Source organism: Centrocercus urophasianus, unplaced genomic scaffold, assembly GCF_019232065.1.
Source record: "Centrocercus urophasianus isolate 14NV4802_14NV808 unplaced genomic scaffold, USGS_Curo_1.0 seq_10, whole genome shotgun sequence".
In the NCBI taxonomy this organism is placed as follows: Eukaryota; Metazoa; Chordata; class Aves; order Galliformes; family Phasianidae; genus Centrocercus; species Centrocercus urophasianus.
In genome coordinates, this window is record NW_024884142.1 from 38079664 (window position 1) to 38136746 (window position 57083).

Sequence of the window (57083 nt, forward strand, 5' to 3'; positions counted from 1 at the left end):
TTTCTTCAAAAAAACCCCATCGACTTTGGCTTCTCTACTGAGAAAAACGGGCATTTGAGGGGGAAATTCTCAATAGCAAAAGAGACTATTTCTGATCAGCCATAAAACGATGACAGTTACCTGTACCTAAGCACCCAAATGTCACATGTGAGATAAAAATGCCTGCTGAGAGCTGGCCAAGCTGCAGCCCCACAGGGATGGAGCCAGGGCCTGTTTTGCCCCCACCACATAAGGAACCAAGGATAGCTGGCTGCTCAAATCAGTGGTTTCCCTGCAGTCTTTTCTGGGTTAAAAATCTCTGGGAGGTCCTGTTATAGCATTGGCTTGGTTTAGAATTATAATCTGTTATTTTTATTAACAACAGCTTCTGGTGTGCTGCTGCCTTCAGATTTCTGAATTATGTTACCCATTTTTTTAAGCTCTCCTGTAAAATACAGAACATGATTATTATGCTCTGCAGCACACGAGTTCTCCAGGCCATCGGTACCTTACGGATATGTGGATCTTCACAGGCACCCACACTTCCACTATCTGAGTTCAGCATCACTTCATTCAGGCATTGCGAAGCTAGTGCTTTTGTTTCACGAACTGCTCGATCCAACATCACCCTCTGGTGGAAAACAGGGAATAGAGCAGGATGGAATAAAATCATTGCGCAGCATACGCTATTTACAATGGCTGTGAAAACAACATAAATCTCGGTCTGGGCCATGGTTTTCCTTTTAATTACTACAGTTAGTCCAAATAAAATTGAATGTATCACATCGAAGTTTTTTTTCCAGCTGTGTTCGACTTAAAAAGAATTATAATGAATGATGAACACTAATTTTCCTGTATTTTTCAGAAATCTGGCAAATTTGTTTTAAATGTAGGCAAAAGCCTTTATCAATACACTATGTCTTTATGGCTTTGTTTTTGCAAAGGAAACCAACAAAACTCCCTCTTGCAGAAAGCAATTATTTTGTGTTCAATTTCTGAAATCCATCACACAGCCCATCTGCTGTCTGCCTTCATAAGGATTGATAAAAAATGTCTCAAAACATAATTATTCCTTCCCTATGCCATAATTGCATCTTTGAAGTTCATCATGAGCATGACAGATCGGTTGCCATCTGCCAGAAGTGCTATTCAATGTCAATTAGAAAGTGTGGGTGGGAAGGCAATACTCAAGTATGGTCCATTTAGCTTACATGTGGACAATCGAGTGCTTGGGAGCAGCACAAGGATGGCTTCCAGAGCCAGGCTGAAACCTAATTATCACTCCCAGGAGTTTCAGATAGATGAGGGAAGGATCCTTCCCTAGGAGGGCAGGATGTTATGAGGCAAAGGTAGAAGATGTTGCGCCACACACTGAGTAAGCCCTGAGGCTGACGTAAGGAAAGAAGTTCATGCTTTCCTACAGGTGTCAGCTAAGTGACATTCTTTCATGGCTCTTCATCATCATGGAAAGTCAAGGAGACTTACTGATTTTCCAGTATCAACCCATTCCCACATGTGAGTGTTTCCTTGACATGGCATTTCCAGATGAATATGATAGAATTGATTCAACAGCGCAGACAGATTTAGAATCAAATGGAGTTTTGCAAATCGCTGGGGTGGCAGCTCACCTTCAGCTGAAGCTGAAGGGTTCACACTGGCCCCATTTTTGCTTCTGCTTCTGGCAAGGACCTTGGCTGAGGAGCAGATGCTCAAGTGTGACTGATGAGATACCACCAGAGACTGACCCCAAGGACTGAACAAGCAAGGAAGAACTCATTCCAATGAACTTTAGATGGTCAGCCCTGTATGTGGCAAGACTTTAGCAGAAGAAAGCCTCTGTATGAAAGAATAAGACAAAAAGGATTTCAAACTACAGACTGGGAGAAAGCGAGTGGACAGAGAGGAGCAGGGGTTGATGGCACCTTGCAGGTGCCATTTTAACATCTTTATAATCACAATTAAGCAGGAAATAGCAAGGTACAACCCAAGCAAATAAAGCCCCTTTTAAAAGGGCATAGAAATTGAAGCAATCAGGCTGGATGCATGTGTGTTTCTGTTTGTCTCAAGTCTAAAAGTAAGATGTGAGACTAAAATGCTTGGTTTTTATATGAATATTGACCCAACAGAAACATCAGAGGCTTTCCAGAAGAAATACAACTACTGACTCGTAATACCCTGATAAAAATTAAGTGGGAAACAACCAAAATAAATCCTGTTTAAATGAGGAAATGGAAAAGAACATGAACTCTGTAGCATTAAAAACAGAAACAGACAGGGAGGCTAACAAATATTTTGAAGAAATAATTTGCTAATGGACCAAAAGCTTTCTCTCATTCATCAGTGGCAGGGGCTCTGCCGGAGGGGCTGCCTGGTCACCAGGTATGCAGCCAGCAGGTGGTCAGGGTATCAAAGGAGTCTGGAGGAAAACAAGCCCTAAGAGAACAGCTAAATAGATTACTGTATCTGCACTCAGCGCACAAAAGCTTAGTGAAATTCCCACCGCAGAACCATTTATTAAGGGGATAATGCAGAGAATCTGCCTTAGATTGAAAAGCCATTAGATGAGATTTTAGAATAAACAGATGAAACAGATAGTAACAAATTCATGAGAAGCAGATGTTGCTCGCTTGGGGGGATCACTAATGTCAGATTGCTGTGCTGTTAAGGGATGGTGCATAACCTTTTACTTAAAACAGCCAAAGAAAAGACAATGGCATGTGACACTGCTTGCCTTTAAGTGCTGTGAGGGACTTGGAGAAATGCAGTAAGTCTGATACTCATAGCAAGCAAGTGGTAAAAACCATAGGAATAGAATAGTTCTGAAGCCTGTGTGGACTAAGGGAAGAGTCAGCAGAGCTTTGCTGTGAGGAGCAAAGCGTCACCATCACCTAACAACTTAAGACAGAGCAATGAGGCTGCAGACAAGAACATTCCTAGTCAGTAAATCCATTCTTGTTCTGGGAAGTCTTCATAAACTGTCACCAAGAGCTTGCTAGAGGCTGATCTAACATGGGCTAGGAGGGAATATCCTCTTGTGAGTTAGCTCCTGGCCACAGGACAGAGAGGTGATGAAAGCATTTCTCAGCCATTTTCACACAGGGGGGAAGTCACCAATAGCATCCTACAGGAAAAGGAGGGCCAGTGCTAGTCCACACACTGTTAAGTGGTGGACTGACTCAGGCTGCTGATGGGACCATCTCATCCAAGTTAGTAAAATGCAAGGAGCTGCAAAACAACCTCACAAGATAAGCAGTGCAATGGCACGTGAACTGAATGAAAGAATTCCCCTTACAAAACCCATGTCATCACATGACGTTGGCAATTACAGAAGTGCAGAATGTGGTGATATATATTCACGCTATGAGTATTATTAGTTTTTGTAGCTCAAACTTAAGCTAAACTTTAAGATTAAAATCAAGGAAAACATAACCCATTCTCATGGGTTTAAGCCATGTATCTCTTTGTTCTGTGTTATTTGAGGACAAAGCTGTGCTTTGACAAGCATAATGCCAACACTGCTGCCAAAAGCAGCAGCTCTGCCCTTTCAAAAGACAAATTATTGGGGGGGGGGAGAGGGGGAGGAGCATAAAATTGGCAGCCAGAGCTGGGAAGAAGGCAAAATGGCTGAAGGCAGGGCTGGCTGAAGTTGATCCCAAGCACTGACTGACCTGCAGTTTTATTTAAATTAGTTCCTTTTCGACAGCTGTCCCTTGTGAAGGATAACTGTCCTCATTCTCTGTGCCAGTAGCAGGAGTTGGCAAATGCTTCTGAACCTGGTGGTTATACAAGGGCCCCTCTTGGCTCTGCAAGCCTCTTTGAATGAGAGAAAAACTCCCGTTTATGAAAGAAAACACCACATAGATGACATTTGCTCTGCTATTAGAATTTTATTTATCAAATTTAATCATGTTATTTCTTGAAGGATTTTGATTCGGTTTGTAATCTTGAGGACAAAGAACAAGTCAAAAGTGGATGCTAACAGTTAAATAAGCCATTTCCAGTCTAATGAGCAGTTTAATCACTAACAGTCAGACATTCATCTTGTACTTTGACAGCAAGCTCAAATTTCTCTTTGCAGTGTTTATCTAGACTTACATGGCTTGTTTCTCACTCACACAACTGCAGTTGGTGCTAAGATCTTTGTTGGTTTGTTGCTGGTTTATTTTCATCAACCTTACAAGAAAAGCTGCAAGTGCTGAAGAGAAGTAGAAATTTTTGCACTCCCAAGCCCACCCTGATAAATTCTTTCATATCATACAGGCAGACTGGCCATTTCAATACTGCTATTTGGGAAAAATCAGCTTATTTCTGAGAGCAAAACAAGAGAGACTCAGAATAGAAGATACTTGCAATAAAGCATGAAAGGTGAGGTATAAATCTGGCCCATACCTGACAACTTCCTCTCGGCAGAAATTTTGTATCAAGTCACACAAGGTGTAATATGTAACCTACTCCTGAAATCATACTTGTTTGTTCCCTGTGCATGACAGGGTCCCTGTCCCTGCCACTGCTTTCTGCAAGAGTTGACCCAAAGCACTGTCATGCAGCACTCAGCAGGAGTTAACTATTATTGTAACTTATAAACAATTGCAAAGTTCGTTAGCAAGGTGGCAAAGTAAGGACAGTACTAGAGTAGATCTAATACAACAGCAGAGAATTTGTTTTTACTGAATCTAGTACATCAAATATGCTTTAGATGTAGATGAATAAATGATTAATTTACATTATTTGTATTATAATGAAGCAGTGATTTTTGCTATGTGAAGGATGTTTATGTATCTTGTACCCTCCCAAGCACAAAGCTAGAAGAAATCACCAGGGCAGAAAAGATACCAGATGGAGGAGATGGAGAGTTGGGCTAATGCTGGGATGGACCCACTGCACTTTTCCAAGGTGGCCACTGGAAGCCAGGTGAGATACCACCAAGTGCCTGCAAAGGCACGAGTTGTTTTAGCTTCCTTCTCTCCAGCAATGAAATAAAAGTCCAAAGGTTCTAAAAGAAGATGCTGCATTAGCCTGTCGTAAAAGGAAAAGGAGGTTCAGGGATTCAAAGCTTGGCCCTGGATGAGGAACCCTGCAGAGCAGCAATGCATTCTCCCACCAGGTGAGTGGCCTCCTCAGCTGTGCCTCTGTGCACTGAAAAGCCACCTGACCCATGCCCATAGTTGTGGACCACCAGCAGCTTGGCTCCTCCCTGGCTCAGAACCTCTCTCTGCAGTCTCACAGATGATCTGGATGGCCTCAGGCCCACCTTCACCCTGATATCCCGAGCTCGTTGCAGCGAAGGCTCAAGGGAGCAACATCTGTCAAAGATGTCTTTGGTAGTGCCAGGGTCAGGGGAGAGACGCCAGCTCTCCTTTTCCCTGGTTCCCCCGAGAGTTACGCTGTCTATCCCTGGGTAGATGTAAGTTAAGCCATCCCCATCCCGGATGAAGTTTTTCACCCAAGGAGCATGAACCTTGAGCACTTGGCCCCTGATGGGGAACAGCTGCTGGTCCCCCACAAGTTGGCGCGCTCCGATGCCTGCACAGTTGACAACAATGTCATACTCGCTGTGCAGCTCCCATAGATCTGTGACTTTTCTGGTGTGTATCTGGACACCGCTTGCTTTCAACCTGTAAAAAAAACAAACTAACAAATAAACAAACAGAATTGGGGCAGAAAAGAACCCACTTAGACCCGCATGTAATTATTAGGCACTTTAAGTATATGAGATTGTCTTTAACATACAGATCAAAAATAAAATGGGGCAGCAGAAAGGACAAAAATAAACAAAACACCATGGGGCTTCTGTTTGTGATCTGAATGATTTGGCTTGATCAAAGCTATTTTTGAACTTGATTGGGCTGGAAAAGGTACAGTGGAATGGTCCGGCATATGACTGTAGGTAGACAGAGCCTCGTGATCTCAAAAACTCACATCTATAGGACTCCCAAGCTTTAACAACTCAGGCAAGCTGAAAACATCAGCTTTATCACCAACCACTTATGCTAGTGCCATCATTATTGCACTTTCAATATTCCACATCCATTTCCAAATCAACCCCTGACACAAGGGGGTTTGGGTATAAGGGGGATGCTGTGGGATCTGAGGAAGTCTTGTGCAGCTGCCCTGGTTCAGCAAAGTGCTAGGAAAACTCCTAAAAATCATAGAATTATAGAATTGCTCAGGTTAGAAAAGACCTTAAAGATCATCAAGTCCAACTGCAGCCTAACCATACTACCCTAACCTAAGCTTTGTCATTTGGATGCTGCCATTGCATCTTAAAAACATACCAATAAAAAGCTGCTGAAATTCCTGAATTAGAGGAAATGAGCAGGGATAATACTCTGAAGTCCACTGCTGGACCAGCAAGATAAGCGCAAAATCAATGTTTCCTGTAGCTTGCAAAGAGAACAGTCTATAAACACTGTTCACATCACCAGAGTTTTGAGAATTAGTTACATGTTTAGTATGTCCTTGTTTCTCATCACTGAGGAGAAAGAAAAAAAACTAATCATCTCATTAGACTACATTCTTTGATGAATAGGAGGGTTACACATGGATTAAGGTAAGATCAGATACCGTGTGGCATAGTATGGTTTAACAACTTGCTTGCACTCCAGCAGCAATTTCCAACTTGGTTAGCAATGGTACAGGACAGAGTGTATGCACAGAGCGGGCAGCGCAGCGCTCCCGCAGCTCTGCAGCCTCCCAGGATGGCTGCTGGAACGTAAAGCATTCTCTCCCATGTTGCAGTGAGATGAAAGGCATCCAAGCCATCAGCTCAGCTGGCAATTTGTACCACAGCATGGGTACATGTCTCTTCACTTAACCTGAAATCAGACTGCAGCCTATCACTTTCTCTCAAGAGGAGACATTCATTTGCTCAGTTTAAGAGTACTTACATGGGCTAAATGTACACGCCAGCTTGCAGCATTTTCCTTTCTCCAATTTTATCCATGCGTAATGAATCCCTGCCAGCCTCCCCACCTGGGCTTTTTTTCTGCACACCCATCCTGCCCCAAACCAACCTTTTCTCCAGCCACAGCAGGTAGGGGGGGCAGTCACACTTCAGCGTTGTAAAGGCCTGGCCGTGGCTGTGCTGTGGGAACTTCTGCAGTTCTGCTGCGGACATTGGTCGGAACCCCAGGACAATGTCAGACCAGAAAGGCACCTCAGCTTCAGAAGGGTTTTTAAAGATCTGCCAGCTGGAAGAGCACAAGCAAAATAAGCTGCAAAATGTAGCCGCTAGTGCTATGCTCCATTGCTGCAATCATAGCACAAACCTAAGGATTCAGTGTTCTGTTCTCATTGAACTATACAACTCTGCAAAGGGCAATCACTTCTGCCTGCTACCACAGCCCATACCCTGGCACACAAGCAGAAGGGTCTGAGTGTTATACCCTGGGGAAGATCAACTGGAGAGAGGCTCAGGGTCCACATTAAAACTTGTCAAATGCCAAGAACTGAAGAAAATAGTATGATCACAAAAGGCTGCAGCTGGGATTGTAGAGGGACTGGAGAGAAGATCACATGTTTTCGTGTACCCATGAAGCCCAGCTCCAGCGCTCCCAACAGCCAGATTTCGGTGTACACCACAGGCAGCATGAAGCAGTCCTGCACACACCCACTGCACTCCCATGCTGACTTCCATAAGCCGGAGCATCCTGCAGTCCCACCCTCCAGAAATCACCTCTGCTGCAAGCAGCTGGTTGATGACAGCACGGAGAATATCCATTATAAAAAATAGTTTGGGGCAGGCCAGTATCACATGGTTTCTCTGTGCATACCCATGCATGAACTTTGCTTGAAAATGTATCCTACTGAAGCAGCTGCAGTGCAGTTTCTTGGGAATATGATCATGAGAGCTACTATGAGAGGCATGCACCTGAGCTTCAGAAAGAAAAGCCTCCGCCTGCTGCAGCACAAAGTAGCTGCATGCCAAAGGCTGCCCTGCCATTGCTCTTACCCAGAGACTAGGTGAATGCCAGCCTCTGACGCCTCATCTGAGTTGCTGATAGCAAAAAGGTAGGTGAAGGTCTCTTTGAACCACTGCTTCTGCACATGGATTGGTGTGCCTGCATGCAAATACAACCAAACACACAGGAGAGTGAGAACACAAAGAGTGGAAGTAGACAAGGCAGCACCGAGGAGACAGGACATGCGGGAGTGAAGGAAAAGATACTTTTCTCAAAATGCTGGCACACCAGCTCACACGCACCTGGGTAAGTGTGAGGGATAAGCATGCCAGCTGCCACGTCACTCGTTGTGTTGGGGCTGAACTGCTCTGAAAGGAGAGTGATGGAGCAGCAGTTGGGGTTCACCTCAGCAATACGTAACGCTGTGGACAGTCCGATGAGCCCCGCGCCCACCACTGCCACCCTGGGAGCTGCCATCTGTGGGTTGGGGACTGTTGGAGATAGGCACCTGTGGGCATTTGAGATGGTGTATAGGTAACGTGTCCCAGCTGCAGTGTGCACAGCATCTTCAGCTCTTAAACACCTGCACAGGACACAACATAACCCCTGGCAGCTAAATAAAGACTTGCCACTGCACAAAGGTGAGGATAAGCATCACCACCCCTCAGCATGACAACACACATTTGAGAAATGTCCCAACTCAGACAGTCCCTGCCCCATCCACAGCAAAGAGCAAGAGAGAGGTCGGTGCGTAGGGCAGTTGTGTAGCAATATGGGGTAAGTCTTTCTCAGTGGCACCCAGGGAGTGAGGCACCCATCAAGGGGTCAGGAGTACAGAAGTGCCCCTTGGAGTTCCAGGAAAACTGGCCTCTAGCCACCAAAGAGGAACAGTGTTGTTTGGACGTCAGCATCCGCAAACTTGCTAAAACCAGGGAATAAATGGGCCCAGAGCAGATTAGGCAAAGGCAGAGGTGATAAATCCTTCAGATTTATCTTTAATTAATGCATTACATTATTATTAAGCTTTTATTAAATACCAGAGTTGAGGTGCACCTACATTCCTTTGGGGATCCCTGCCAAAAGCTGAAGGTGCGCCATGGGGAAAAGTTTATTTTGCCTACAGCTTTCATGCCTTCCTGAAGTACTGCCAATACTGACTCTTGGAGGGGGTGTTGGTTGAGACAGGCCTTTGGTCTTGCTTGCTACAGTTTTACTTTTGTTCTCCTCATGTGTCCTAGGGGACTCACTCATCCTTGACTTCAGAATTCAGCTTCACCTATGGTTCTCTGAGAATCTTTTCAGGAAAACAGTACCTGTAGTTGTAAGGGTAATGCTGATTTCCCTTCCACCTTTCCATGGCCTTTGACATATTTGATGAAAGTTTGGATGAGACAAGCTGTGTGAGTTTACATATACTTACAAGGTCCTTACCAACAACACTTCATAGCTTCTCACTTTCCCTGCAGAACTACATGAAGTTTGATGTCATAGAATCATAGAATCATTAAGGCTGGAAAAGACCACTAAAATCATCTAGACCAACCATCAACTTATCCTGCTCACTAAGCCATGTCCCTGCTGTGTGGTAAGAGGGAGGGGGGACCAGCACTGCTGCTTATCATTGCATTCTTTCTGCACCACGGCCCAGGGTTTTTGCAACCTCTCCTCCTGTTCTGGGATGATGCTTAACTCTTTTCCTGTCAATTATTACATCTCCTTTTACAAGGCAACCGCAAAAGTGCCCACACAGCAAGGAAAGAGGACAAAGGAGTGAAGAAGAACCCTGAACCAGCACTGCCAACCCATTTCGCTGTCACCATAAACCCAGTCTGAAGAAATTCTGCTCTGAACACAAGCCACACCCCTCAGCCCTTCCAGCGCCCTAAGGCGTTGGGGCCCTAAGGACTAAGATGGGGATTGAATTTCCCGACTGACCTCTCTGCGGCTGGGGAAGAAAGGGGAACTGCAGCTCAGTGGCAGCTTGGGTTTCACTGCAAACCTCCCCGGTTCAGATGGGATTTTTGCAGGCGAGATGGTTTGATGTCGGCTGATCCCAGCACTGCAAAAGCTGTCAGAAGTGTGAGCAGGAAGGGGCTGCGGGTGCTGCTGGAGCCCACAGGAGCCCAAACACAATGGACAGTTGTCACGCTGTGTGCAAAGCACAGGCTAAAGGCCACCCTGCTCCCAGCAGCAAGCACAGCCTGGGCTCGGCAAAGCTGCTGATGCAATGAGCAGAAGGATTACTCGCACTCCTGCCTGCACGCACCTGGGAGGGCTCACAAGGACAGGCTATTTTTACCCAGCATGGCCAGCCAGCTGACACAGTGCCCCCACCACCCTCCTGCTTCTCTGTGGCCAGAACAAATGGCCAGGCCGGAGCAAAGTTGTCGGTTTTGTCACCCTGCAGTGCAGGCAGGTTCTTTCTGACCCATCTCCTGCCATACCCAAGTGCAGTCCCACCTCTGTGAGCCCCTGAGGCCTGCAGTGCTGCCCTGTGGCCCTACTGCTGCCTGAGCAGGCAGCTGCCTCCCTCCCCTGCCCGCTGAGCACCATCTCAGCTGACAAAAACAAAACCGAAACAGAAGTAAACAAGAGTGGGGAGAGCAAAATACCTGGAGAAGAGAGGCCGGGTGGCCCCTGAGAGCTGCCCCAGCCCCACTGCTGCTGCAGGCTGCGTGTGTCCGACCCGACCCACCCAGCACTGGCTCTGAGCCCGGGCACAGCTGAGCCCTACACTCTCCGGCTGCCAGGACTTGGCTTGCTGCACGGAGAGGAGGCTCCCAGGCTCCTCCATCCCACTTTACCTCTCTTGCTAGCGATTAGCTGCACACTGGGTGTTTCTAAAGTTGCACTGGGCTCACTGTAAGATTCCAGCAGGCAGTCAGAGTGGTGATAACACACATGGCACATCAGTCAGCATGGTCAGTAAGAACAAGCCAGCCAGCCAAGCCTGCGAGCATTTATGCTGTCATCAGGAAAATGCAGCTTAGCCAGAAGCACACCTGCCTGCAGGATCTCCAGGGTCCTGACAACATTGTAAAGCAGGGTGCCTTACTGCAGGGTGCATGGTGTTGCCGTGGCATTTCAGATGACTACTGACAGCCTGAACTCAGAGGCTCAGCAGCACAGCTCCCCTCCATCCTCCTGGAGCAGCACTTGCCATGAAGCCTTTTCCCCACAGCTGCCTCAGCACCGAGCAGGAAGCCCCCAAGGGGTCTAGGAGCACAGCAGCAGGGCAAACATAGCACAGCACCTGCCTCACCTTCCTCAGAGCTGCTCTGAAACCGTGCAAGTAAAGACATGATTTCATACACACACATAATCACTGACCTTTTTAGATCCACTTTTTCCTTCAGTGACGGAAAGAACAAGGAAAAATTTTGCCAAAATGATAGTACAGCTTGATTTTCTCTGAAAGTTTTGAGAAGAACAGAGAATTGTATAAGACGGAAGAAATCTCTTAATATCAGAGAGGTACTGGCAATACTGATTTCCGTATCAAAAAGCTTTGTGAAAGTACTAACATTTTTTTTGCTACATTCATGACCGCCGCAGTGAAAACTGCTTTTCTTTCTCATCAGTGGCAATGAAACCATGGAGAGGTTTGTAAGAACTGCCCTGTTGTGCTCTTTTTTTCCATCCAATGCAAGTCATCTTTCTCCCCAAGTGAAACATTGGGGCAACATGACTAGCTAGAGGCCCATGATCCAGGCTCATGGCTGGGTCCTTTCTCCCCCACAACAAGCACCCAAGTGGTATCCAAGCCTGTGTCAGACAGGCATGCAGGAGGAGAGGAGTTAATCTGTCACTAGATGGGGAAGCAATTCGCCATTACTTCTGATTGTTCATAAACCTAGGCTAATTGTTTCTTTGAAAGAGCTGTTTTTGTGTCCAAATCTCTTTGCAATCATATTAATATGTCAGACATCTTAAGAAAACAATATTTTCCCATTTGAGATATCAGCTTTTTAGGCTTGATTTTTCTCAGCTTCATTGAACTCAGTGCTCTTGAAATCAGTATCAGAGGTGATTCAGATTTCTTACTATTAGTAAAAAAAATAGTATTTTAACAGGCTTTTGTTGAGTTCTCTGTTTTTCATCATCTCCTGCATAACATTTCTCTTAACAAAGCTACTCACTCCAGTTACCTTCAGGGAAGAATCTAAACTACCTACCAAGGACATATAAAGCCATTAAAAACAAGAATGATGAAGCCAAGTGTCGGGTGTAACTTGATCAGAATAAACAAGATTAACAAAGTATGCATGGCACAACTTGCACTAATTCAAAAGTTAAGAGAAGTGGAAAATAAGTAGGTTCCTGAGAAGGACTAAAGGACAAATAAAAAAGAATAGGGCTATAGATAGCTGCAATTCTCATTTTCCTTATGCCATCTGTGAACTTCAATTCCTGCAAAAAGTTACACTTCGTTTTCACATCCACAAAACGCCAAGTGGATATGAGTTGCATTGTTCTGTCACCCTTGTAGTCACCTACTCTCTTTTTTGATCAATTCCTACCCATTTTTTGATATCCATAGTTATTTTTGTCACTACTAAATTTGTCCTAGGGACTGCTGCTCCAGCCAGCTTATACAAATATTGAGAGAAAAGAATCATATTCTTCCTGCAACTGAAATGCATAAACAAGTAACCACATAATGAGTTTTTATACAAATATCAGTTTACATCTGCATGTGAAAACAGGAAACAGATATCACATGTGTTTTACTGCAGGAGGGATCTGCAGGAAATGCCAGAGCAGCAGCCCAGCTCCTGCAAGAAGCATGCACCAAAAAGAGCTGCTGAGCATTAGGAGTTCATTACATTACATAAAAGTGTAGACATTAAATAACGTGATTAGCTTTATTCTTGTATTTATCATCTGCAGTTACATGCATGTTAAAAAATTGTTATTCACATATATTGTATTAAAGCCACATATTCTGGGCAAATAAACTCTTTCCCAAGAACACGTACTTTCCCCATGTTTCCAAAATGCACCTGGCTCACAATCACATACAAAATGGTTAGGTTGTGAATACACTTTTCTTCATGAGAGATGAAAGCAATGCAGATATGACTTGACTGAAGTCACTGAGTTGCTGGGTTGTTTTTCTCTTTTGATTGCATAAACTTGTTCTTTTGTCTTTACTCACCATTTTAATCTTGGAGTTTAATTTGTTCCCTGCTATTCTGTTGTGGGATTCAGGCAGGCATCTTTCAGATACACAGACAAGTGTACAAGATGGATCCACACCCTCCTTTTAGCAGTCACAAATGCCATTCTGGCATCATGCCCCCACAGTTCAAATGACCTTGCATTTTGTGAGCTCTTGTGAAAGGCACACACAAAGAACTTGCATGTTGCTGAGCCCCATGCTATGGAGGCTTCCTACGTGACTGCACGTAAGGAGCTGGTAAAAATAAACTGTGAAAGACACAGGAGAATGCCAGCAAGCCCTCCACCCCCTTTTCACCCAGAGCAGAGGCGTCACACCATCTTATATTTCCACAGAGCTGTCATACAGAACTTCTCTGCTGGAATCCTGAAGGCAGGATTCTCTCCCTCACTCACTCAGGGCACAGCCCAGAGCATTTGACACAGAGTGTATATTGCTTGCACAGCTTTTTTGTCTACAGTGTTTTCTAAGTGGCAGAAACTTCCATAAACTGAAGTGAGCTATAAAAGTAGAAAATGCATCTCTTCACAAACTTTTGAAAATACAGATTAAAAATATCAAACACATTTACTTATTTTCTTTAGTTGTTATTATTGAACTAATGAAAATTCCTTCACTCACCCCAGAAAGGATGTCCCTTACAAACTGTGTGACTGTTCAATAAAATACTATATCAATTTTAGGACAGAACAAATTATCATTGTGAAACAATGACCAGCAGCAATTATAAGAATTCTAATCCAAAACTCATAAAACCATCATATATCTCCAGAGCCATTGCTCAGCACGATAAATTTACTCTAAGATGGATATGACAAATATAAACTTAAAAGAACTGAAGGACTCAGATAAAAACTATGAAAAGGAATTGTTTTTATTAGCAATGAGAGGAAAACATGCCCCAAAGGAACTTAGAAGCTTTTTCTCAAACTCAGTCCTCTCTTTCAAGAGGATTTAGATAATCTACAAATATTGAAGAGAAAGAAAACAACTCATCCCATCTATACTACATTTATAACATACAACTAGTGTTAAACATATTTTCCTCCACATGGAAATGGAAACAAGCAGAAATTCTACTGACAGAAATTCAGAAATGCTATTTCCTTTTTTTACAATAATGTGCTTCTTCAGCTGAAAGGACAGGAAGCCCCAGAGCATCCTCAGAGCTACTCATGCATAAAACCCCCAAAGCTATACCTGTTGATCAATTCACATTTCATTTCCAGCAGGAAAAAAAAAAAAAAAAAAAAAAAAAAAAGTATAATTGGTTCAGGGAAATTCAAATCTCATTTGAATTAAAGACCAAGTACAAACTGACATCAGAGACAGGAAGAACTAGCTGTAAGTGTTAAAAGCCATCAGGCTGCATTGTGTTTCAGAGTACAGATTAAAACTGTAGCCCACAAGGATTGCTCACTATCAATGTGCATTTAAGTCCTTCCTTTTTTCTTATTTTCCCTACCTTACATACACCAATTACAGATGACCTGGTCCTGAATCCCTCAAGTCAATGGAAAACATAAAATGCATTGACTATTTAAAGCAGAGTAATGTCCAAGTCAGTTATTCTGCAGATAAGAAAGCAGAAAATTTAATTTAAAATTGTTCTTTAGTACCTTGTTAAAACACACTGTACTGTCCCATGCAATGAAAGCAGATAAGATAGGACTACACATGAAAAAGAGAGTATCGTGTGAAAGAACCCCAAAATAACACAATTATTTAGAGCTTTGTGAAGGGGACAGTGGCTGCAAAGTCAGACGGAATCAGTTTAACTGCCCGTTAGAACGACTGCCCTTTTCTCCCTTAGTATGGTTAAGTACTTGTTTAAGGTGGGGCACTCGGGGTTTGGCAACAGATCCTGAAGATAATGGCAGTTGTTCTGCTCTGGAAACTGGGACAGGGGGATCTGAAAGCAGTGGAAGAATACTGGGTCTGTTCCTGAGCAAAACAGAAAGCCACAGCATATGAGTAATCCTATCTTTAGTCATCACAGTATGTATTCAAGCGCTCCTCTGAATGATGATGGGATTACTCACATGGGTAAGGTTAAAAGCACATACTTTTGCTGAGCAAATTATATCTTGATAGAAGCCATAGTAATCCACGCAGTTCTCTTCAGAGGTTTTCTCTGCAAATACTGGGACACCCACATAACTGAAGGGAGAACAAAGACCTCTTTAATTATCGCACAGAAACACCCTAAACTTAAATTCACTGATTTTTGCTTGCCTTCAAAGCACATTAGTTGTCACATTAGACATGACTGGATCCTATATCCAGAACCAAAGCACTCTAGGACAGTAGGACAGTGCAGTGAAGAAGAAATAATATTTTATAGGGGGATAGAAACAATTACTCTAGTTTCAGAATTCACTAAAACTAATAAGGTCATGCAGATACAATAGAAAAAATGACAAACTATACAGCACGCAGAATATTTATCTACAGTAATTTAGATGTCTGATTTTGGGGTATGTGTCAAAGAAGTAAACATGGAGAGACTTGCTTTCATGAGATTGTGTCAGGTAGCCTGTGAGTAGGTGCCTCAGGTGAGAAGAACTGTGATTTCACACCAGGGACAGCAAAGCTCACACCAACCAGGCAAGGGATGTTCAGAAGCTTCCCACGCCATCTGCTCAAACAAGGATACAGACTCACAGGCAAGGAAGAAACCTCCGGGACTAGAGGTAAACTGCAAAAAGAGAGCTGGGGCAGAAAGCCATAAAAGAGCAGCTAGAATTATGTTTTCCTATCTATATGTTTTCTATGGTCCACAGTCATAAGGCACAGTCACTGCACCAGTAAATGAGTGTTGATGCTCACACAAGATCTAAAAGACACTGACAGACACTGACTAAAAAAACAGAACAAGTAATAACTCGTTGTCCTCTAGATATCATTTTCTAAGTTATACTTTTGTAACTGGTTTTTTGTACTGTAAGGAAAAAATGGAGCTGCAGAGTCCACATGAGTCTATGGAGTCTAATACGAATGTGTTTAGATACCATGCCTACTAATCTTTCTTTAATAACTAAGACCACCACTGCAGAGAGTCTGAATAAGGCTCATATACCACTTGTTCTACTCTGAGGACTAAGAAGGGCTCAGCCTCTTAAGTGTGGAAGTATGGAAGTGTTTGGCACACAAGCATTGGGGTTGCTCTGAAGCATTAGACAAATTTGAGATTTAATCTGACCTGAACAAAGTGAGAAAGGGTGCACGGAAATAATAGTCTGGAATGAGAGATATTTTAAAAGGCCTCAGGCAGTTTTCTCTAAAAAAGAACTTATTAAGATAGCAAGTAGATCCAGTGAACAATTTTTTCTAAGCTACTAATAAAAATACATTTACCATTCAACAGAGTGAATAGTATACAAACTATTTGCACATTTTGCAAAATTAATATCATTTTTTCAGTCAGAAGCTATTCCACAGAATACTTTTGTTAGAAAAGATAAATTTCTGGAAGCAGTTTTGAAAAGAAAAAAAAATAGTTTAAGGTTTGAAATTATTAGTATGACCTGATGAGGTTAAGGCTTCTCTCTTGAATTATAACTGTGAGTTTGACTTCACTATGTATTGAATGCTCGAGTCTGTAACTGATGACTGCAAAAAGACAAGACACATTGTGGTGGGTTTACAAGTCTAACCACAGAAAATCCAAAGTAAAAATTGGCACTTTTTTTACATATATGTAATCAGATATGTTACAGAACTAAAATAATCACTCCAACTAGTCACAGCAAGTCAGACAGGTTTTCTAAAGGCAAAATACGTCTGAGAAGGGATCTAGAAATCTCATCAAATTTTCTGCAGTACCTCAGTCAAGTGGAAAAGGTTTCATACTCTTGCTCTGTCAAAAAGGCAAGATGTGATACAAATTTAAAGGCACAGATATTACAGAACAGTCTTCTCTTGAATAAAATAACCTATAAATTAGATAATTGTTAAAACTGAGAACAGCCATTTTGATCTTGCTTTATTTCTCAGTGCTGACTGTTTCTTGACCAAACATCTCTATCTTTTCTATTGCTGCACCACTGTCTGCTGGAGGAGTCTTTCCTGAGCAGTTTTCCTTCTTTCTTCCCATTTCTGTAGCTTCCTCCAAAGTATTAGTCAAAGGTTTTCCAAGTGTCTCTGGAAGCATTAATGTTAATATTCCACTCAGAAGAGCCATGATTCCAACAAGCAACTAGAAGAAATAAAAAGCAGCTGTAAGGGTAGAAATGTTTTTCAAGGTATGCAAATCTTTGGTCTTGCTTGAGAGTACACTTGAAATAAAATTCAAGGAACTGCGGTGTAAAGCAAATATCATAAGTCTGAAATGCTGTCTGTACAAAAGATCTCCTTTTTTATTGTGTAAATGAAATCTTATGTGGCGGAATTAATGAATTGCAAGTTTAGAATTAATGAAGAACAAATGCAGTGTTTGTTTGTTTGTTTTTTCCATAAGGAATCAATACAGTGCAAGGAGGAATAATTATGTTTGAGAAAAGAGAATATATATATCTTCATTTGGTATTTCTATTACCATGCATGTATTTAAAAATAGATTATAGGATTGCATTCATTTATTTTACATGCATGTTCACAGAGCTGGAACTTCCCCACCACCTATAACCTCAATCCACGCTCTATCTCCTGAACCTCTCCCCCTGTACCTGCATCCTTGCTCATCCTATGTACAGCCAGACCAGAATTTCTAGGTACAGACTGTTGGCCTGGAGCTGCAGAAATGTGCATCTGGGGTCAGGAGAGCACTTAACTTGTGGTCAGCAGAAACTATAACTCTCAACAGGAATACTTTGCTGAACTTTCATTATAGATCCAGTAGGGGTGCAGGCATTTACTGACATGTGCACCACGGTCACATCTTGGATTTGTCTGTGGCATACATGCTACCATAACAGCATGCTTCGGTGTCAAGGAGCAAGCACCAGGACCATGCAGGATAGATGCAGATGCACACACTCCACAAGCATCTCTTTTTCCCTTTATTTCTTTATTTGCTCAGTGAGAACAGTTTCCACTTTCCTCCTTTGAAGTACAGTACAGGCATTAAAACCTTGACATTCTTCCAATGTTAGGTTATAAATAATCCGAATCTCTCTTGATTTAAATGCTTCTGCACAGTACATCATGCCTGGCCTCAGTGTTTTTCCATTTCATGACTGTGTTCTTTAATACTGTATTATCTTTATCTGGCCCTGTGCTGATTCTCATGTTTGTGCTGTTTGTTTAATACTTGCCCTACAAGTGTGAGACATTTGGAACTACAACACCTTTCTTCCTCGCACAGTGCTGGAGACAAGAACTGGCCCGCTACCATCTGCATCTAAGTAAGACTTTCTTCTCAAGTTAGAAAGATGCTTTAAAAGTGGAGTTCTCCACTGTGACCTTGAACAGAGCTGTTTTCATGCAAATGCACTCTGCCGCTTTTCCTTGTCTCAAGTAACTTTTTGAGAAGCAAAATTCATATGGTTCCATACACTCTTCTTTCTTCAAAATACTGTTTAACAGCACAAGTGACAGCGAAAATAAAATATTCATTCCCTCACCATGTGAAATTACAAAAAATATCCTAGCAGTAATAGGACCAGAGGAAATAGTACTGAGTGAGAAGAATACAAAGTGTCTGAAAAGTCAACTAGAACAGAGAACACACTCACTACTGAGCACAAAACTCTCCTCTACTATTAGAAGTTATTTTCTGTCACAGCAAGACAGGATAAACTGCAAAATTCTATTCCATATTGACCTTTCTTATGCATTTTCTTAGGCTGTCATACATTTATAATTGAGAATACTGAGGGATTCTGAGGAGACCGAAGCTTAAAAGACTACTAATTTCTTTGGATATCCATACACTCAGAGTTCATGAGAACAGGGTCACTACTGATGCCTGACAGCAACATTAAAACAACACTGTGCTTTGTAGATGTATGTCTTCTCTGTTCCATATGGTCTTTCAGACACTTTCTTCTAGTGTTTCCCTTCCACATGAACCTGCCTCTTATGCCCTGTGAACTCCCACTATCCTGGACACCTGCACAACACCACCTTTCCTGCCTTTAATCTCAGCTCTCTATTGCTGCACCCCAGGCTAATTCCCTCTGTTTCCCTTCTACCTCATCTACAATGCATTTTCCAGTGCTTCCTATGAAAGACAGAATATGAAACAGTTAAATCACAGCATATTAATGAAGTGACTTTTCAAACATCATCTTTTTTTCTTTTTTCTTTTTTCTATTTTTTCAGGGACAGTATCCAAACTCATCAGTGAAGTTACAATAATTCAAAACAAGTCTTCAGCAAACTGGACATTACTCTTCATGTGGCATCTGACAGGATCTGGCCCTATGTGTGATCCAAACACACACAGTATGTGTACGTTATGTCTGTGTGTAACATTGTCCATATGTAATTCAGCATCAGAAAACGTTTTCCTGATATAGCCAAGAGTTAAACGTTTATGGATTGAAGTGTATTGTTGTGCAAAATATTTAAGTATGTTTAAGCTCCACTAAAATTAATGTGGCAGCTGTGTGTGTTTAAGTCACTGCTTTTTCAGACTCTTCATTTGAAATCTGACTTTCAGTTTAGTCAAACTCTCAAATTACTCCCAGCACTTCAGTGCATCCAGCAGTTTCTAACAGCTACCGTGAATAACTTCAAAAAAGATGTGCTGCCATTTTTTTAAGTCTTCCTCACTACCTGAAGCAACAAATTTAATTTCACACTGGTATAAGGCTGGGAGATAGTAGACTTGTACTAGAGAGAGAGATGATTTGCATTAAATATCCCTACAAAATAACACCCTTACTTTTGAGAACAAGAAATTCTTCTAGCCTGACAATCAAATATGTTCATATCTGATTGCTTGAAACCAGTCTAAAAACGTAATCTTACTTGCAAAATCCCTAATTCAACTACAATGAAAAATATTTAAAACACGGGATTTTCATTCAATTGGCTTCACTGACCTCAGTGAAGTTATTTTTGTTTGTGCTTTGTGATGCATTTGACAGAAAAATCAAGGTCCTGTTAAAATACTAATGGAACATAATTCTGAACCACCGAGAAACACAAATAGGACACACATAGAGCAGCACCGTTACTACAACTCTTCTTGAAAGTTGTCGCATACAAACTACATTTTTAGCAAGCTATTCAAAATTTATAGGCATTCAAATGAGGTGTTTGCATTGCTCACAGGTGGCATAACTGTATGCGAGGCAGACTGTCAAACAAATAGCGGCATTAACTGCTTGACAGTGCGTGGTGTATACAATAGGTCAACATGATATACATCAGCTTATTCAGAAATGTAATCCATTTAATTTCACTTTCATTCCAAACCACTTACTTTACCTAAGTCTTGGCAAGATCTGCACCATGCTTAGACAAGCCTATTTAATAAACTGACAATTGCTTTATAGTAGGAGCTAATAATGAAAACATATTCACAGTTAACGACTACACAGCTCCACAAATACTATGGGGACTTTCTGCACACTGAGGGCTGCTCAGAGCTGAAATAATTCCTCAGTTCACATTGCTATTTCCACTGTTCTTCAGCATACCTGAGCATTCATCATCTGTGGTTTGACTGCAGCACTTCTGCACAGATAAAGCTTATCTCAGCTAGTAAGCAAAACATTGACCAGAGAAAGAGAAGCTCCCTTATGGCTGCTCTGTTGTGCAAATATTGTTTTCTGTGTCTTTCCTGAAATGCTGTATTGGTTAGTATGGGGTCATTACTAAGAAAGAAAACAGTTTTTAGGAGCATGAGGGAATAAATTATTTTGTGGTCTGCTTTTTTCATCTAAGACAATTGAATGTAATTAATTTATATTATGAAACAAATTCCCAAGAATTCTCTCAAACCAATCTAGCATCTATAAGGTTTTCACTGTTGTTATTGTTGTTGCAAAATCAAAAGGACACAATGCCATTTTTGCACGAAATTCCAGTGTGGTAGAGAAAATTAGAATCTAGGTCAAAGACACATCCTATTGTATTTTTACCTTCTGACACATCCAGTTTACATATAACATTGCTGTGCTAGACAAAGCAAATTCTAGGGGGTTTTGAAAGAACTCAAACTGTTTTTAAATTGTTAATAAGCTCTTGTTCACTTATAACCTTAATGTAAACTTCATAATTACTTATAATTTTGCATCAGCAGAAATTATCTTCCAGGAGAACAAAAAGGTATTGAAAAGCTGCATGATTTCTAAGCAGCAAACGCGTAAGAGGAATGTAATCAACAAATACAGTTTATTGTGAGCAGGAAAGAAACAAAATATTTTGTCCAAAATGGGTTTGAAGCTACATAACATAGAAGCAATGCCCAAGATCTATGAAGGAATGGTCTGCGCCTGTCTTCTCCTGGGGCAATTAGAGATAAGGATCCAATAGTAGCATGACCTGGAAATCATCTACATTACAGTGTGCTTAATGAATCCAAGGTCCTGTTTCTTGTCAAAGTTACCATGAACATCATCGTTAGCTTCTCTTTTTTTTTTTCTTTTTCCATTTCATGAATTGCTTAGTTTGATTCACGTAAAGGAAGAGTACAAAGCAGATGCCCTGGCATAGATGTGAAGACTAAGCATAGTAAGTCTAAGACAGTCTTGATCTTCTGGAAGGCTATTCCAAAAGTGCAGTGTCCAAGGGAAGTCAGGGAAAAGGCTAAAGAAGAATTTTATGCAGTTGGACTTGATGATCTTTAAGGTTTTTTCCAACCTGAGCAATTCTGTGATTTTATTATAAAAAAAAATAGAAGAATGTTATAAATAATAGAAAAATAGAATAATATTACTAAAAATATATATTATAAAGAAAAACAGCCACCATGGTGAATTTCTTAAAGGGAAAAACTCTGTCTCTGGAAAAAAATGAAGAGTAAGTTATTAGCATGGTCTGCAGAGTAAAGAAGTATGGACTTGAGACACTTCTGAAACGTTACATGGAAGATAAAGTATAATTTTGTGGGAAATATTTTTATTTAATAAATTTATACAAGGACCCAATGAACGGAAATTTTTGCACATCACAACAACTTCTCCCACTTCAGTGACTCAAAGTCTCCCTTCTGCTTTACTGCATATTCTTAACAATAGGAAGTTAATAACCTTTGAGTCTTAAAATTTAGAACAAGAATGGTTCATTCAATTCTTTTCAAAGGAAAAGTTCAGCTTTCAGTTCCTGAAAAAACAAGTGACACGCTTATTTTCAGAACCTGAAATGTTTATAATTAAAGTAAATACTTACAAGTGGCAAGAAAATCCAAACACTTCTCAGATACACACAGAAAGGAGCAACCACACTGCCTACACGGCACATCATGCTCCCACTTCCAACAGCAAGCGATCTGTAAATAAAACAAATATTTTGATAAGAATTCTAGCAAATAAAGCAATTAGAAATTGTAGCAGCCATTAGATGAGTTGAAGTTATACTAGAAAGCTACTGCCTCAACAATATGAATTTACATTTCAGTGAAATTCAGCTACTTCTGAAATGAAGACAAAATCAGATTAGCATTCAGCATACACTATAGAATGAAGAACTGGGGCTATTAAGAAAGACATAGGTAACATACAGGAAAGTACTGAGTATTCTTTTAGTTCCTCAGTGAAACCAATCAGTGGCCAAGGAAATGAAAAATTAATAAAATTTTACTGTACAGGCAAATACTAGACAGCTCTTAGCAGCAGGGGTACTCGTCCTTTCCTGTCTTTTAGACCAATGTTGCTAATGTCAAGAGCTGCTAGCTCTGGCACAACAGCATAAAAAGGAAAAGGAAATAACAACAAAACAATGAAAGATATCTTCCGGCAAAAATTCTTACCTTACAATTGTTGGATACAGTTCTGCTGTGTAGAGGTATATAAGGCCAAATGCCACACCTATTGAAAATTTTCCAGCCATGTTTGCCAAGATAATTAACACATTAAAGTCCTAATGAAAGAGATCACAAATAAATAAATTACCAAAAAACTTCACTGTTCCAAACTTGAATTAAATCCATGACTCTTCTTTAAACACAAAGCAATATTTATTACTCGTTTTTTCTTTAAGGCAAGTAAAGTGTCCACACAACTTTTTACCAGTCCTGGTTCTCTGAAGCCCTGGGAACATTCTACATCTGTCTCCAGCAACAGTACTGTGAAGTCTGTACTGAAAATACAGAAATCTATCCTTGACTGGCAGCTGCATTTTAAAAGCATATGATTTGGAAAGAACAGCTGCCTCCACAGACTTCAGGATCAATAAAATAAATGTCTAGTGAAGGAACACTTTCAACAATATATGACTAACCTGAGGTATGAACATAATTAAAACACAGATCAGTGCACTTAAAATAAGGAACGGAATGAGTGTGTTTCTCCTTCCCAGTTTGTCCATCCCAATGCAAGCAATGATATAGCAAGGCAACTCCACAGCACCTGTCAGTATGAAATTATTTCATTTTAAGTCATGATTACACATATTCATCTTATAACTCTAGCTTCCTCTTAATGGGGATTCATTTAATCTAGAAAGTTAGCTTGATTGTACATGTCACGAATATGTGAAATCTAGAGACAATTGTTGTGTTAGGATCATTCATCTGGTCACAGAAACGGCAACAGATGATGGAAAACATAGCCTAAGATAGTCAGTGGGGGATGAAGGAGGACAAGTGGAACAGGTTTTACAGCATAGAGCAGTTCCTAGTCTCTTTGGGGTGGAAAATTACAGAAAACAGCAAGGCTTGCTTTAAAGAGAGGGCAGCTGCTTACAGTAACCCACTTGGGTAGATTTTCTCTTCCTAACATCTCTTTCCAGAAAAACTTAATGCAGCCATATGAGACCAATATTTGGCAAGAACTGTTCACAAACTCTGAGCATGGTATGCCCCCAGATAAATCATACTGATCCTAAGCCATTCTGGACATGTTTTAAGCCAACTTGCTCATGAAGAATCTTGCTATGTCCAGGGTAATGTCAGGGAAGAACATAAGAACAAATAGGCTGTGTTTCTCTACTGAGTACGTGTACTATGTTGATGCACCTATAATGCTGGAAAACAAATGTTGAGGTTTGTATTGGTAAAAGCAGGCTGTAGCCAGTTGCACTACATCAGTCTGCTTGAATATTTTTGGAAGAGGTGGGCACAGTGAGTTACTTACTGCTCTCTGTCATTGGCACTCACTCTTCACCATGCCAGCCTATCAATACACTACAGTATGTGACAACTCAAATTCAGCTCACAAGAGTTACAGTCCTTCTGTGTGTTGATGTACATGGACAGGCATGTACATCTTAACTGAGAGCACTGGGTCACATAAAACAAAGCACATAATTTATTCCCCTGCTATCTCAGGGCTGTCTGCCCAACCTGAAGTCTTCTGAAGTCAATGGAGTACTCCCACTGATTTTTACAAACTTCAGGTCAGGCCTTGAATGCGCTTCATAACACCTTATAAACCACAGGAATATTACAGTCAGATCAATTAAAGGAATAGCACGACTAAAAATACATTTTTGAGAAAAACAAAATTATTCCTGCTTCTGAGAACCATGAATCTATTTTCTGTACAGACTGACTCAGCATACTGTGACTGCACATGACTATAGCCTTAACTTATTCTATGTTCTCCTAATTTGTGCTTTTAACAGAATGATATATGCATTTTGTGTTGCTGGTCTGCTGCCATTAGGTTTTGTGTGGATCTGCCAGATGCTTGCAGGATGAAGAGGAGAAAATTAGAATGTGGTTTTACAATCACAAAGACAAAAAGAAAAGAGTTTTGTACACCAACAAATTCTCAGTTCTTCTCTCAAAACAGTTATTTTCTCAAAACAGTGAGATTTCTTCCTGTATTAATCAGCTTTATGAGCAATTAACAAGAAAATTTTGGAACAAGGTTCATAGTTGGATAAATAAAGTTAAAAAGATTGTCTGTCTAATCTCCAGACATTTCTAAATTTAATGTTCTAGTTCTGTCAGAAAAATAATAAAGTACAAAAACTATTTACCTATGAGAAACAGATTTAAATATTCATTGCCTCCTAGATTGACAGAACTCAGGGAGAAGACGTAGTACCCCAGGCTCCCAGTGAACCAGACCAGCCAGATCGTGATGGTCCTTCTTGCAATGTACCAATTACAAAACAGATCTAAGATGGTGTGCTTCTTGGTTGAGGATGCACCACTGCCACTTGTTCTGTCAGTGCCTGGGTCATCTTGTTGGACTGAGCACAGTTCAGACACTTTGCAGGAAGTGCTTACTTTGTTCCACCTTGCCATTATATTGATTACTTTTTGTGCATCTTCATATCTTTTCTCTGATAGCAGCCACAAAGGTGTTTCTGGAAGCATCCAGCAGCACAAGACAAAGGGAAGAGTTGCTATGGAGAGAAATATCTGATACACCCACCAGGTCCGAACCAAAAATCCCACGAGTGCCACAACCATAATTCCCAAAGCAAAAAAAGCATGGACATGCATAGAAGCCCAGGTTCGTGCTTTAATGCCAACAAATTCAGTCACATAAACAAAAGCCACAACCAGATAGCCACTTGAAACCTGGGGAATGGAGAAAGAGAAAAAAAAAACAGTGTGAGGTTTTTATCTACTTTTCTTGTGCAACAGGTAACTGCATTCCTCATTTGAGTACATTTAACTGGCACTGTGCTGACCTGTTACTCAGCAACAGAAAAAAGGCAAACCTGAAAACAAATCACTTGGACAAAAAACCTCATTCAAACTTTCAGAATACCTGGGAACTGGGTTTTAAGACGTGATGTGCTTTAGGACGCTTCCCTTTAGTGTGCAGAGCCAGTAAGAGACACCTGAAAAAGTACCTAACTAGCTGTCATCACTTCCAAAAATCAAGTCCTTAACGACATCACAAACTGGGCACTCAGGAAAATAGTCTCCCAAAGTAACTGCCACTTCTGAAAACCTCAACCTTGGCTTTTAAGTAGACTAATACTAATCTGCATGTCACAGACAGCACATTTGCTGAGAATTACCTTTCATACTCCTGTAAATATCATTATATCAAATTTTTACAGTTGGAAGAGAAGCACATTTTCAGAGTTACAGGTTCTTATACAGATCTAGCTATACTGATAGAATGGAATTACTGACATATTCTTCATTGAAGGATTTTTTCTTTGAATATATATCTTTATATATATCTTACATGTATTTCAGTTTTGCTAGTAACACTCTAAACTCTTGTTAACTTAAAACATTTCAGAACACATCTAGAATTCTAGCTAGAAAATATTCCAGTATATTATTTTGATTACTCAAATCAAAAAATCTATTTTCTGGTTACAAATCTTCCATTTGATAAACCCTTGTCTGTGAACCCACTGAAGCTGACAGGAAAGCTGCACTGATCTCAGTGGTGAAGGATTACAGTTTCACATCTCCTCTCAAATCTACTCCCAGTGGGCAGTTAAGACCTATGGCATCTGTTTGGTCAGAGTTTTTTGCTTTTATAAATTACCACAGCCCCTAGCATCAACACCAGGGAAGTGAATCCTGGTGATATCACTGTTCAAGGCTGAAATCCCCATGCAGTTTTCTTGCTGGGAAACCTTTCTGTGCTGTAATCAGGCAAAGGCAGGTCCAGCTACAATGTCCTCTCTTGACTGCCCACAGGAATATATTAAATTATGTGATTAATTTCAAATTTCCAACCTCCTTTAAGTAACTTATATCATTTTTCTTCTGACAGCTTTCTAATGTCTTGATGCATTGTATAATGAGAGATTATTAATATACTTTTGGATGTAAAAATCAGTTACCATGTATACCTTATATAGATATATGGATATCTATGTATGTATAGATATACTTAGACACATATACTGGAACATCCTTAAGTACAGTATGAACACCTAAGTGCTAAACATGTCTACCTATTTATTTAGTACTTCAGATGTAGTTTAAAAGACCAAAGAGATGCATAGAAGAGAAAAAGTGCATCTCTCCTCCATCAATGCAAGTGGCAGAGACAAAAAATCATACTCATTATAGATTTGTTATTTTAAGAAATATGTACTCCGTTTGTAACAGCAAGGAGAAATGCAATGCCAGTTGCAATGTAAAAACCAGAGTTCACTGCTCACACTTGGTATTTAATTACCAGTCCAGCAGAGGTTGGGATGGAGGAGGTACCAAACACTGCTTCATACAGATGCTTTCTATTAATTCAAAGAGGAAAAGTGCTGTGGTCCAAGAACATTCAGACTCTCCCTGCTCTGCTGAAATAAGTGCAACAGATGGGGCTTTAGAATAATGAAGTAGAAGAGGAAATAAGAAAAAAAGGGGTTTTCCTGAGAAGGGTAAGGAAAGGACACATGAAAGAGCCAGTGAGCTCCTTTCTTACCATAGCAAGGAGAAAGCGAACAATCACGAAGCTGTAGTAGTCAAACGTGAATGCCACTGTGATGCCAAATACAAACTGACCAGCACTTGTGAACCACATAACGCGCTGTCTTCCCAGTCTGTAAAGCACAGCAGCAATAAAATGATGAGCAACCATAAACATTCCATCAGAATAAAACTGCAACTGCAGAGAGCCTGTCTGGAAATGAGTCTGAAAATACTGTACCTAAGGCTCTCACTCACCAAAAGCACTCTGCATTACTTTCCTGTATTTTCCTTGCCATATGTAGAATAGAAAATTTCTATTTCTTTTCAATAATTCCAACTAAACTCAAGGAAAATGGAAACTCCTGGAGTTCTTGCCAGAACTAAGTTTTACAAGTGACATTATATTGCTCACATAACAGTGTCAAGGTTAACTGCCCAGTAACTAATCTGCAGATTTACTCTGTCTTATTTATGAAGTCAGTACATAAGATTTGCTTTTTCAGATATTCATTTGCAAACAACAACACCTCATAGCTCTTTCCAGCACCCTCTTTATTTGGTCTTTCACCATCTTTCACCAGCCCTGACCAGGAAGATGTGTGAGGAAGGAGTCATTACACACATCTGGTTTTTGACCCTTGCCAGAAGAGCTCCCAGTGGGTCCCAGCTGGCTCTTCTGTTGGGAAATCTGTTAATTGGGAATGGGAGGAACCCACAAACTTATTTCTCACCAGCCAGAATGTGTCAGAAAATAATAACTTTCAGCTGTAAAATCCATAGTTGTAAATCTGCAACTCAGGATGTATTATCTCAACTGACTGTTCATGGCTTAAATTAATTGAAATGAGAACAATATGAACCTAGCTTCATAAATCATGTCTGGGTATTAATTAATAAAGCAATGGCTTATTAAAGAGACACAGAACAAATGTTGGTATTATATTCTGGCTTTGTATTAAATGAGGTTTTACAAAGCCTTGAACTGAGAAGAAAGATTGATTCCATGTGTTCCAGAAGACAAACTAAAGGAAGATCATCTTTTGGCATTCCCACATTGCCAGACCAAAATGCTGTACTAATGAAGGAAAACCAGAGAACAACGTGCTTGGCCTCCTTTTGCTCCTCATAGTGTTTGCTGTGGAACATATCTTCACCCTCCACCTAACAAACAAGCTCCTCTAGAGAAAGAGATGCATAACACTAAAGGAGTCTTCAAATCAAAATACAAGTATATAAACTGTTCAGGACAGTACAGTGTAGCTTAGGAAACTAAATGTCATATGAGGAGACAGGCACTAGGCATCTAGGCATCCTGGATCTCACTGCCACTTCTGAGACTATCTGTGAAGCTGGCTCTCAGTGCATGATCTCAGAAAACAGCAGGGGAGGCAGAGCCATAGGGGCCAAATGAAGGACAGCCTTGGCACAGTGGTCACAGGAATGCTCTGGTGGGGGCCCTGAGCTTGCTTTGGTTTTCCTTTGGTTCAGGCAGAGCTCTGGTCATGCTGGTAAGTAGGTGGAACCACAGCAAAGCACAGCAGTGACCCTTTTTACTTCTGTCTGGACGAACCTTCAGGAGGCAGAAGTTTAATCTCACCTTTCAGGCAAAGAATGCAATCAGGCAGCAAGGAAAAAAAAAATGGGCTTGCTCAATCCCTCAAAGCCTTTGCATCAGTCCCAGAGAGCTGTATTTGTGGCAAAGGTCAGGTCATTTTTTGTTTCAAAATACATGGGTTTTAATCCTCCTGTAGTCCTCAAGCAGTTCAGCATATCCAGAGAGAAACAAACGCTATCATGAGGAATCTCTCCTCGTGGAAAACAAGAACACTTACTCCCAGGTTTTACTTTTGATATTTTTACCATTCCTCTTAAAAAAAAAAAAAAAGTAAGTCTTTGGACAAAATGCTAGCTGCACAGTGCAATTTGAGGGACCAAGCCTAGAGCAATGGATAATATAAAGTAGGAAATAAATTCCAAAAGCAAATGATTAGCAAAGACACTGGAAAATTAATACTTGCTATATGAACAAGAAACTGAGTTTCTTTTTCTGAATAAACAACATTGAAACCTGACTTTGTACACAACGAATGAAAACAACAGAACAGGTACACAAGCACAGAGTTACTGCAGTCTGAATGTACAATGCTCAGAGGATGACACTTTACCTGTCAGCAATGTCACCAAAAATCACCGCTCCAACCAAGACTCCAAGCATGAACGTAGGCTGGATTAATTTTGCCAGCCATTCTCGGTCACAGACCAGATCCCACTGCGTAACAACAGTGCTCTTCCATTTTGTATCGTCATAAAGAAATCCATCAGAACAAGAAAATATGGACTTGTTGCCTTTATATTCATACTCTAGGTCAAAACTGACTTCTCGTTTGGACTTGCTGCATTGATTAAGTTCCCAGATTTCTCCATTTTCCAGCTGGGCTACAATGTAATTTTCTGTTGATGTCCACGTTGTCCAGATGTCCTCTAGACTTGCTTTAGAGGAGTTGTAGAAGAGAACGCTACTCACATTTCCAGGGATCCCACATACAAAGTTAGGTGTAACAGCCATGAACACAGATGCTAAGTAATGGATGCCACATGACATAGCTTGAAAGACAGATGCAAAATACACACATGCTTGAAATCTGCAAAGGGAAGTAAAAACGGTTTACTGAAGGAAAGCTTTTTATAGACACAAAACCATCAACACAATTATTTTGCTAGGATCAGTCCAGTGATTGCGGCAAAGTTGTAAATGGAAGCATTATCTATTTCCAGTGGTTTGTTCTGTAGCATGGCTTCAAGATAAGCTAGGCCTTGCAAGAAACAATGATAAGAAAAGAAGCAGTCTGTCCTCTGGAAATACCAGATAACTCTTTTGTCAAAAAGCCAATACTGCTCTTAGCTATGTGTATGACTGCACAGAGAAGACCATTTAAAAAGAATCAATTCTGAGCTTCAGTGTGAAGTTGGAAGCAACCTCCCAGCTCCAACCCCATCAAAATCTCCGAAAAGATGACCTGAGGTTACAAGAATGGTCAGAGAAACCAGAATGTTGCAATCTCGGCTCCTCAGGGATAGAGATATGCATGTCAAATAGCACAAAGCAAACACATTATGCCCTTCATTTCTCTTAATTGTATCCATTTACCTCTACTCCATCTATCTTCTACCTTGCTTTGTCATCTCAGAAAGATGAAGAGATAATACATGTAGGTGTGTAGAGGAAGAATCTGAAGGGTGAAAAGCTTTGTAAAAGAACATAGCTGTAAATCTGGGGGGGGTCTGGCTTCAGCAGTGTGCAGTTATGTATAAAGATGGTATCGTAAAACAAACATAGTAAAAGAATGTTTTATGTATAGCCTGAAGTTTGTCACTTTAACAGCTTTTAAAATATGCTTGAGATGCAAGCAAGTCTCTGTGTATAAAATGCACACATATTCTGAATGTCAAAAGACTTGCAGTAAACTATTATCACTCACTGCAAATTCTAGGAGATTCTCACAGTCTAAACATAAGGAATCTCTTCCTCTAATAACTATTAAAATTATGCACAGAATTAGTAAAACATTTGCTCAGGGAAAACAAAACAAAACAAAATGTTATGGCTTTGGTTTCTCCTTTCACTTTTTATTTACTGGAAATCAACCAGTTGCACAAATTTGAAGAAGCGTTGGGTGAGTTTCTACACATACATCCTTAATGCAGCATACGCTGGATCTGGATAGCAGGAAACAAAGAAGAGCTCTTTAAAACATGGTCAGAGGCCGTCTCTGCTGAAGTTATGCCTAAAAAACAACTGCCTTGAAATGTCACGTGCCTGTAACAAACACAAATTCCAGATCACCCCCTACTAACGTGAATGCAATCTAGCCTTGAATTCTTCTGATAAGGTTTACAACACAACCTAGCCTAGGACTTTTAATCATCTATCATCACAATTTCTAATGAATTTCTAAACAACGCAGAGCCAAAGTAATTAAATACATTGTGCTGTGTTCAGTGTCCAATTAATCTTTCCAATGGAAAAGTTCTGTTGTGTAGTCTAACTCCTCTCACCATCCCCATCTCTCAGAATCACTAGATGGCTGAGGCTGACAGAGACCTCTGGGTCCATCTGGCACAACCCCTGCTCCAGCAGGGACACCCAGAGCAGGTTTTTCAAAAGCAGGCTTTTGAAGATCTCCAAGGAGAAGACTCCACAGCCTCTCTGGGAAGATCTGTCACCCGTACAGCACAGCAGTGCTGCCTGCTCTTCAGACAGAACCTCCTGTGTTCCAGTTTGTGCCTATTGCCTCTGGTGCCGGCACTGGACACTATTGCAAAGAGCACAGTTCCACCTTCTTTGCACTGTATTTGTATGCATTTTTGTTTGTATGCATATAGCTCTACAGATTTTTCCACAGCAGTCTGAGGAGAGGGCCGGATGGCTAAGTTCACAGTGGCAGCTCAGTAAGCTGGGCTCCACTTCCCTCTTGAAGACTCTCACAAATGTTGTGCTCTTTCCCATCAGACAGTGTGAGAGAGACGGTCAAGAGAAACTGGACATAACCAGAGCAACCCTTAAACCTATCAATCCTCTGTCAGTACAGCTTCTGGAGAACTAGATAGCTACCCATAAGCAAGAGTGAAACTGCTCCGAAAGGCTTTTGAACAATATTGAACTACCCAAAAAACAAAGGTTATCCTTTGTCCCCCTGTTAATACAGAGAAATATGGTTAGTAATATTTATTAATTTATCTTCTTCAGTGCTATTTTAACTGCAACTGTTCTCAACAAAAGAGAAAAGCTATTTTTAAAAATAGCAGAGCAAGAGCTAATTCAGAAACTTGGGCTACTGTTGCAGGATGCAAAATGGGATGACATCAGAACTAGATGACCTCTAGCAGATCAGCAAATTAAAGCCCTAGAAGCAATGCAACTACATCTTCCACTAGCTAATAAAGAGTGGCATACCTAGAACCAGGATGCCCAGTATGTGCAATATCTGTCATTACACATGAAGAAATTGTAGTGTCAGACAGCCCAGTTGTTATTTCCCAGACACAGGTAAAACAAAATAAATTCAGACTCCCATACATTCATCTTGAGCTTCCTAATTAGCTCTTCCAGCATAGAAAACATCAAGTTCATCACCTCTCTTCTAGAGCCCGTAAAAGTGAGAAAGAAAAAGACATTTATGCTCTTTCTTGTTGGAGAGCTTTGAAGGAAGACAAAAGCCTGTTGAATATAGGCTGAGAAGATGGCAGGAACAAATGCACTGTATTATTTCTGTAAAACCTAAATCCCAAGAGCATAACCAGGGCTGTAATTTTGATCAGTCCTAGCTAATCTCTGCACTAACTTCACCCTTGAGAGTTTCACCGTATATCTTCCTGAACACCTTTTATGATTGCACTTCAATAACCATTTTGACAGACTGCTCCACTGTCAAAGCATTCTGTTGGAAAATTCCTCATTAAATCTAATCTCCATGTCCCCTTTTTTAATGTGAGATTATTAGCCGCTTATGAAACATCCTTGTGCAACCTTGAATAAATCTTCCTTGTCTTTTATCATTTTTTCATAGAGAATTATCAGATTTCCCCTCTGGTTGCTTTGTAAGACTAAGCAAGTTACAATCCCTTACCCCTTCCTCATTTTTCCACTGTGTCCTACTGAACAGTGTCCACCTTTACAAAAAGCAATAAAGGATTTATTTTACAGAAATATCTGTGCCATGCAACATTTCTCCCATCTTTCAAGGGCTTAACTTAAAACTAGATGTAACTGGTTCTTGTAAAAATGTTCTTCAGTTTTCAGTGTTACAAAAATCTTATTCAGTTCCAACAAAGAAATCTGCTCTGCAATGTAATTTTTTTTCTTACCTCATTTGTAGCACCTATGCTAAGCAAACACTAAAAGTAAAATAGAATTCCAGAGGGGTGGTAACAGACATAATGTATGCCATTTCTAACTAGTGTGTGAAAAGTGTGTTTTTACAATAAGTAGTCATGCTGTTGCTGAATCCTGAAGGATGGACCGCACTGCAGTTTTTAACCTCTCTCAGCTGAATAAAAAAGCCAAGGAGCAGGCAGAGGAAGCGGGAATATGAGAGAATACAGCTGGATGTGAAGCTACAGACGTGTCTGGCAGCACCAGTGGCTGAAGGCAACCCACAGCCCTGCCTCCGCGCTGAGTGGCTGCTTTTCTGTCTGTAAAAGCTCCCTACTGTTCTCTCCAGTAAAATTCCACAATGGGCTGGCTAGGGCTCACTCTGAAAATATGTACAACCCCAAAACCTGAAAGCTCACCTTTGCTGTGAAGGCAAAATTCATGGCTGACTACAGTAGTGTATTGATGGCATCTTCTCTGCCAATGCCAGATTGAAACACTCAACCCTGTGAACTGGTGAGTTTCTCCTGTGGATACCAGGAGCTTTGTTTCTAGAAAGCCTGAATGCACAGAGGTCAGGAAATTGGATAACTCGCATAGTCACCAAAAAGGAGTTAATTAGGCCATCAGTGACAATACATAGAAAGCATGAAAAGTATGTAAGGAGGATGATACGTGGGATGGAAAAGTACTATAGACACATTGAACTTCTCTTGCCAGGGCAGCTGCAGATTGACAAAAGACAGAGAAAGCCATGGGCCCAGTCACGTGTGGTAGACAGAGGTTTGCTAAAACAGCAGACAGTGCTGAGCAAGGGGGCACACAGAGATGCTCCCTGCTCCATTGCTAGCCAGGCCCACTCCTTCTGAACAACTGGGTGTCCTAGGACACATCACTGCTCTTCCCAGCCTTAAAATCCTGGGTCTGTATTTTGGCCCACACTCAGGCAGCATCTCTTCTTTGTGGGAGGACGGCCCGCAGCCTGGGGGCCCTGGGCATTCCGTGCAGCAAGCTGTGCTGGGGCAGGAGGTGACAGCAGAACCCCTGCACTTTGCTGACCCTGGTTAAAGTCTATGCTGTCTTTGCTGTCTGCTGTGAATGATTAACTCTTTCCCTAATTCTTGAGTTAAGAACACTGGACAGATAAGAAACTCGTCTATTAATAAGCTTAAATCTCTCAACCGCAGGCTCATGTAATGTAATCCTTTTAGCAAGCTTACCAACTCCATTTTAAAAGTTAATTTCCCTGACATAAGAGATACTGCTGCTCACGCACTGAAACGTTAAGAAAATAGAACTGCAGCAGCAATAAATACAACCAGCATTCACCAAAAGAAGGCAAAGCTTCTCTCAGCAAAGTCTGTCATCTGTTTTCCTCTACTGAACTCAAAAAAGGCAGTCGCTGGAAAGGATATTTTATATGCCTGTTACCTTCACATACACATATGGATTAGGTAAAGTATATTGTTGCAAGGAATACTTTATGTGGGTTTTTTTTTATTTAAAAATTTTATTTTTTATTTTTAAGATCTGTGAACATGAAGACTGTCCTAAAAACTACAATAATCTCTGGCTTTTCACAGTATTTTTCCGTCTCTTCAGTGACTTGCCACAGGAGATAATTATTTGGCAAGTACATTTTGTCACTCTTGCCAGGAGTGTCAAATATAGAAGTCAAGAAGACTTTGTAGGTTACTGCTCCAGTGCAGAGGCACTTAATGAATGCCAGAAGTCAAATGAGCATAAAACTGTCTTCATAAAAGCTTGAGCAAGACACAGCATGAAAATGTGCCAGTCCTTCTTAAAGTATTTTGTGAAATTTCTCCCCGGTTATTCTTTTTTTAAGTTTGCAGCTTACAGTAAAAATAGAACACCTTCATATTTTCTGATCCGTCTGCATAAGTTTTATGACCTAAGAAAAGCAAATTTTAATATCATAATTTCAGTTCCTGAATTGAAGAAACACTAAGGATAATGAACTAAATCCCAGACCACTGTCACTGTGGCTATCATCTCATGACACAACATACCCTGTGGCACTGTCCTGGTAAGTTATTTCTTCCCTTCTCCTTTCCCACAGTTTATTTATTCCCTCAGACATAGCGATCCCCTGAGAATCTCCTCAGTTGTGATGGTACTTTTTATGCGGACCAGCTGCAAATTTTATCTGGGAAACTGATCTAACTTGGAAAAAAAAAGATGTCAAAAGAGACAATTTTAAAAAACAAACAAGCCAGATCAGTTGTTTGATCTAATCTCCACTGCATCCACACAAGCACTCAGTAGCAGCCTAATTGCAGGGTGGTTCATCTGGGAGGCAATATCTGAAGTAGACACTGCCACGTGTCAGCTAGAGGGCAAGTCCTTACCTCAGAGAACTTTTACTATTGCCAGTTATTGCAGTGCACACCTGAGACAAAATGTGTTGTTAGACAATAATTCAAAATGTGTTTTTTGACAATTTTATGTAACACAAAATATTTTCCAGACAAAACTTGTTTTCTTGTCTATCCATCAAAGAGAGGAGAAGGGGAATTGATGGCAAATCTATTAGATGCTCCTTAAAAGCTAGTATAATACTTTAAAAAACCTTCCACTGGAGGATAGAGTCACACGGTTGATCTATGATTAGCAAACACTTGCACTATTCTACAGGATTTACGAGAACTATTTTTACTGTCTGCATTTTCAACCACCCTGTTAGCAAACCAGAGCAAAGACAGAAAACACAGCATGTTGCTGTTGTGCAGTATACACTCAACAGCATGGCTTCAGTGAAATGAAACTGCCAGATACTTACCGTTTCTAAAAGAATTTGTGTTTAGTGACTATTTACAGTTCTGAATCCCACTTCTTGTTTTTTTTTTTTTTTTTAATGTGAGAAAAGCCATTCAGCATTCTTCCCACTCTAAATCAACAAGCTGTGATTACTTACATTTACACATTTACTTTTTTATAGGAGCTCAATGAGACACAGAAGTATTTTTGCTATGATACAGAGGTGCAGATTTGGAATCAGTCTTAAATATACAACAGACCTAGCCTTGCTTGCCTTACAGAGACAAAAGTTTGGGTGTTTTAAACTATGCAAATGATAGTCCCAGCACACATCAGCAGGAGGGTCGTTTCCAGAATCTGTACTCAGGAGGAGAAGACACTGTGTTGAATGCAGTTAAATGTACCAACAATACAGGTACAATACAGGTTTCTTATTCCAACAGGAATAAGAAAGCCTCCATCATTGTGACAATATGCACTGTGCAGCAACATGCATTCACTGAACCAAAAATCATTCTTTCAGTATTTTAAAACCGATCTTGTGAAGGATTCCACTTCTATCATTTCATTATGGATCTGCATCTGAGCATCAGAAGAGCAAACTCAGTCAAAGTAAACGAATTCCAGCTTTAGTTATATAAGAAAACATTTTCCATCTACACTAGCAACCTTTTCTACTATAATTTTATCTACATGCATCATTTTAACATTACCTCGAAGAGTCATTAAAAAGACACTGTTGTCAGCTACCATAAAAAGTGTTACATGAGATATATCTCCAGTACTGCAAGAAGAATATCATTAATTGTTTTATTATCTTTTGGAAATGGTTATCTTTTGCTGCAACTATGGCAGGTCCTTTGTATTGCAGTGTCTATGTAAATAACTTTTGACATGAGCACCAGGACAGGAAGAAAACTCTCCTTAAATTAAAGCAAATAACAAAAGTTTTGTCTGTAAATTCCAGTGTAATTAAATTAATTTAATTTTATATATCCTGGGAAATGAGTAAAGGTATGGTTAAAAATAATAATAATAATAATGCTGGAAAAAAAAGATACTTTCTACTCAAAATCTTTAATCTTTTCCAATAAGAGGAAGTGAACTTTCTCTTTTTGCCATATTACAAACATATTGCTAGTATTTGTTTTCCTTTTCGACTGCAGCAAGCAAATGTCAATCATGAGAAGATTCCGTAATTACTAACTGCCATTTTTTTTTTGCCTCTCTTGAACTCTCCACCTAACTTTGGTTTTATATGTTTTTCTATATATCTCTAAGTCTGAAATTTAAGGAAAATCAAAGCTGCTTTCTGTTGCTTTGTATTGCATTACTCGATTTTGGTTAACTGAATGTATTCTGTTATTAATTACACAATACTCAAAAATGTATTAGGAACTGCTATTCATTATAATCCCCTTTTTTGTTCAGACACTTTTAATACTCTTACAGCGACATGTTTACCTTCTCCCTGTAGAGTTTAGTTACAACTGTATTGAACTTCTGAACATCCCTATAACCTTACACATCATGAAGAGCAACCAACTCCTGACCATCCTTTCTAATACCAAGACATGACAGCGTAGGTATAAGACACAAACCCATTCTGTTTCCTGGGCAGGGATTCCATGTTTCACTGCCTACATCCAGAACTGCTCCTGCAGCTTTCATGAACCCACAGTTGCTGAGATATAAAACACTCAAAGGCCAGCATGTTTCCTATTTTACAAAATAATTAAGCCTTACTGCTGTAATAGTTAAAAGGAACTGTGTTTTCCAATCCCTATTCATAACAATGCCTAAGAAAATTTAGACAGCTCATTTTCAGTCCTGAATTCTTTTTTTCTATTTTTTTTTTTTTTTGGTCATGCCACATATTGTTAACCAATACAGATTGGTTCTAGATGAGAAATCTAATTGTTCCCCACTAGGAAAATGTTTATAAAACTTCTCATTCTTCATTGAGTTTCAGAAGACCTCCTGTGAAAAACTATAACAAGTAAGACTAACAAATTCAAGCACACTGGATGACTCTTCAATAACATGTCTTCTAAAATCTGAGACAAAGTCAATATAAACATCATGGAAAAGCAACTCAATTTCAGCCAGAGATTCTCTGCTGAAAAAAAAAGTTACAATTCCCCATGCATATTCATGCAGATTTGATGACATGCACTGTGTGGTATGGTCTATGTATCGTTCCTTATTTATCTATTCTCTTGGCTCTTCTGAGGCCACGTGGTCTGTCCCACCGATATTCTGTCTCCTTAGCCAGTTTAGTATCCCTAATTGGCTGTATTCTCCAAGACATGGCAAGTTATCTCTACACCAACATTTAAGAAGATTACTGAGCACAAGAAGACTTTTAGCTTCTTCTGCAGGTTCCCAACCCACCTTTCCTCCAAACTGCCCCTCTTTATTACAAATATATAACCTACTCTGGATAGAAGTGCTCAGTTACTTCTCCTTCAGTGGTGAATCAGCCTCACAGGACCTTCCCAAATGAATGCAGAGCTTTTCAGTTCGTTTTGCATTGCTTAGCAGCCTGGCCATGATCCTCTGTCCAGTTTTTATTTAAACTTCTTCCAGTTTTCACTGTTGGATCCTGATTCTGTTAACCTAACTGATTTCAGGGGACAAGAAAATATTTCTGTGTTCTCTCCTCTAAGAAGAACTGTGGAAACATAGAATAGCTTGGATTAGAAGGGATTTTAAAGATCATCTAATTCTACCCCCTGCACGGGCAGGGCTGCCATTCACCAGCTTAGGCTGCCCAGGACTCCATCCAACCTGGCCTTGAGTGCCTCCAGGGGTGGGGCATCCGTAGCTTCTCTGGGCAGCTATGTCAGTGCCTCACCACTTCTGAGTGAAAATTTTCCCCCTAACATCTAATCAAAATCTCTTCTCCTTTAGTTTAAAACCATTCCCCTTTGTCCTATTACTATCAGATTGCATAAAATGTTGGTCTCCCTTCAAGTACTGGAAGGATGCAGTGAGTTATCCCCAGAGCCTTCTCTTGTCCAGGTTAAACAAGCCCAGCTACCTCAGCCTTTCTTCATAGAAGAGGTGCTCCTACTCTCTTGGTCACCTTCATGGCCCTCCTCTTGACTCCAAAAGTTCCACATCTTTCTTGTACTGTGGCGCCCAGGTCTGAATGCAGTGCTCCAGATGGGGCCTCAGGAAGGCAGAGCAGAGAGGGATAATCACCTCGCTCTCCCTGCTAGCCACACCTCTTTTGATGCAGTCCAGGATACTGCTGACCATCAGGGCTGCAAGTACATCTTGCTGGCTCATGTCAAGCTTTTCATCCAACAGATTCTTCAGGCCATTCTCTGCAGGGCTGCTCTCAATGATTTCTTCTCCCCTATCTGGGATCTCCCAGATCACGACAGCTTGCACTCGGCGTCATTTATCTCATTAGGTTCATGTGGGCCCTTTTCTCAACCTTCTCCAGGTCCCTTTGGATGGCATCCCTCCCATTTTATCAACTGCACCACTCAGTTTAGTTTCATCAGCAAACTTGCTGAGAGCACACTCAATCCCACTGCCATTGACAAAGATGAAAATGAAGACCCAAGACTGAAACTGGGACTGAAGACTGGGAGAAACCATTCATGACTGGTCTCCACACAGACAATGAACTGTTGACCACAACCCACTGGCTGCAACAACCAACCAATTCTTTTTCCACAAAACAGTCTTCCTTTCAAATTCATATGTCTCTAAGTTAGAGATAGGGATGAAGGCAAGAGTTCATGCAATAGGCCTTGAGCAAGTCCAGGTAGATGACATTAGTTGCCCTTGCTTTGCCCACCAATGTCATCACTCCATCATAGAAGGCCACCAGAGGAAAATTACACATTGTTGAGCACATACATTAGATGAAACATCAAGAATCAATTTAATCGATCTTGGGTATTTAAAATACTGCCTTTCATTTTAATTAGACAAAGAGCTTATTTACAACCTGGCCATTTATCTATTCCATCACCAACAAACAAGAGTTATTTTACATTGTTCTTGATTTCCTAGTGAAAAGCAGACACCTTTCAATTTCTTGTCATAATCTAAATTAAAAACAAAGAAATACAAACCACATATTTTACTTTTGTCACTCTTCCAAGGTCACAAATGCACTTTAATACCTTCCTAACATGTTCTGTAATGTTCTTTTACCTTGTTATCCTTTCACAGCAGTGTCAGGTGTGTTCTTGAGTCTTTATCTTACGGTACAAAGGAATGAACTAGAACACTGCTGTTTTCTAACCTTACATACGTTTTTGCAAGAAATGCAGAGTGTTCCATTCTCCACAAGAATACAACAAAAAAAACTGGATTCTGCTCAGACCTGCCAGGTTTCTTCTTCACAGATCTATTTTTGTACTATCTGCACCCATTGTAAATGGATAAGAGACAGAACAAAGATCAGCTACCTTGAACTACTAAGGACTACAGCTTTGCAAGGAGCCTAAGAAGCAAGTGTCAGTGATAGGAGGTTCCAATTGCTCTAACCCTGGACCAAACAAGAACTCTCTCTCAGAAGGGTGGAGTTGAAAGAAGTTTCTTGCCATTTCCCATCTCTCCTGATATAAACCAGATCCAAAGATCCAAACACCAAAAAATATCCAAATAGCAATTTCTTTTGGAGTCTGAGACACAAAGAGCTATTTAAGTGAAATGTGGTCTCATCAGTATAATTTCACTGTAAATTCAGTAGTTTCATGGCAGAATATGCTTTTGAATATTGCTTATTTATTACTGCTTATTTTTCACCTCTCATACTTGACTTTCTCTCCAGACGGACATTCAAATGAAATGTAATGTTACAGATATTTATTTATAGAGCAAAGGCTATCTGAACAGTACATCAATAGTATCATTTTCTGATTTTTCACCAAGAACAAAAAGATCTATGCCTGCAATTTAGAGGCTAGAAAACCCACATACTTTTGCCTACTGTGTTTCCAGAACAGCTTTGATTCCTTCTCTCTGATCTTAATGTTGGCATTTCAAATTCTGGCCTTATTAGAATTGCTTGTATTCAAGGAACTGACAACAAGTATTGCTGATGGAAAGCTATCGAGGTATCAAGCATTGCAGCGGTAGTGCTGCTACATATTTGACAATCTTTCTTATGTTTGACATAGAGCAGAGTGGTGCAAACACTATGTTACCTGCTTTGTGTTGATTTGATAGAAAGATACTGGCTAGTCCTGTGACACAGAAAGTATGTTGCCAGAAGTATCTCCCACATCCCAACCTTCTAGCTAAGCCTTAACTAGTTGAATAAGTTAGACTTTGGATGTATACCATACATTTGGAGGCAATGTATTGTGTATGGTACGCATCCATACCCATTTATACTTATCTAGATTCCCTTTTCACTCAGTGCAGAAGCACAGACAAATATAGAAGCCTCATTCATCCGGTTCAGAAGCACTCACTGAAAATAAGTCAGATGAATCACAACTTTAAAGAGCCTCATTATCTTTGCTAACAAGGTGACTAAGGAAGATGTTTGAAGTTTGTACTACATGCCTGTAATGCTGGTGAGCTCATCTTTATTTCTTTATTTTATTTACACTATTGAGCCTTGATTTGGACAGCTAACTTCTTCCTCACAGAGCTAACACAGACAGGATGGATGGATCAAATGGGTAAGCAGAGCCTTCCAAATCTTTTTCACAGTTTAGACAGGAGAAGAGGTTGCTGAGATGGTACTGTGCTCCATCCAAGTGTGATGCTGAATACTTTTCATAAAGCAGTATAGATCATATTTTTTATAGACCAGTTTCCTGAGCGTTCTTTCTGGTATTTGTATTCTTCTTCCTGCCTTATCAGCCCTTTCTATCTACTCTCCAAGCTGTGTCCTTTATTCCCATCTCAGCACTGGTGAGGCAGCACCTCCGATGCCAGACAACTGTAATGCCTCCAAATAATGGGAAGAGGAATCCCAGCTTCTCCTCTTAGTGAAAACGTTGTCTTGAGGAAAGAGCTCAGTCTCCGATCCAACCAATGGCTCATCTAGATTCCTGAAATCACCTTTCATTTCACATGAACTTCAGAGAACATCTGGTTTGAGTGAGCTGAGCAGTACAGTTGGGCTATCAGTGTATGATACTAAAGCATATATTAGCTTTCTAGGCAATTTCAGTATTTTTCAAAGAAATGGGATTCCTTCCCAAGTTATATGCACTGTCAGATCCGCCATTATGAGCACTTGTAAGTCTCTGTCCTGTACAGTTTGTCATCACACTGTTTCTAATCTTGGTCTTTGAAATGGAGACCTCAGTTGAAATTTTTTATGTATCGCTAATTTTTCTCAAGCAACCTGAAATAAATTGTCAGCTATGCACATATTTCAGTTCTGCTCTTGTTGCGTATGGCAGCATGTTAGCACAGAAATTTTTATAGCATGTGCTGAACGTTTCTGGGACCTTCAAAGAATTCCTTAAATTTAATACTATATTGTACTTGAATCATTTCACCTCCTGCAATATACTGGCCAAGCTTCTCATGAGCAAGTCCATTTTATAAAACATTTCCTTCCAACTTGGGGGAACTTTTGTACTGTAGAATATCATGACCATCATGAAAAAATTATTCACAGAGCTTTCATAGAAGCAACAGAGCTTTCACAGCAGCGATATACCAGGCACCAAAATCACAGGCAACACACTTGGTAACACACACTGTTACAATCTGCTTACTCCCTCCAGAAGCAGGTGGGGAGAAGTTGCCAGCACATTCTGATGCAATGCAATCTTGTCTGTGCAGATCCTGCGCTAGGATGCCTCCAGCATGATCTGGATCCCAGCAACTACAGCGAGTACCTCTTGCAGACAGCACTGCTAGTGCATCAACCCCATAATCCAGGGGCACTTGCCAATGTCCACCTTTGGTTCTGAGCCCTGAAGATATTTCTACTTTTGCCTGGTCAGGCATAGATAATAAGAGCTTTGTTGAAGCTACTAGAGTCTGCTCTGTGAAAACACATGGCTTGTCTCACTTCTCCGAGGCTATTATGATGCCATTCCACCAGTGGGATCAAGTGCCTTTTACAGAATATCAGGATACTCAAAAAAAAAAAAAAAAAAAAAAAGCAATTATTCCTAAAATGCAGCTAGGATGCAGCTAGGTCCACTTATTTTAGCCCGTGGGCACCTGAGATAAACATAGGCTGATTCAGACATAATATAGTACAGTTATAAAGCTGAAGAATATTTCTCAAGCATTCCTGCCAAACACCACCTCTGACTAGGAGCCAAAGGAGGACTTAGATTTGAGATTCTTCTCTCTGGCACATTCCAGTAAATGCAAACAGCTGTCCACAAACACATTTTCAAAACTGAATGAAGACACATTGCTATAAACTTGTCCATTGTATAAAATAGCTAGCATGCATCCAGCTAGCAATCTCAAAACCACAGTATTTTGCTCATTTTTGCAAAATGTAAAATTTTAAACAGTAATTCATTTTATTTTGTTTACAAATGTTAATTTTGTGTAGGATGTACTAACCAGTAATTATATTAGTATTTCTGAAAATGCTTGTAATGTTTCTGTTTTTAAAGTAAAGCCTAATCATGTGTGCAAATGCTGAACATGATTACCTGCTTTTCCATTCTAGCGTGGAAAAGAAAACCACAACTTTTTCCATATCCAGTAAGTACATTTGCTTGAAAAGTCTTTTTCTTTTGGGGAAGAATCACTCAAGACATTGGTAAAACATGAGTTTGAAAAAACATTGCTTGAAAGTATTCTTATTATCTCTTTAATGAAAAGGAATGGATGAGCATTTACTTTGAGATACTTGGGATTCTTCGTTATTTGATACATATCCAATAATTTCTGGAAAATTCCTGAAAGTATCATGTATGTATCACAATTTGCAGAAGATGTAATTAGATCTCAAGAGAAGCTGCAAGCTATGAAACAAGAGAGATAATAAATGAATGAAAATAGGAGCCTGGAAAAGTTGTGAGACATGAAAAGAAGACGGATGGTTTGGTGCAGGCCTTAGAAATGAAACAAGAGTCATAGAATGTAGGGAGAAGAGAAATGGTCTTAGCATTGAGTGTTCAAATACTGCTTTTATGGTACTGAGAGGCAGGGATTGCACTGCAAATATCTACTGAAGGAACCTCTCCTAACATGAAGTCTGCTTTTTTACAAGCTAAGTATAGTCTCCATTCTATTTGTGGCCCCTAGCAAAGTGTTGGGGCACTTAACAGAAAGCACTAAGACTGCTGAAAAATGTGATAATCTCTCGTGGAGCCCAAGTCTGGGTGCAAGAGGTGAGTGTCCTGCCCCAGCAGGCACTCTGTCCTGACTCTCTCCTCTTCCCATAGGCCACTGCTAATCCTGGTCAGGGCTGTTTCTGAAATCCCAACTGGAGCAGACCCATTCACCAGGTGACAAGCTTGTGTAAGGCAACTACGGGAAGACGTTTAAACCCAAATCAATACATAAACATTTCAATAAAGATAAAAAACAGTCATTGCCAATTTGTTAAACAGTCCAACAGTTAGTACAATACTTCACTTATAAAACTATTTGAAAATCTGTCTATTTTCATTTGGTTAAAAAAAAAAAAAGAACAAAAGCAAATGCAAACCAAACCCAGATGCAAATGCAAGGATAGTTTAAAAGAACAATCTTTTACAAGAATCTAGAAATATTTCATGACAAAACCTGGAAATAGTGTGACACTCAACTGTCTGTCTACTGACAGTTTCCACCACCAACATTTAGACAAAATATAAGCCAAGATCTAAAAACTGTAAATCATGGAGAAAGCTCTATGTACCACGCAGACTGCACCTTATAGCTCCTGGATGTGCCACTGGGAAATCAACTCCTCACTCTCATCCACACTAACAGTAAGAGGCACTCCATTTTTCTCAAGACACAGAACTGTACAATCACCATGACTGGAAATGATTATCTAGTCCAAACGTCCACCTACCACCAATTTTTCCCCACTAAACCATGTCCCTTAGTACAAGGTCTAAACACTTCTCAAACACCTCCAGGGAGTGTGAGTCAACCATTTTCCTGGCCAGGCTGTTAAAATACCTCACCACTCTACTGGGGAACAAATTTTTCCTAATACCCAACCTGAACCTCCTCTGGTGCAACTTGTCCTATTGCAGTTACCTGGGAGAAGAGGCCAACCCTACTCGCCACAATCTCCTTTCTGAGAATTGTAGAGAGTTGTAAGGTCTGCCCTGAGATTCCTCCAGACTAAACAATCCCAATTCCCACAGCTGCTCCTCATAAGACTTGAGTTCCAGACCCCTCACCAGCCTTACTGTCCTCCTCTGGACACGCTCCGGGGCCTCTGTCTTATTACACTATTCCCCATTCAACACTTTGTGATGGTGTAGATCAGAGGTGCAAAACACACTCAACCAGGTAAGTTAGGTCTGTGTCCTGCTGGTAGACTAAAATAATCAAGCTTCCCAAAAGAGCTGCTAGGGCACAGCGAGCTGCATCACCAGCCTTGGGCCTGCCACTCATCTCTTCTCTTTCCCTGCACTTGGGTTTTGCACTCAGAGTGGCTGGGCAGAGAGGGAGAACCCATAGTGACTGACTGTCAGAAACTGCTGCATGACAGAATGATGCAGTTCAGTGCAGGTAAATTGGGAGCTTTAAGGTAGCCCATTAGAGATAAGACCTTCTGAGGCATACAGGTGGATTTTTTTTTGTTAACCTTTACAATAGCAAGCAGTGATCTTATACACCAGAAATAGCTTTCTTGAACTGATGGGCCAGGGATGCTACTCACTCCCAAATTCAAAAACAAGGTTTGCCTCTGTGAGCAGAACCCAGAACTGCCCCACATCAGACCAGAGCCAGCTCCAGCTGCTCCAAAAGCGAACTGCTGCTGCCAGAGCTGAGCTGTGAATGATGCTGGGTGCAGCTCTGGGAGAGCAGACCGAAAACAAGGAAAAACTGCAGTGCAACAGCAGCTGGGAGAGACGAGTGAGATGCGTGACATGAGCAACCCTGCAGGTACCAAGGTAAGCGTAGAAGAAGGGTGGGAGATGTTCTAGGTGTGGAGCAGAAGTTCCAGTAGCCCAGGAGAGTCCTGTGGAGATGCAGGCCTTACTCATGCACCTGATGAGCACCACAGAAAGTATATCTCCAGGTCTAGCCACGAAGGAGCCCATAGTGGACTAGGCAGAGAGGACCATAAAGGAGCAGCAGGGACAAAGCATTACAGACCAATCACTGCCCCCATTCCCTGTTCCTCTGTGTCCATCAGGGGGACGAGGCAGAAGATTTGGGCACGAAGTTGAGGCTGAGAAGTAGGGGGTGGATTGGAGGAAGGTGTTTTAAGCTTTGTTTCTCATTATGCTACTCTATTTTTAATTGCAACAAATTAAATTAATCTTCCCCAAGCAGCATCTGTTTTGCCTGTGCAGCCATCAGTGAGTGATATCCCTGCCTTTATCTCAGCCCAGCGGCTGAGATCTCATCTTCTCCCTGCGCCTTGCTGTGCAGAGGGAACAAGAGAGCAGCTTGGTGGGCACCTGGCAGCCAGCCAAGGTCAACCCACCACGGAGGCTCAAAGTCTGCCTTTAGAAGCAAAGGAAAGAACAACCGACACGTTTTTATGGCTGCTCATGCACGTCTCAAGAGTCCGCTGAGAACTACAGCATCACCAGTGAGACTTCCAAAGGAGTGTCCAATGGAAAACAAAATATTGACAGCACGTGTGTGGATGTCAATTCTGCAAAGCTATCTTAAAGTGAAAGTTTTATGCGTTCTGTGTGAATCATTATATACGTAATATATTTTATAGTACAGCGTATTATACATAGCAGATATATCATGCATCCTCTCTCCAGAAATATATATACATGCATACAAACAGCTGGCCATTCTTTACTTCATCTGTCAGAGTGTAAGATAATCGGAACAGTCCCCAAGTACTAACAGTTGTACTTGCACTGCTAAGTCTGGTTGTGGCAGACCTAGTAAATCCATTCACAATGCATAGTTTCTATGGGCCCTGTAGGAATTTCATGAACCTAAGAAATTAGTATCTGTCAGTATCACAATGATGGACACAGACTTATCAGAACTTATTTTAGAATTATAATTAAGCATATACGTAGCAGACAACTTTTTACGGGTAATATGTTTATTTACCATGTGCATTCCAGCAGCCTGCAGGTCACCAAAAAGCTCTAAACCCGAGACAACTCCTATGAACAGCATCTCATATAATCTGGCCTCCAGATTATTCTCACTTTAATTGCAAAAAGTATATGAAAACTTTCACTGAAGTACCGATAAATGTTCTCAGCTAGGAAAACTACTTCATTAATTTCAGTACTCAGTGTCAAATGCTCATTTTTCACAAAACAGCGCAAGGCAAAAGAGTGACAGCAACAGCAAAATAATCTGTTTGCTAGGAATTCCCTCCTAGTACACACAGAACAAAATATTTTTGTTGCTGGCCCAGAACTGATAATGAATAAGATATTGTCCAGATGGATATGCATGTCAGTTACAACCTGGCAGATTTCATTGTAAGCAAACATCCCAGTTCAGCAAAGAAATAGCCTTTCCATACTCAACAACTGCAGCAGTTCTCAATACTTTGCTTGCTATGGACACTGGGATTGGAATCCAGTCGTGGTGCTTCCTTCCTGGAGATACTCAAGGCCTTAGGTTTGATGGGGCTTTGATCAACCTGATCTAATGGGAGATTTCCTTGTCGGAGGGGTTGGAAAAGATGATCTCTGAGGTTTCTTCCAACACAAATCACTGTATGATTCTGTGATCTTTTAAGGTCTCTTCCAACCTAAGTCACTCTAAGATTCTATGATTAAGAGTATGTCCCGCCGTGCAGTGTAGCTGTGTACTTTTACCATTAAATGGAGCTCCAGGGATATGCTCAGAACGTGCCAGTGGGAGAAGCACTGTGGTTAGCCCACCAGTGACTGAGCTAGAAAGCACAAAGCTGTGATCCAATACATCAACTTGTACCCAAATGTGACACAAGGGTCTGTCCTGGACACCTACTCTGAGCAGTATGCACCTGCAAAACCCCCACATGGATTTGTGCACAAAGAGAGCTCACAACAGAACATGCCAAGAGGATGTGCACCTTTCCATCATACAAGTCCTAAAGTTCCATTTCCTCACCCACCATCTCTGCTCCATTCCACGTGTAACCAGAGGCTCACCCCCACAGAGGCACACCAGCCACACACACAGCCGCGCACCTCATCTTACCAACCACGGGCGCTCAGTCACACCCCACATAGAACAGCTGTCCTGTGCATCACGCCGCTGATCATAGGAACTCTTTGGCCATCGACACACACGCATACGCTCATACCCACGCATCGCGATACGGCCAATATCAGCAAAGCCGCCGAGCAACACTCGTGCTCACACCCTAGAGGTGCGGTGTGAGCGGTGCCCCAGAGAAGCCCGTGCTACACGCGGTGCTGCGTGCACGTGCGATGCGCTGCGCTGCGCACTGTCACCCTCCGTGTGTGCGTGTGTCCGGACGGGACGCAGCCGCCCCACTACCTGCCGAAGTGACCCAGGGAGTCGAAGAGCTGCTCGGAGCCGGGAGCCATGGCGGGGCCGCAGCCTCAGTGCCGCTGTCCCGGCGCTGCGGGGAAGAGCCACCGGCCCGGCCCGGCTCCCCGCCCCCTGCGGCCCGCCCCGCCCCGTCCCGCGGCCCGGGGCTCCCCGCGGGGGCCGTTCCGAGGGCAGGCCCCGGACGTGGTCCTGCGGGGTTCGGAGAGGCGTGCCTGAGGGACTGCGGGCCGGGAAGCGGAGAAGCGGCCCTGACAGTTCGGCAACATGCGGGTGGTCGCGGTCTCGGTACTGCTGCGGTGGGGACGGTTCCGTCCCTCACCCGGACCTGAGAACATTCACATCCCTCACTCAGACCGTCCGCCTCAGATCCAGCTCTTCCTTCAGGGCTGGGCTCTGCCAGTCCCATCAGGCAGCTTTTTTTTTTTTCTTTTTTTTCCTTTTTTTCACTTCATCCCCCCCTCATCTCCAAATTAAATTATGTGCTTCATTCCTCCTGTGGCAATCAATAACGATCTGCTATTTCAGGCTCCAGTGTGTTTTGTACAGATATTTTCAGTTAAAAGAGGGGATACGTTTTTTCCCCACAGGACATTATCTACATGCTATCAAGAGTTACTTCTGGTTGCCTTATGATCTGCCCTGTTGTTGGAATACATTATGTTGTAATGAGTTATATGATTATTTTTTCCCCCAAAAGTATGGCACATAATGCAAAATAGTATTATTCACTGAACGTAAAATATGCAACATGTCCCATACAGCATCATTCACTAGTACACTAACTTATAATTAAGCCTTAATTATATTTGGACCTAATATTCTGCCTTCCCTAGAGCAGGACAAGATCACAGAATTATAGAATCATAGAATTATAGAAGCACAGAATGCCTTGGGTTAGAAGGGACCTGCTGTGGGCAGGGCTGCCATCCCCCAGTTCAGCTGCCCAGGCTCCCATCCAACCTGGTCTTGAGCACCTCCAGTGATAGGACACCACAGCTTCTCTAGGCAGCCTGTGCCTGTGGCTCACCACCATGGAGTAAATAATTTCCTCCTGATAACTAATCTAAATCTCCTCTCCTTTAGTTTAAAACCATTCCCCCTTGCCCTATCACCATCTGCCCATGCAAAAAGTTGATTTCCCTACTGTTTATAATTTCCCTTTAAATATTTAAAGGCCATGATGAGGTCTCTCCAAAGCCTTCTCCAGACTGAACAAGCCCTGCTACCTCAGCCTGTCTCCACAGGAGAGGTGCTCCAGCCATTTCACCACCCTTGTAGCCCTCCCCTATACCCTCTCCAAAAGCTCAACATCTTTCCTGTACTGGGGGCCCCAGACCTGGACACAGTACTCCACCTCACAAGGGCAAAGTAGAGGGATACAATCACCTCCCTCTCCCTGCTGGCCACCCCTTTTTTGAAGCAGTCAAGGGTATTGTTGGCCTTCAGGGCTGCAAGCACACACTGCTCACTCATGATAAGTTTCTTTCATCTAATAGGACCTCCAAGTCCTTTTCTGCATGACTACTGTGAAGGATTTTTTCTCCCAATCTTTATATATATCCAGGATTGCCCTGAGACAAGTAAAACATTTTGCACTGGACTTTGTTGAACCTCATTCGTTTTACATGGGACACCTTTCAGGTTTGTCCAGGTCCCACTAGGTGGCATCCCTTCCTTCCATTGCATCAATTGCACACCTTAGCTTGGATGAGATAACCCATCTAAAGCTGCTGGAGAATGAGCAGGACAGATGACAGCAGAAGACCTTAGTGCTGTACAAACACGCTTCAGCCACCCAGTCACTCCTGTGTGACAATTAGGAAAGGTACAGAGAAGAACTATGGTGGGTACAACCCTCAGGTTTAAGATTTCCCTCCTCCTCCTCCAAGTCTGAAGGTGTCCTTGCACAGTATGGGGAGATCATAGAACCACAGAATCATTTGAGTTGGAAGGGGCCCTTAAAGGCCATCTAGTCCTCCCCTGAAACAAACAGGGACATCCACAGCTACATCAGTGTGCTCAGAGCCCCATCCAGCCTGACCTTGAAGTGTCCAAGGATGGGGCATCCATCACCTCGCTGGGCAACCTGTTCTAGTGCCTCATCACCCTTAGTGTAAAAAACTTCCTTACATCCAATCCTTACCTCCCTTCTTTTAGTTTGAAACAATTTTCCCCTTGTTCTAACACAAACAGGCTTTGCTAAAGAGTCTGATCCCTTCTTTCTTATAGCCCCCCTTTAGTATCTAAAGGAGATACTAAAAAGCTATTATCAGCTCTCCCCAGACATGGAGATAGACCAGATCCACTCTAAAGCCTCCTTCCACCCCAAACCATACTGCAGTGCTGCAATTGCTGGAAGGCACATTTCCAGCAGGTTGCATGAAATAACCTCTGGAGATTTTCTATTAATCCACTGAAGTCAACCTTCCTTTTCAAAATGTGATCCAAACACTTCTAACAGTACCTTCCCTGCTGGCCTACCCACTTTTGCAGGGAGATGTGTCTTTAAGAGGCTCTGGCATCAACTGAGTGCACAACTGCACCTCTGTGCAGATGTTCGTGCAGTGCAGTGACAATCTGTTCCAGCACAGACCTGGAAAAAGCAGATGTTTGTCAGACTTCTTGGTCATGAGCAAACAGCACATTGCACTGCAAGGAATCTAAGGATCAGGTCCAGCAAAGGATTCCTCCTCGCAGCTACTGCAGTGCTACACCCATCTCATGCTCCTTCGGAAGGCTTTACTCTGAGAAAGCTCTACAGCTATCTGTCCACATCTGCATTGGATTTTTTTAACACAAAGTCCGAGGTTTGTTTTTGTTACTTTCTTGGGGTATGTGAAGTCTAAGGGACTTGTTTTCTTTTTTCTTTTTTCTTTTCTTTTTTTTTTGTTTTTTTTTTTTAGATGTACACCACGTGATTTTTCCCTTAAAATATCAGCATTCATTTGAATCAACCTTGTTTTTTTCTGAAGCATATTTTTTCCTGTTGAAATGCTTGAAGATAGCACTGGTACATTCACAAAGCATTTATTTTTCCCAAGAGCCACTCTAGTTTAAATAGTTGTTTACAAAAACAAACAGCAACAAATAGTAAACACTCTGTCTACGTAATGCCTTCCTGCTTCTCTGCCTGTTTTTAGTGTCTTGCTCCTACACCAAGTAAACTCATTAGGTTTCTACAGCATAATGGTATCAGGAAGATCTATTTTTGGTGTAAACATCAAGCAGGAAATAGCTAAGTCCCTTTCAGTACCATTTTTTAAATCTGAAACGATCCACAGTTGTCACTTTGTGGAATCTCTCATAGACATTCTTGCACACATTTCTCTCTATATCTGCATTTCAGATAATATGACTTTATGGAGGGAGACTGACTTTTTTTGTGGACTAATAGCAATAGGATGAGAGGGAATGGTTTTAAACTAAAGGAGGAGTGATTTAGATTAGACATCAGGTGGAAATTTTTCATTCAGAAGGTAGTGGGGTACTGGCACAAGTTGCCCAGAGAAGCTGTGGTGCCCCATGCCTGGAGGTGCTCAAGGCCAGGTTGAATGGGACTTTGGGCAGCTGAGCTGGGGGGTGGCAGCCCTGCCCACAGCAGGGGTTGGAACTGGGTGGGCTTTCAGGTCCCTTCTAACCCAAGCTGTTCTGTGATTCTATGATTCTATAATTACATGATTTACTGCTCATAGCAGAATGAAAATAGAAAAATTGCACCCTCTTCTACTGAAGTTAATTCTAAACACTCATGTCTGTTTCCAAAAGTTATTGATGTAACATCTGCAATGTCAGCTCTCTTAAACATGCAGTGATCAGAGATTCACCTTCTTTCTTTTTCAAGCCTCGGAAGATGCACAACATGCTTTAAGCCTGCCTTCCTCCTGTGCTGTTACAGCAATTCTACGTGAAGCAGTAGCTGTGCTTTTAGTCACAGTTATTCCTCGCTGAGATGTTTTTCACCAGGGTGACCTAAAAACGTAGAGGTCCTTTGCTGACTTTGTTCACAGACAGCACACAGCTCTCTAGCTTCTTGCGGCATGATAAACTTGCGCTACACAAGCACAAGCAGCATCTGAAGAAGTACACGCATGCTGAGCTTTGAATTACAGCTGGACTCTAAATACAAAAGTAGATCACTGATAGCATCTACCAACCCTTTTTCACAGCTCCATTGAGGAACTGATTACCTAATTTCCAAGCCTTCTCTTTCCTGCTCCTTTTGACGTGGCTTGTAACCCACAGGTTAGGAGCAGTTTTTACAGAGTGCTGGGACTGCAGCTGTCAAGCAGCAAACAGGTGAACTGACTACTGCCACAAGCACTCAAATCAAGTGTACGAGTGGAGTCCAACCCTGAGTGGTCTCCAATATCTGTTTTTGGTGCACGAATGAAAAAAAACTAAAACAAAAACCCACTAAAATAATTTGTAAGGTAACTTGAACATAACCTTCTCACCTCTTGTTTGGAAGTTACCTGTCTCTGTTCCCTTCCATGGCAAGCAAACAAGTGACTCCTAGTTGTATTGTGGATGCCTGCAAGGATCCATTTATTTGTGACACCTTCCAGTGTATGCTGCTTCAGCTTCATATTTCCAAGGACTCTTCCTGCACTGTACCTTTCTGTCTGGAATTACTCCAACTGTACAGATAATGAATGCATACGAAAAATATGCTTAACCATGGAAATTTCCATAGTTCAACACGACTAAACAGCCCTCTTGAGTAATCTAAAAATAATTTATAGATTCAGAAAAGAAAGTTGAATGGGCAGGAGAATAGCATGAGAGCTTGACTCAGAAACCTATTCCTTCAGAGGAAAAAGGCAATGAGAATTTATCTGAATACTGTTTCAGTTTTAGACTTTACCTTTTATGAAAAGCAAAAGCTAAACTCCCTGCTAACACAGATATCTTCATGGATGCCTTATAAAAGCCAGAAAAATTTGATAAGCATCTTAAGAACATATTTTTTTTAGCAAAAGCAGGATTTAAAGAGAGCTCAAATAAAACATAACACAGTACAGTCAAAATCCCAAGTCTTTAATTTTGTTTCAGTTATAATTCTTGTAATATGTTTCCTCCCTTTCCATGAGAAGAGTGATGACATACTGGCTACGACTTTTAGCTGGCTCTGGGCAATATTTTCTCCAGCTCCATGTGCCCTGAGGATTCCAGCAGAACTTCCCAGACTTTCAAGTGACCGTGAGAGTGACAGATCTGCTTTGTGAGCTTTCTGAGACAGCAGCACATGAGATTGTAGCAGCACTGTTGGCAGGGTTATAACACTGCTCCCTGCCAAGCCATATTTAACTGGGGAACAGACAAGACATCTTTAGAATGCTGTACCTTGCTCTTTGTACTAGCTATATTTTGATGGTTTGTTCTCAGAGTTTTCTGTATTGCAGAGGGACAGAAATAAAAGATATTGAGAGGATAATGCATCAAAGAGGGGAAGGGAACTAACAGTTCCCTTGTCTTGTTAGAGATTGTTCAGTTAAGAAGTGAGCAGAATTTGTACTGCATTAAACCTGAATAAGGAAAACATACAGATTATATATAGAGAGATATCAAGTGGTGTCACAGATGGAGAAAATATGAGCCAAAAGTTGAAACTTAAAGACAGATTTATTGAAATGCGAAAAAAAGTCCATGTCCATGGCAGAAAGTGTAAGTAATTAGTGGAACTGTGAACCTAGGGAATGTTTAGATTCTCCACTCCTTCAATTTTTCTATCAAACATCATCAAATGAGGTATTTTTGTAGATAGAGTCATTCTCAGATTCATACAGTCTTCTCTTACACATAGATTTGTCAAAAGAATTAGTACTAAAGCAAGTTGAAAGTCTGTATCCTTCACAGCTGTGCACATAGAGTCTCCTAGCTTAAAAATGTCTGCAGTGAGAAAACTGATGAGAGAAATCCTCTGTTGCAGTTGTTCAGTTAAACCTCGCTGGCAATGACAGAATTCCTGCTCCTTCTGCTCCAATATATGGAGCTTTCTCTGAAACCTGGAGTTTCTCTGAGACCTCACATGCAAGCACTGTGGTTACTTGACAGTGCAGAACAAACATGGTAGCATATCATGTTAACTTCAACTATTTAGTATGAATAACCAAGGACTCAGTCAGGAGCAATTTGACAGATTTAGATGAAGTGACTGAAGATGACACCAATACCAGCTGTCTGCTTCACAGCCCTCTGCTTGATGCCTCAGCAAATATATGGCCTGTGAAACAGGCTGGCTGAGGTCCTATTAGCTGGCCTGTTCTTGCTGGCAGAAAGGTGGGTTGGATCTGAGTGCCAGTAATTTCTTAAATGACTGCATTTTGGACTCCCAGATCCTACCTGTTGATGGTCTGAAGCACTGAGGATGTGGCAGCATGCATTTCAGAGCAGGAAGGCTGCCAAGCACAAGCACCTCAAAGATCTGGCATACATACTATGTGTACTATATGCTGAGAAACAGTACCTGGCCTAATACAAGCAGAAATTATACTCCATGCATCAGCAAAAGCCATTTATTTCCTAATGTCAGATCATCTAAACATAGTCATGAAAAGCAGTGAAGTGTAATAGCTTGAGAAAAGTACTTCCTTCCTAGAAGATATGCATGAGAAACAAGAGGCAGTTATTTGTATTTGGAAAAAAAAAAAAAAAAAAAATCAGATATGCATTCAGGTAATATTAAGTGATCTCACCAAGAATTCTCATTCAGAGACAGAAATGTTAGCTAACTTTGTCAGCAGGCTCAAAAGATGTGGCTACAGGCAATCATACAATCATTCCCACACTGCACACCAGTTCAGGGTACAAAATGCCTCTGGTAAGTTTATATTCACTGCACTGACTGTATTTAGATTGCTATGAAGAGCCAAAGGAAAAAGAGGCTTGCTCAGGCAAATGTCAAAAGACACATCCAGGTATCCCTCATGCCTGAAAATCCAACCTCAGGCTGGCATTGGCCACGTAAACACTTTAAATCTTTAAAAACTACTGCAAAACTGAGCCAGGTAAAATCCACAAACATTTTGAAAAAAACAAATTCTAAATTCTACAGCCTCATAGAAAACCTCATACAGAGTCCTACAGAGTCCAGCCTCTCTCATCAAGCAATACTTCAGAGAGGTTTCCCACACAGGAGCTGTGCAAAGGAAGCAGGAGCAAGTGAAGGCAATTCAAACCCAGGCAGCACAGGTGACAACACCACAACAAGGACTTTCAGGGGAAGCAATATCTGTCTCTCACTTTTAGACAGCAAATGCAGGAAAAATGACGCATTCTGGCACTGTTTGCTAGTAATTGGGGTACTGTGCACTCAACTGTAATACTGGTTTCCTGTACAAGGTAATCTGTGTCTGCACAGAGAATCCCACAACAGAGAGCTTTTTGCATTCTGTAGCACACACACAAAAAAAGTATGTTTGCAGTGTCTGCTTTCACTTGGGCAAGCTATCAATAACCAGCACTGGTTTAACACAGCAGCAGCTGAAGCTGTCCCTCTTTTCACTTTTGAGATGGGTGCGTGTGATTCTTCAATGCCTGTTGGTCGTTAGACAAATATTGCTGTGAAAATACTACTTGAACTTTGACAACACGCTAGCAAAAGCAGCATCCCTACAGCATTTCTGCTGTCTTCATGAGAGTATTTTGTTCTCCCTTCAATATGCTTGCCTCTTAAATCTTGCGGTAGAAATGACCTGGCTTACACTGATTTGCATTTGCTTGTCTCCCAGTTGACCCAGTTTGTCTTTCATTGGCTGTGCCGAAGTCTGTAATAAGCTGTAAGACCACAGTGAGGCAGGTATGCTCAGAGAGCTCTTGCCAAGCCTTTGGGATTAACAGTTTATTTAGTATTCCTCCTACAGCCCATCATGCTGGCCTATGTGAGATTTCAAGCAGAAAGCAGGAATTACTTAGCATGCTGCCACTGTTAGTTCTGAATTTGTTTGGCTGATCGAGAGTGACTGAAGTAGGTCTGCCCACACTCAGGGACTTCCAGTCCTTCCAGGACAATTATTTTAAGGTGCTAAATGTTGTTTCTGTTCAGAACAAATTATGGAGGGTACACAACTGAATTTTCCAAAGCTCACCATCAAAACACGCAAGTCTTAACATAAGCATTTGATTGCAAAACTAAACCAAACAACCTGGTATTTTGACAATTGTAATGCAAACAAGTCAGGAAACAAGAGCAGTGATTTTGTACCCTTACTGCACATCTCATGCTTTTCTGAGATTTCCCAGTGCAAGCACAAATCATCCTGGGCCACTTACTCCGGATATAAACTTAGGTAAAATGAAAATCAGCTTCCCCATCCCCTATTGCTTCTTTAATTCAGATAGAGAAAATAGGCAGCATTGCTGTGAAATAAGTAAAATAATGAGGTTCTGGATTTTCTCTCCCCCCCCCCC

General features: G+C 41.2%; 2 protein-coding genes and 1 long non-coding RNA gene across 12 annotated transcripts; 1 reads left to right on the forward strand and 2 right to left on the reverse strand.

Annotated features, from left to right (window-relative positions):
• Positions 1 to 3846: 3846 nt before the first annotated feature.
• On the reverse strand, positions 3847 to 10586 carry DDO (D-aspartate oxidase). 3 transcript variants are annotated; one of them, XM_042829033.1, is made up of 6 exons: positions 10493 to 10577; positions 9816 to 9948; positions 8183 to 8388; positions 7931 to 8039; positions 6993 to 7169; positions 3847 to 5594 (listed from the first exon to the last, which is right to left on the reverse strand). In XM_042829033.1, exons 3-6 carry the CDS (start codon positions 8355 to 8357, stop codon positions 5027 to 5029), a joined length of 1029 nt encoding a protein of 342 aa, XP_042684967.1. In that variant the 5' UTR covers positions 8358 to 8388; positions 9816 to 9948; positions 10493 to 10577; the 3' UTR covers positions 3847 to 5026. The 3 variants fall into 3 exon arrangements, with proteins under 3 accessions (XP_042684967.1, XP_042684957.1, XP_042684976.1); XM_042829023.1 differs by lacking the exon at positions 9816 to 9948 and having other exon boundaries at positions 10493 to 10570; XM_042829042.1 differs by lacking the exons at positions 8183 to 8388; positions 9816 to 9948 and having other exon boundaries at positions 10493 to 10586.
• Positions 10587 to 11208: 622 nt separating this feature from the next.
• Positions 11209 to 48745, reverse strand: SLC22A16 (solute carrier family 22 member 16). Of its 4 annotated transcripts, XR_006168346.1 has the most exons (9): positions 48660 to 48745; positions 29620 to 30096; positions 27468 to 27585; positions 25099 to 25648; positions 23395 to 23522; positions 22925 to 23034; positions 22345 to 22444; positions 15129 to 17260; positions 11209 to 11291 (listed from the first exon to the last, which is right to left on the reverse strand). XR_006168346.1 is itself a non-coding variant. In XM_042815972.1 (8 exons), exons 1-8 carry the CDS (start codon positions 48707 to 48709, stop codon positions 17048 to 17050), a joined length of 1746 nt encoding a protein of 581 aa, XP_042671906.1. In that variant the 5' UTR covers positions 48710 to 48745; the 3' UTR covers positions 13914 to 17047. The 4 variants fall into 4 exon arrangements, 3 of the variants coding, with proteins under 3 accessions (XP_042671906.1, XP_042671916.1, XP_042671923.1); XM_042815972.1 differs by lacking the exon at positions 11209 to 11291 and having other exon boundaries at positions 13914 to 17260; XM_042815982.1 differs by lacking the exons at positions 11209 to 11291; positions 48660 to 48745 and adding an exon at positions 31147 to 31480 and having other exon boundaries at positions 13914 to 17260.
• On the forward strand, positions 34505 to 46983 carry LOC122158933. 5 transcript variants are annotated; one of them, XR_006168359.1, is made up of 5 exons: positions 34505 to 34780; positions 35273 to 35373; positions 41494 to 41653; positions 43735 to 43769; positions 44456 to 46983. It is a non-coding gene; the product is annotated as an uncharacterized LOC122158933 (long non-coding RNA). The 5 variants fall into 5 exon arrangements; XR_006168355.1 differs by having other exon boundaries at positions 43735 to 46983; XR_006168360.1 differs by lacking the exons at positions 43735 to 43769; positions 44456 to 46983 and adding an exon at positions 42882 to 43728.
• Positions 48746 to 57083: the final 8338 nt, after the last annotated feature.

What these genes read in the sequence shown, in the direction of transcription:
- DDO (XM_042829033.1), bottom strand. Translation starts at nt 8,357, where the DNA reads ATGGCAGCTCCCAGGGTGGCAGTGGTGGGCGCGGGGCTCATCGGACTG. An exon ending in TATCCCTCACACTTACCCAG is followed by an intron (nt 8,040 to 8,182) that starts GTGCGTGTGAGC and finishes ATTTGCATGCAG; the next exon opens with GCACACCAATCCATGTGCAG. An exon ending in GGCATTCACCTAGTCTCTGG is followed by an intron (nt 7,170 to 7,930) that starts GTAAGAGCAATG and finishes GTGCTCTTCCAG; the next exon opens with CTGGCAGATCTTTAAAAACC.
- SLC22A16 (XM_042815972.1), bottom strand. Translation starts at nt 48,709, where the DNA reads ATGGCTCCCGGCTCCGAGCAGCTCTTCGACTCCCTGGGTCACTTCGGC. An exon ending in TTTGGTGACATTGCTGACAG is followed by an intron (nt 27,586 to 29,619) that starts GTAAAGTGTCAT and finishes TGTGCTTTACAG; the next exon opens with ACTGGGAAGACAGCGCGTTA. An exon ending in TTTGGATTTTCTTGCCACTT is followed by an intron (nt 17,261 to 22,344) that starts GTAAGTATTTAC and finishes TATTTCTTCTAG; the next exon opens with TTGCTTGTTGGAATCATGGC.